This window comes from Miniopterus natalensis, chromosome 21 (genome assembly GCF_054644295.1).
Source record: "Miniopterus natalensis isolate mMinNat1 chromosome 21, mMinNat1.hap1, whole genome shotgun sequence".
Classification (NCBI taxonomy): Eukaryota; Metazoa; Chordata; class Mammalia; order Chiroptera; family Miniopteridae; genus Miniopterus; species Miniopterus natalensis.
This window is the reverse complement of record NC_142101.1, coordinates 19,356,921-19,417,868: the sequence shown is the minus strand read 5'-3', so window position 1 is coordinate 19,417,868 and position 60,948 is coordinate 19,356,921. Positions and strand designations below refer to the sequence as shown.

General features: G+C 60.8%; 3 protein-coding genes and 1 long non-coding RNA gene across 4 annotated transcripts in view; 1 reads left to right on the top strand and 3 right to left on the bottom strand.

The window, feature by feature from the left end:
- The first annotated feature begins 456 nt into the window (after nucleotides 1-456).
- KIF21B (kinesin family member 21B) lies at nucleotides 457-34,191 on the top strand. The gene is made up of 36 exons (XM_087828883.1): nucleotides 457-525; nucleotides 10,680-10,902; nucleotides 11,084-11,266; nucleotides 12,723-12,872; nucleotides 12,952-13,086; nucleotides 13,201-13,368; nucleotides 13,456-13,571; nucleotides 14,038-14,233; nucleotides 15,150-15,339; nucleotides 16,009-16,072; nucleotides 16,176-16,394; nucleotides 16,731-16,821; nucleotides 17,236-17,329; nucleotides 17,560-17,751; nucleotides 18,091-18,290; nucleotides 18,886-18,993; nucleotides 19,256-19,324; nucleotides 19,681-19,913; nucleotides 20,022-20,169; nucleotides 20,342-20,533; nucleotides 20,627-20,728; nucleotides 21,772-21,937; nucleotides 22,019-22,169; nucleotides 22,343-22,400; nucleotides 23,100-23,305; nucleotides 23,386-23,460; nucleotides 23,550-23,663; nucleotides 25,149-25,187; nucleotides 26,841-26,977; nucleotides 27,469-27,649; nucleotides 27,888-28,052; nucleotides 28,304-28,421; nucleotides 29,104-29,274; nucleotides 29,624-29,823; nucleotides 30,150-30,314; nucleotides 30,619-34,191. The coding sequence occupies exons 1-35, from the start codon at nucleotides 485-487 to the stop codon at nucleotides 30,247-30,249; spliced, it is 4,995 nt and encodes a 1,664-aa protein (XP_087685009.1). The 5' UTR covers nucleotides 457-484; the 3' UTR covers nucleotides 30,250-30,314; nucleotides 30,619-34,191.
- A 3,176-nt stretch (nucleotides 34,192-37,367) lies between these two features.
- LOC107535982 (uncharacterized) lies at nucleotides 37,368-38,349 on the bottom strand. The gene is made up of 3 exons (XR_015716282.1): nucleotides 38,216-38,349; nucleotides 37,576-37,677; nucleotides 37,368-37,464 (listed from the first exon to the last, which is right to left on the bottom strand). It is a non-coding gene; the product is annotated as an uncharacterized LOC107535982 (long non-coding RNA).
- Nucleotides 38,350-38,610: 261 nt separating this feature from the next.
- LOC148090762 (maestro heat-like repeat-containing protein family member 7) lies at nucleotides 38,611-45,173 on the bottom strand. The gene is given in 10 exon segments (XM_087829062.1): nucleotides 38,611-38,832; nucleotides 39,352-39,501; nucleotides 40,480-40,594; nucleotides 40,680-40,817; nucleotides 41,514-41,719; nucleotides 42,177-42,321; nucleotides 43,323-43,477; nucleotides 43,920-44,070; nucleotides 44,072-44,115; nucleotides 45,087-45,173. Coding segments are annotated over 10 exon segments (1,413 nt in total).
- A 7,577-nt stretch (nucleotides 45,174-52,750) lies between these two features.
- The window catches only part of INAVA (innate immunity activator), an 8,783-nt gene continuing 585 nt past the window's right edge, over nucleotides 52,751-60,948 (bottom strand). The window contains exons 2-9 of the mRNA XM_087828881.1: nucleotides 60,907-60,948; nucleotides 60,452-60,568; nucleotides 59,502-59,724; nucleotides 56,855-56,908; nucleotides 55,544-55,730; nucleotides 55,217-55,390; nucleotides 54,254-54,881; nucleotides 52,751-52,966 (exon numbers count right to left, since the gene is read on the bottom strand). The exon at nucleotides 60,907-60,948 is cut by the window's right edge and continues 92 nt beyond it. Coding sequence (XP_087685007.1) covers nucleotides 52,874-52,966; nucleotides 54,254-54,881; nucleotides 55,217-55,390; nucleotides 55,544-55,730; nucleotides 56,855-56,908; nucleotides 59,502-59,724; nucleotides 60,452-60,568; nucleotides 60,907-60,948 — 1,518 coding nt within the window. The 3' untranslated portion in view covers nucleotides 52,751-52,873. The remainder of the gene's footprint in view (nucleotides 52,967-54,253; nucleotides 54,882-55,216; nucleotides 55,391-55,543; nucleotides 55,731-56,854; nucleotides 56,909-59,501; nucleotides 59,725-60,451; nucleotides 60,569-60,906) is intronic.

Genomic DNA, 60,948 nt, shown 5'->3' with positions numbered 1-60,948 from the left:
AGCCTCTGCCTCGCTGTGACCTTGGGCAGTTCCCTTCTCCGCGTCCCAGTTTCCTCATTTAAGACACCGGGTCCCCCCAAGGCCGAGGCTCCTGCGCGGCCCGCAGCTCGCCACACGCGGCCCCTCCGCCCGGGGGTCCGGCTCCCGCCCGCCCCCCGCACGCGGGCGGAGGCGCGCCAAGAGGTGAATTTAAAGGCTGCAGCCCCGCCCCTGCTGAGGGATCAGGCTTTTGATTGGTGATCCTGGCCGAGGGCGGGGCTGGGGGCGGGGCCGGGGGCGGGGCCTGGAGCGGGCCGGCCCCCGCCCGCTTTGTCCGCCCGGCGGGGCGCGCTGGTGGCGGCGAGGTGGGCGGTGCGCGGGCGGGAGGTGTGTGCGCGGTCCCCGCCGTCCCCTCCGCGGCGCCGCGCCTCCCGCCGCCGCCTGGGGCACCGGCCCCGCGGACCCCCGCCCCCGATCCACGCCCAGACCCTGGCGCGCGAGGGCCATGGCCGGCCAGGGGGACTGCTGCGTCAAGGTGGCCGTCAGGTAGGGGCCGGGGCGCGCGGGACTCGGGCTTTTGTGTCGCGCGGGCGCGGGGCCGCTGGGTCCGGAGCGTGCGCTCCCGGAGGAGGGGCCGCGAGGACCCCGCCGGCTGCTGGAAGGGGGCTTTGTTTGGGTGGCATTTTCGGGCCCCTCTTGGGAGCCCTTAATAACCCGAAAATCGAACAAACAAGGAAATCCGGTATTTCACACCCAGCCCTGGCCCAGGCCGAGCGTCTGTGTGTTTCCTCTTCGCCTCCCCACGGGGCTGCTGTCTCATACCGGGATGTTGGGGGGAAATGTCCCTTCATCCACCCTCGCGGGCTGGCTCCGCGCGCCGGGTCCTGCCAGGCCGGCAGCACCCCGCCCGGGGGGCTGCAGACAAAGATGGGCGCAGGGCTAGGACGGTGCCAGCCTCCTGGGGAGGCACAGACCCTGCTGGCCCTGTCCCAAGCAGGGGGGGGGGCTGGGGACAGGGGAAGGGGTGTACCTGGGGCTGCACCTCGGAGAGGCCAGGAGGGTGTGCCTGGGGCTCCTGGCTGCGGCTGTCAGCTAAAATGGATCAGGCAGCCCTGCATCTGGGGTGCCAAGTGATGTGTCCTGACCTTTGAGGTGGGGAGAGGACATGGCTACGCCGGGGAGGGGTGCACGGCTGCAGGGCAGGGACACTGCAAAGTTGAGCCATCCCAGCCTTTTGTTGGGTGGAGACCCCGTTACACCGCACCCCCGCTCCGTGTTCTTGCTTTGGGTTTGCCCCTTTGAGAGGGGCCTGTGGGTGGGGGAGTGCCAGTCCGGGACTGCTGGCCCCGAGGCAGGGATGGTGGGGAGGAACGTCCATCCCTGCCCAGCCCTGTGTGGTGAGTGGGGGCCTGGGGGCCAGGTCTAGGGTGGGTCCTCTGAGGCAGGTGGCAGGTGACCCATATTCCAGGAGCCCAAGGAGGTCACCTAGACAGGGTCAGAGCCGACTATGGAAAAGTGCCCTCCTTTCCGGCCCAGGGCACGAGCCCCCAGCCACCTGGCTAGCCCTCAGCAGCCCAGAGAGGAGGGGGGACTGCTGCTCAGGCTCTGGGTTCAAGGCAGGGAGACTGGGGCGCCCCCAGCCACGTGCCAGGCTGCGCTCAAGCATCACTCTTGCTGGCCCAACAGACAAAGGGGAGCCCGCAGGTGCCTGATGGGCTGGCGGGCGGGCGGGCGGGCGGGGCCAGGCTGCTGCAGGGCTGACTTTGCAGCAGGAAGCGGTGGAGGTCGGGGGAGGGAGGTGCCCTGGCTGGGGGTGGGAGTGAGAAGCGTAGCGTGGCATCTGTACAGATTGGGGGAGTCCGAATGCACAGAAAAGCCCCCACCCAACAGGAGCCAGGGCTCGGAAGGATGGGGCTTAGGGTGCCCTCCCATGAGGGCTTTCCTTTCTGGCTCCATCTTGCAGGAAAGAACCAAACAAAGCCCTCTCCCCACGTTATGGTCCCCAGGCTGTACTGGGGCATGGCCAGGGCTGGGAAAGCCCCTTGGGGTTGGCACTTTGTGTAGTGAACTGAGGAAGAGCTGGTGTCCCCTCCCCACCACCACCACCAGAAGGTCCCTGGGATGCTTTCCACAGAAAGGGGACCAGGCCCACTCACTGCACCCCGGCCTTCATTCTTTGGGGTGACTGGCCTCAGCTCTGCTTGCCGCTCAGATGGCCCAGGGAGATCAGAGTGCCCCGCTCCTTGCCCTAGCTGCAGATTGGGTGGAAGGGTGGGGAGATTTGAGCAACAGAAGAGCCAGGTTTCAGAGCTCCTGGAAGGTGAGGGTCCGCCCAGTCCCCCCTCCCGCCCCAGCAGAAGTGCCCAGCCTGGCATACGCCAGACCTCAGTGGGCAGCGGGCTGTGGAAGGCAGACAATGCCTGGACAGAGAGCTGAGGATGGGACCAGCTGTCAGGGAGAGTACCTCGTGCTTCTGGGTCCCCTTCTGGCCCCCATACCCACCCCAGGAACCTCCTACCCCCCTACCCCAAGGGGTGGGCTGGAGTGGACTGGGAAGAACCAAGGGCTTGGGATCACTGAGGGCCTGCCCAGCACCGGGAGCAGCTGTCTCTCTGACCCTGTGGAAGTCCTTCCTTGTATCTGACTGGACTGCTTTCTGACTCCCCATGAGAATAACTTGCATGAGCCCTGGGTCCAGCTCTTGGGACAGGGAGGCCAGGCCTCTTGGGGGGGGGGGGGGGGGCGGCTTTTACCTGAGGTGAGAAGTGCTCCTGGCCTGTAATCTCCATGGGACCAGGACCAAAGCTGCTGCCTGCAGATCCCTGCAGGTAGGGAAGGCCTGGGCTGGGGAGAGCCAGAGGGGAAACTTTCAGTACCTGGGCTGTGGGAAAAGGGGAAGGTCTAGGTATGGGCCAACCCCCAAAGCCTCACTCCAGGCCTCCCTGGAGTCTGGTCCCCCTGACCCTGAACCCATTGCACTGAGAGATTGCCAGCTAGCCCTGCAGTCTGCCTGTCATCCCTCCATCAATTAGTCCCCTGGCCGGATAGGGACCTAGAGCTGGCCTCCACCTGGGGGGACACGGGAGAGAGGCAGCCTGAGCTGTGTCCAGCCCCTGGGCCTGCCTAGTAGGGGGAGAGTGCAGGGGGCAGCTGCTAGGAAATGCAAGCTAGCAGAGTTAAATTGGGGAAGGAAGCCAATCACATGGTGTGTTTACTTAAGACCCTTCCAAGCCCCCAGCTCTGGGTGCCCCCACAATGAGGGCCGCCCTCAGTGTGGCCTGACCCCTCCCCTTATCTCTGCCCGGTTTCCTTAAGCTTCCTTCCTTCGGTCTGCTGGGGAGGGAGAGGTGCCTGGGCCAGCCCCACAGCCTTCCATGAACACATGGACACTACAGGGTGGAGCAGGGACTGGAAAGGAGATGCAGGAGCACCAGCCAGGGGCCAAGGGACACCAAGAGGTCATACCTGCCCTCTCCCACTTGGGTTCTCCAGCTGCTGTTTCCCTAGTTCCTGCTACTCTGAAATCCTCAATGTCTGTCTGAATTTTGAATCAAGAGGACCCGTGACTTGGGACAGAGACCGAAGAAGAGAGAAACAAGTGCGTAAGGGTGGGGGTACAGAGCCCAAGCCAGTCGGGGCCAAGCAATGTCACCTGCATCCCACGCTGACCCCAGCAGGACCTTCTGTGAGCTGTGGTGAGACCTGAGCACTTGGGGGTGGCCTCCTGCTGCAGAAACAGGGCTTATGTCATCGCGAGGAAGTGGACTGTAGTAACCACAGGCCCCGGAAACCGTGTCCCCTCCCCCACCCAGCAGCCTGCCTGATTGGATCTCAGCTTTTCAAAACCTCCAGGGAGTTGGGGTGGGGCCAGGGGAAGTGCCAGTGTGGCAGTGTCCTGCCTGACACCCCTATTCTTACAGCTGGGGGGCAGTCAAGGGTGGGGCTGGGCCATGGGCCCCTGTTCTGTTCAGGTCTGGGCCTCAGTTTTACCCACCACAGAATGGGAACAGCTGGTCGACTTCTCAGTAATTGATAGGCATAAAATGTTAAAAAACAAAACAAAGCAAAGAAAGAGCCCTGCCTTGAAGTGAACGTAGAAGGCGTCTGGTTTAAGCTGTAGTAACTGCCAGGTGAAACACAGAAGTCACCTCCCGCCCAGTCATCGGTCGATCTGTTGCGGGAAGCCACTGTGAAAAAAAGGACATTGGGCCACAGATGGCTGAGCACCGTCCTTTACTGACCCTTCCTCTGCACCAGGCACGGTGCCCCCATCACCCTGGGGGAGCCCCGAGAGGTACCCAGGTTATCCCCGTTGCAGAGGGAGGAGCTGACCTTGAACCCAGGGCACCCTCACTTCCAAACACACATCTTCCGCATGTTACTCTCTGCTGTGAGTCTCCGTGTCTCAGTTTCTTCAAAGGCCTGACCGTGCCCGTGGGGAAGCACTTAGAAGGCAGACCGTGCTGTGCAGACGTGGTGAGGCCTGGTGGCCTGGGCTTTCCCTGATGGAGTTGCTTGGCATGGGGGCAATCTGTCCCCACATGGTCCCAGCTCCTAAATGCCCAGCTCCCTCTTGTGTCAAAGGGAGCATCTCCTTTCCCTCAGACATGTGTCTCCATCCCCATTACCGAGACTGAGGCGTGGGGACTGGGGACCAGGGCCGATATGGCGGGAGAGGCCAGCGCCCTCAGCCCCTGGGCCTGCCTCGTAGGGGGAGGGGGGAGGAGGAGCCTGTTGCTCTGCATTCCTCCACAGGGACAGTCCCCAGGGCCCAGTCCCCACGAGCTGTCCCCACCAGATGCAGATGCTGTCACTCCTCTGGGCACTCAGCTCAGCCGACTCCAAAGCTCTCTGTCTCCCGGGAGGTCATGGGAAACCCCTGCCAGATGCCCTGAGATGGGGGTGGGACTGGGACTGGGATGCTGGAGCAGAGCTGAGCTGGGGGTCCCTGAGCTGGGCTCAGCGCTCCCAGGCCCCGGCGATGGGTGGCCCTGTGGCTGATGGCAGGCTGGGGGGGTGGGGGGGTGTCCAGCCCAGGACAGGGACTGGCCCCTTCTCTCAGCTCCTCCTCACATCCCTGCCCCCCACTCTGCCGGCTGCTTCTTCCCCTTGCCCGGCTTCAGCCTTTCTGGGGGTGCCCCCCTGAGGGACAGCTGAGACCCTGACGCCCTGGGGGGCCATGGACAAGGCTCTCCCCCAGGAGGGGTTAGGGTCACAGTCCTGAACCCCAGTAGCCCTGAGTCAACACCCAAGGCTCCCCCCACACACAAGTTTTCTGGGAGTGTCTGCACCTCGCTCTGTGCTCTCGGGAACATGGTCGATGGGAGAGCCCAGGCGGAGAGGGTGACCGACCCCTTTCCTCAGGCCTGCCAGGGCCTCCTTAACCCATGCCCTTTGACCCCACAGTACAAAGCCTTCTTGTTGGGGCTCAGAGCCAGCTCGGTCCTTTCTCTGAGGGCAGTGGGGAGTATCTGAGAGGCCAAGAGAATGCACAGAGGGGGGCCAACAGGACCCTCTGGCTGCCACCGAGCTCTGTGGCTCTCCCCACACTGCACCTCTGCAGCCAGCACCTCAGAGAGAGTCTCACCCCCTGTTTTAGAGAGGGCGGCCTCTGTGGGACGATGCCTTCTCTGGGCTAAGCCGGTTTAAAGCCCCTGGTGTCTGCGAGCCAGACTCCCCTGGGAGAGCAGGGATCCTGCTTCCAGCCGCCTCTCCAGGGCTGGCCGGCTGCCAGGGGAGGAGCGGAGGCGGAGGCGAGGCCGGGATGCTCTCTCCGCCTCAGGAAGCCGTCGGGGCAGGGAGCAGCCTCCCGGTTCTGGCTCCAGGCTCCCCTCCTGGTCCTGGGCGCTGCTGATAGAACTGGTCCGGACACCTCTGAGGGCTCAGTTTTCGGCAGCCACCCTCCCCGCCCTGGTGTGCAGGTCGCCCAGTGGGGCAGCGGGTTCCGCAAGGAATGGTTCGAGTTTCATCTCCACTGTGTGGCTTCTCCAGCTTGTTGGAGACGCAGCAAAATAGGGAAACGCATTGTACAGGGTTGAGCTAACACATTACAGGGGTTCGCTTCCACAAATGAGCTTGATACAGGTTCTCAGAAATATGAGTGACCTCCGTGACTCTGACTTCGAGGAAGACTGCAGACTGCCTGGCACCCCTCCCAGGGTTAGCAGTGTGCAGGCAGGAAGCTCTGTCCGCTGGCTTATCTGAATCCCTCCTGCGTGGCCCAGTTCCCCTTTGATCTGGGTCCTCTCCGAGCTGGACCGTGGCAGGTCATGGCGTGGCTCGGTGACTCAGTGTGCCAAGCGGACCAGAGGTCACGAGGCTGCTCCGTGTCCCTGCCACGTGCACACACACACACACACACACACACACACACACACCCCTTCACCGTGGAGCTTCAGCAGCTCAGCTCCAGGCTACTGGCGGGGAGGGGAGGTCCTGGCCCCCAGGCAGCCTTTGCTCTGTCCCTCAGGCTTGAAGGCAGCTCACCCAGCACCAGGCCGATGATGACCTTCCTCATTTCTCTGTCCCTCCTGGGCCGTCCCACTGGCCTCTGGAGCTCCCTTTCAGGATTCAGAAGGGCATTAAGGGTCCCATAGGGGAAAAAGCAGATGGGCTTCTACCCCCCGTGGCTTTTCCCCAAGGGCCTAGTTGGTTATTTGGGCCACCTGAGGGGTGACTCCAGCTGGAGTCTCAGGTTCTTTTCCAAGCCCCGAAGTCCCCGAGGTGCATCACACATGTGGAGTCTCCCCAACTCTCCTCCTTGAGTATTTGGAGCGGATGGCTAGTCAGGGTGGTCTGCCTGAAAGATCTTGTTATTTTGTAGCTATGTGGCCTCAAACCCAGTTATTTAATTTCTCTCCGAGCCCTCATTTGTAAATTCGGGGCAAAAACACCCACCTTTCACTTAAACGATTTTTGTGTAATGCGCTAACGGGTGCAAAGCGTCCGGTACAGCGTCCTGCTCCCCGAGTGTGATGGCTTAAGTAATTGGGGACATTGAGGAAGCTGAGGTGTACGGGGCTCCAGGTACCAGCAGAGAAAGGCGTCAGGAATCAAGACCGTACTCCATCACTGTCCCGGTTCATCATCGCAACATCACAGCCATCACCTCGCAGTGAGAAATGAGGCTCTTCCTGGGCTGCACCCTTAGGAGCTCAGGGTCCAGATTTGGAGGCAGGTCGGTTAGAAGACAAAGGAAGGGCCCTTGCCAGCTGATTGGATGGGACTAATTTCACCTGAGAAGCCAAGCAACCCCCCCAGGAACCCAAGGTCACTGGGCAGGGTCTGGGGGACCTCGATCGGCTGTCTTTGTGTGTTGTCACTAGGGATGGGGTGGGAGCGAGGGGAGCTGGCCCCGTCTTCCCCTCCTAGCGAGGAGCCTGGTGCAGGGCTCTGGGCACCCTTTGCAGAGGGCGACTTTCTCCTTGGCAGTCGCTCTGCCTCTGCATCCCCCGGCCGCCTCCTCCCGCCTCCCTCTGCTCTCCTCCCCTCCTGCCCTGTCCTCCTGGCTCCCTGAGGTTTAAGGAACCGCTGAGCTCAGCCTTTCCTGCAGGCTCCGAGCTGGGGGGTGGGCCCTGAGCGTGGTCTCACCCCCTCAGCCTGCTCATTTCTCTGTGGTGGGGGATGGATCTGAGGGCAACTCCCCACAGCACCCAGCTCCCGCTCAATTGTGAGCAGAGGAAGCCCAGGCCCGCGCCAGTGCCAAATCCTTCCTCTGAAAAGCTCCGGCCCTTCATCTGCTCTCCTGCCCGGCTCCCACCGCGCTCGGGCTGCTCCTGCCAAGTGGCAAATAGACCGGGCTCTGTTCTGGGAGATTCCGGGCCTTTCTGAGCAGGGCTGTCGGGCTGCCTCCCTGCAGGCAGGACCTCGGGAAGGGATGGAGGCCTCGGAGGGGTGGGGCTTGGGGGAGATGCCTGAGAGGAGATTCAGGAGGTCCCTGGACCAAAATGAGACTGTTTGGTCCATAGAACTTTATTGACAAAGGCAGGGAGCAGACCCACAGGCCGCAGATAGCCAATTCGAGTTTTTTAAACGTTGCATTGAATTATAATTTATTGTGATTATGGAGTTTTTTCATGGCCCCCTTAAACTGTGCTCTTGAGGTCCTCACCCTAGTCCTGGGTCTGGTCCCCAGCTCCTTGGGTCTGTCGTTTCTTTGGGTCACCCTGGACACTGGCTCCATCCTCTCTGGATAGTGGGTTTTGAAACCCCAAGCTCAGAGCATCACTTGGGAGGTCGCCTGTGGCGGGCGCCGGCCCCACACGAGTGCAGGAGGCACCCGTGGACCTTACTTCCCTTTCTCCAGCTACTCCTCGAATCCCGCTCCTGGGACTGGCCTCTCTCCCTCATCCAGATCAGCTGCTGTGGGAATTAGTGACTCACCTGGGCCGTGTCTCTGTCTCCCAGCTGCACCCTTTTCTCCGGATAAAATTGCTCACCTATCTGCACCCTGCAATGCACCCCAGTGCATAGCATGGGCCAGTGTGGGGCTGGCTGGCTCTCTCTGACCACATGAGATGGCTGGGCCAACGGAGGGTCCCGGGGTGAATGCCTGACGGACCCCACAACCCCCAGACACTAACATCCCAGGGTGTCCTGGTCCACGTCTCCTCCCAGACTGCTCTCCTGCTCCTGGCAGGCCGGCTCCCTGGTGGCCTGGGGCTGATAGTGATTCGTCTTACTGACCGTCTCTGGTGGGCAGGCCGCAGCCCCGCCCCCTGCTCCCAGGGCCTCCAGGGACCCTGATTCAATTTCCTCCAATCACCAGCATTGCCATCTGCCTGGGGTAATTAAATGGTATTTGAATTGGATCCAGAAATTCCATTGAAAGCAGCCCACGTAGTAGGGAGGGCGTCTGCGGGAGCTGGTGCTAGGTGGTGAAGCCTACCCAGGCCAGACCCCGTTCACCTGGGAGCACCTGGGCTCCGTGGGCAGGAACAGTTTGGTCCCGAGCCTCACAGGCAACCTGAGGGCCAGAGCTCCAGATCCTGCCCGGCGCTTGTGCTCAGTGCCATGGCCCTGCCATTCATCCCCATGGCACCCCCTTTCCCCTCCACACGCTGAGCCCCACCCCTTGGCCACACGTTACAACAGGGTCATTTAAGAGGCCTCAAATGTACGGCCTGGGTTTGAACCCCTCTGCCCCTCCTGTTTGGCTGGCAGGGCCTCTCTTATTTCTTCTCAGGCAAATGGCGGTAGTTGGTGCTCGGACTGTGCCTGGCACATGTAGCATGTGTGTGTTCGCTTTGGCTGCCACTGTCACAGTGGGCGCAGGGGCATTTGCTGGCCCTGACGTCTGACTGGCTGGTCAGGTGTCTGGTCTGATTGGCTAGAATCAGCGACTCCCTTCCCAGCAGACACCAGCGCAGGGGCCACCGAAAAACTGGGCTCTAGATGGAGCTGGTCCAGAACAGCTGGATGGGGTGGGTGAGGGTGGTGACCTCCTCTGGCTTCCATCCTGTCATCGTCCGGGAAGGGATGGCCCTGACCTGTGAGGACCTGTTTGTACCTGAGCAAAAACGCTTCTGACGAACCCCAGGCCTCCATCTGTGGGAGAGCTGGGCCTGGAGTACCTGCCACCACCACCAAGCATGCCTAGGTCCTCCCCCTCCCCAGTCCTCACAGCACAGCACAGGGAACAGGCTCAGGTGAGCTCACCCTGGCCTGGGGAGGGGCGGGGCTGGGGCAGCCCAGGGCAGGGGCAGGATGTCGGGGAGCCCTGGCTCTGTGGCCAGGCGCCCCTGGGCCCCGGGTGGGTGCTGGCCGAGACCTCTCACTCTCTTCTTCTCTGGGTAAATGTTGGCTTAGGGAGCTGGAGCCCAACAAGCAGCTCATTGTGAGCGCCCAGCTGGCGGCGAAGAGCTGGCCTGCAAGAGCCCGGGGGCAATAGCGCCCACCCCATCCCCCCTACTTTAGGCATTTGGGAGGTGCTCTCTGCCAATCCCTCTGCACATGCTCACTGACTCACATCTGGTTGCCATGGCGACATCGTCATGACAATGGCTGCTTGGAAGAGTGGGGAAAGCAGTGGCTGGATGGAGAGAGCCCTGTCCAGAGCTGATGCCCCCCTCAGCCCTGATGCCACGTTTCTTTCTTTGTCCAGGGAAGCTCCCCCTGACCTGGATCTGGGATGTGGGCCCCTCCTGCGGCTGGCCTGGGGTCCCTTCTAGAGGCCCCTGCCTCCTCAGCAAGCTTTGCCTTGACCTGGTCCTGCGGAACTGAGCCCCTGGGAGCCGCTGGGCCTGTCCCTCCTGTCCCGGTCCTGGTCCCTAGCTTTGCTGGGGCTCCCCGTGGAATCAGGAGCATGAGCTCAGATGTCAGCCAGACCCGAGTTTGGCCCTGTCACGTTCCATTACTCAACCTGGGGCCAGTCATTTAAACTCTGCGACCTCAGTTTTCTCATCTGTAAAATCGGGCAAATAATAGGTTGATAGTGAGGAATGCCTGGATTCACGTACGAGATACTTTCAACAGATCCGTATAGAGTGCTCGGCAGTGTTAGCAGCTGCGGTTTCCGGTGGTGTCAATGTTATTATTATTGTTGTTGTTGTTGTATTTTTACAAAAGCTGCCTCAGTCCTGGGGGGGCCTAAACTTCCTTCTTTCTCCTCTAGCTTGTGGGTGCTGGAGGGGGCGGGGGGAGTGGAAGCTCGGCTGGGAGACAGAGCCGGGGGCTGACCAGGGCTCTCCTGTTCCCGGCAGGATCCGGCCGCAGCTGTCAAAGGAGAAAATCGAGGGCTGTCACATCTGTACCTCTGTCACCCCGGGGGAGCCCCAGGTGCTGCTGGGGAAAGACAAGGCCTTCACTTATGACTTTGTCTTCGACCTGGACACCTGGCAGGAGCACGTCTATGCCACCTGCGTGCGCAGGCTCATCGAGGGCTGCTTTGAGGGCTATAATGCCACCGTGCTGGCCTACGGGCAGGTAAGCCCACACCCACCGTGGCCACGCCAGCCCCAGCGATGGGCGAGAGCTCCACCTCGAGGCAGCTGAGATGCAGCTGCAGGTGTGAGGACCCCTCAGAAGAAAGGCTGATGCAGCTTCGAGACCAGGGCAGGGCGGGGAGATGGGGGTGCTAACACCTCCTTCCCTTTTCACAATGCAGACGGGGGCCGGGAAGACGTACACCATGGGCACTGGCTTCGACACGGCCACGACCGAGGAGGAACAGGGCATCATCCCGAGGGCCATCGCGCACCTCTTTGGGGGCATCGCTGAGCGCAAGCGACAGGCACAGGAGCAGGGCGTGCCCGGGCCAGAGTTCAAAGTCAGCGCTCAGTTCCTGGAGGTACCGTGGCCTCATAGGGTGGCAGGAAGAAGGCTTGGGGACTGCAAGACCACAGAAGTTGGGCTCTCCTCCAGGGAAGTAGAATGAGCCTGGGGAGTCATGGAGGCAGCTGTAGGTGATGAGTTCCCCACTGCTGGAAGTATCCAAGTGAGAGCTGGAAGATTCCTGTGTCAGATGGGTCTTGAGTCAATGGGGCTACAGGGTGTCTTCACGCCCTGACTGACTCTCAGTGTGGACGCTCATTAACTGTGTGACCTTGGGCAGGTCATTTCAGGGCTCTGCACAGTGGGGTGACAACACATTTCCTTAGAGGCTTTAAGAGGCTGGCATGTGGTGAGAACTGTGGTTCTCTCTCATCCTTTCGGCCTCCCCAGCCTCAGCCTGCCCTGCCCCTTTCAGGCGGAGGTCCTCCCTGACCCTCTGAGTCTTCTCAGACCCCAGGAAGGTGTTTTGGTTTTTTTCCTTCTGGACTTTTGCTTCTAATACAGTGACTGCCTCTGTGTGTGTCTGTCTGTCTGTCCCACTGTTGTGAATCTATATAAGCTTATCTCTTTGTTTCCCTCCTTTCCCCACCCCGTTGCCATGGAGGTCCCCAAAGGGCAGGCCAGTTCCCAGAAACCCCATGTCAAAGGGTGAACCACAAGGGGTTAAATGATGCCACAGACAGACACTGTGGCACCCACATCTGCAGCAGTCCCTTTCCTCTTCCCCTTCCCCTTCCCGTGGGTATTTCTGTCCCGTTAAGGCCATCAAAGCTTCGGATGTCTGAGGACCGCAGCCTGCCCCTCCCCCTGCAGGATTCTGTTGGCTGCTGATCCAGCAGCCGGGTCCCTTTTCCCGCTCCCCAGCCCCAGCGCCCTACCTGGTGAGCGTCCCAGCCCTTCCGCAGATGACACTTTCCCTGCTAGCAATTCCAAACACAGGTATGTTCGAGGCCAAGACCATCTGAAATGGGGTGACTGCTCCTGGCCAGGTCCCGGCCCATGATGGTCTCCCTAGGCTCTCCCCAGGAGTCTGGGCCACTTTCTCTCCTGAGTGTAGGGCACACAGACATGTCCCTGCCCACTGTGAGGTTGTCGTCACCTGGACCCTCCAGATCAGGGTGATGCTCCCGCAGTTCCCACCGAGCTCTGCTTCCTCTCCCAAACTGGGGACCACATCTTGGTCATATCTTTACCTGTATCTGGGACCTAAGTCTCCTTGTCCCCTTTGGGTCCCCAGCCCTCTGCTGGGGAGCAGCCTCAGGATGGTCCTACCCAGGGCCCAGCTGCCCCCATCCCTGTCCAGGAGGAAAGTCATGGAACCCAGAACCAGAGGGGACCAGGACTGGCCAGTGAACCTCCCAGAACCTCAGTTTCCACGTCTGCAGAATGGAGCTGATTTATAGACATGAGAAAGCCCCGGAGCCCCAGGCCACGGCCACCTGAGCCCAGCAGCTGTCTCCTCCCCCACACAGCTCTACAACGAGGAGATTCTGGACCTGTTCGATGGCACCCGCGACCCCGACGCCCGCCACCGCAGGTCCAACATCAAGATCCACGAGGATGCCAACGGCGGCATCTACACCACAGGCGTCACCACCCGCCTCATCAACTCCCAGGAGGAGGTGAGCGGGCACTGGGCGTCGGGGAGGGCAGGGGTGGCACCACGGCTGGCCAGGGACTCACTTCCGCCTCCCTCGCCAGCTGATCCAGTGCCTGAGGCAGGGCGCCCTGTCCCGCACCACGGCCAGCACCCAGATGAACGTGCAGAGCTCCCGTTCCCATGCCATCTTCACCATCCACCTGTGCCAGATGCGCGTCTGCGCCCAGCCTGACCCGGTGAGGAGCCGGGGGCCCAGTGGAGGGCGGCTCCTGAGGGTGGAGGGGGAAGGAGCCAGGTACCTGGAGCAGCAGGTGCGCCGGGCCCGAGTCAGCAGCCGCCTCCTGCCGCAGGTGAACGAGGCCGTGCCTGGGCTTCCTGAGAGCGCAGCGCCCACGAGGGAGTATGAGACGCTCACGGCCAAGTTTCACTTCGTGGACCTGGCCGGCTCGGAGCGGCTGAAGCGGACGGGGGCTACGGGCGAGCGGGCCAAGGAGGGCATCTCCATCAACTGTGGCCTGGTAGGCACATGGGAGGAGGTGCGGGTGGCTCGGGGCTGTGCTGTCCCTCCCCGAGTCCCTCTCCAGTGCCGGGGTCTCTCTTCACAGTTGGCCTTGGGCAACGTGATCAGCGCCTTGGGGGACCAGAGCAAGAAGGTTGTCCACGTGCCCTACAGGGACTCCAAGCTCACCCGGCTCCTCCAGGACTCGCTAGGAGGCAACAGGTACCTGGCCAGCACCCAGAGGGGTGGGAGGTGGGGCTTCCTGCGGAACAAGATGTGAGGTGTGAGTGTAAGGGCCCCGGGGGCAAGGAGACCTCCCGCTCTGGGCTGTGTTGCAGAACACAGGTGCTTTGACCTTTAGCCAGTATGGTGGGACTCAGTTTCCTCATCTGCACCACAGGGGGGGATGGTCCCTAAAGAAAGTGACAGGGCCCAGATGGGGTAATAGATGGGAAATGGTGAGGAGATGCAGGGCCATCTCTCTGGCATTGACACATCAAAGCCTCCCCATCACTGACAGCAACCTGCTCTGTCGATGGTCCTGGTCCCCACGTCCCAGGTTCTGCCCTGTGAAGTCCAGGTCCCCAGGCAGTGGGGGAGGGGTGGAGCAGGAGCTCTGCTCTGAGGCCATGCTTCTGGGGAGCTGGCTGGGCCCCCCGACACTCACTTCACCCTGCTGGCACCCCAGCCAGACCATCATGATCGCTTGCGTGAGCCCCTCAGACCGGGACTTCATGGAGACACTCAACACACTCAAATACGCCAACCGAGCCCGAAACATCAAAAACAAGGTGGTGGTGAACCAGGATAAGACCAGCCAGCAGATCAGCGCGCTGCGGGCCGAGATCGCGCGTCTGCAGATGGAGCTCATGGAGTACAAGGCGGTGAGCTCGCACCCGGCATGCAACCTGCGTGGCCCGGGCCTGGTGACAGGATAGATGCTCTGCTCAGAGTTTTCATGTCCGTTGTGTTGACCAGAGGAGATTCCTAGACTGTGGCACAGAATCAGAATAGTGGATGGGACCACAGGAATAGTCCAGGGTGCTGGGTGGGGTTAGGGGAGCTGGAGGAGAGAGTTGGCCCTACTTCCTCAGGTGGTCAGGGAGGACTTCATGGAGGAGGAGTCCTTTTACCTGGAATTTGAAGAATGAATATCGGCAAAGGCAAGTGGAGCAGACATTGTAGGATGTGAACATTCCATGTATAGGCCACAGGGATGGAAAAAATGGGTGCCTTGTGGGGTGCCCGATTCCATGTGACTAAGGCAGAAGTCCGTGGCCTGGATCTAGCACACACGTGGGTTTTGGTTTGACTTGCCCTTGGTTTTAAAAGAATGTGACTTAGTCATATTTTTTTTTTTGGAAGGGGTAGTTTCCATTTTGCTTTAAACATTTGAAGATGTTGCAACACAGGGCACTAAGTTGACTAGAGAGACATAGCAGCTGCCCCTTTAAGACTGAGTCTGGGACTCTGTTTGCTCCAATCCCCACCACTCCCTGTTGTCTAACACCCAGACTGACTTATTCATTTCTGCCGACTGCCCGGGTCCCCTAGGGTTAGAGTCTGTGCAGATAGGAAGGTGAACTGTGGAGAGGAAGGTCGAGGTAACACTGTGGGAAGCCTGCGATGGCTGGTCACAGACTTCGGACTTTTCTGTTGTCAGGGGAGTTGTATAGGGTTTCTGAGGTTGGGAGACAGGAGCCGTGTTCTAGGAGCCCTGGGGCAGGGGCTGGAGCACTGTCCCCCCTCCTCCCTGGGAGCCCTCGCACCTAACTGCTCCCCACCCGCCCCTCTTCCCAGGGCAAGCGAGTGATCGGGGAAGACGGCAGCGAGGGCTACAGCGACTTGTTCCGTGAGAACGCCATGCTGCAGAAGGAGAACGGAGCCCTGCGCCTGCGGGTGAAGGCCATGCAGGAGGCCATCGACGCCATCAACAGCCGGGTCACCCAGCTCATGAGCCAGGAGGCCAGCTTGCTGCTGGCCAAGGCCGGTGAGTCGGGCCCGCAGGCCGGCGCAGGGCCCCAGCGGGCTAGGCCTCCCTCTGCACCCCCAGCCAGGATGTGCCAGCGGATCAGCTCACAGATCGATTCACTCATGTGTTTTTTTCCAATTAATTTTAACTTTTTTTAACGACAAGTGTATATAAAGTGGAAAGCTAGACCTTTCTCCCTGGACTCCACCCGCCTCGGTCTCCATTTTTTTTGCGCCTCTGTGAGCAGCTCGGCGCACGTCTTCCTGGGAACATTTCCTCCCAGGACCGATGTACATTCCCACATATTCACGTGTGTGCTGGGAATATATACTTTTCCCTTTTCTGTAGGTGTGATCACATGTCCTATGACTTCCCCTTTCCACCCAGCATCATACTTTAGAGACCTTTCCGTGATAAAAGCTATAAACTGCCTAATTCTTTTAAGCTGCCACGTTCCATCTGTGGTGGTGATGGGTCAGGTAGGGTGACAGCCTTCTACCGAGAGACATTTGGTGTGTCCGGTGCCTCACCGTTACCCACAGTGCTTGGACATACCTGTGCCCCGGACGAGTCTCTCTCTGGCGCAGATTCCTCTTTGGAAAAGGCCCTGTGGATGACCCTGTGGGAGGCCCAAATGCAAGGCCACGAGTTAGAGCTGAAGGCGCTTTTGTTACTTGTCCCCCCCAGGTGACGGCAATGAGGCCATCGGCGCTCTGATCCAGAGCTACATCCGGGAGATCGAGGAGCTGCGGTGAGTGAGCCCTGCACACCTGAGACCTCGGGGTGGGGGTCACCTTGGCCAGGCCAGGTGAGGGGGACCCGGCTAACCCAGCCCACCCACTCCCTCCCCACAGGACAAAGCTCCTAGAGAGCGAGGCCATGAATGAGTCCCTGCGTCGCAGCCTCTCTCGGGCCTCGGCCCGGGGCCCCTACTCCCTGGGTGCTTCTCCGGCTGCCCCGGGCTTCGGGGGCAGCCCAGCCAGCTCCATGGAGGACGCCTCCGAGGTGATCCGCAGGGCCAAGCAGGACCTGGAGCGGCTCAAGGAGAGGGAGGTCAGGCAGCGGAGAAAGAGGTGGGTGAGCAGTCACCTGCCCCAGCCAGAGGGTCTCTCCAGGGGGAGGGGCCCAGGGTTACCTGGGGACTCACTGAGCAGGCTGGCCCAGCCTCTTGGGCAGAGGCCACCTGTTGGAGGAGGGAAGTGGACAGTCCCAGGATAGCCGGGGGTGGGGGCAGGCGCAGGGGCTGGAGAAGAGCTGCCAGGCTCTGCAGAGCGGGGACCCGTCCCATCCTGTGACCTCTGGGCAAGACATGCCTCTCCCCGCCCAGCCCGCCAGCCCGGCCCCTATCCTGGGCATGTGCTCAGGCAGGTTCGGTCCCCTCACCCGGCCCACACTTCTCTCCTGCACAGCCCAGAGAAGGAGGCCTTCAAAAAGAGGGCGAAGCTCCAGCAGGGGAACAGCGAGGAGACCGATGAGAATGAAGACAACGAGGGAGAGGAGGTGAGCCCCCCTCCCTCTCTCCCCTCCTCACACCCTCCCCTCCTCACATGCACCCCCGTTCCGACAGGTAGGACCCCATCTTCTGTGCGCAGAGAGGAGGGGCTTGGTTGCCTCCTAATGTCTCTGCCTGGTTACCATGGTGATCTCCATCCCTCAAGCCCCCACCTCATCCCAGTGCGGGTGGGGGGGTTTCCAGGGAGCTCTGCTAAGGCTGCTGGGGGGACATGGGAAGTTCCCTTCCAGAACCGGGGTGGGCACAAGGGGCCCCAACTGTGACCACCCCATTTCCCACCCTCCTGACACACCTGCTGGGATGTCTGGACCAGCCTCTGCTTTGGGCGCCCCTCCCCGGAGGTGGGTCCAGCTCCTGTGAGGAGGGACCACCAGCCCCCCCTAATGGTGCTTGGTGCCCAGGAGGAGGAAGACCCAGAGGAGAGTGGCTGTGAGGAGGAAGACTCGGGCAGCGAGGAGAGCCTGGTGGACTCAGACTCGGACCCCGAGGGGAAGGGTGCGTGTGCCTGGGTTGGGAGCACAGCAGGGACCAGCACGCCAGGACCTCTCACCTACGCTTGCATTTCGGGGGCTGCTCTTTAAATGTGTTTTCTCATCCGGCAGCACCTGCCCACTGTGGGATTTGTCCTTTCCTCCAACCTCTGGTGGCTGGCCAGAGGAAAGCCCCCAGCCCCCTGCCCGCTCCTTGCCCCGGCGCCCTGGGTCAGGCCGGTCTCTGCCCCGCAGAGGTGAACTTCCAGGCCGATCTGGCCGACCTGACCTGCGAGATCGAGATCAAGCAGAAGCTGATCGACGAGCTGGAGAACAGCCAGCGGCGGCTGCAGACGCTCAAGCACCAGTACGAGGAGAAGCTGATTCTGCTGCAGAACAAGATCCGCGACACGCAGCTGGAGCGCGACCGGGTGCTGCAGAACCTCAGTGAGGCCCCGCCCACCGCGAGAGGCCCCGCCCACCGCCCCGCCCACCGGCTTCCAGGCCCCGCCCCTTGCTCGCGGCCCCGCCCGCCGCCCCACTCCAGCTCCGCAGGCCCTGCTGGCCCCGCCCCTCTTCCTCCCATGCCCCGCCCACTGTCCCGCCCCCTGCTGGCCCCGCCTATCTGCTCTCATGCCCCGCCCACTGCCACCGCCCCTCTGCGGGCCCTGCTGGCTCCGCCCCCTCCTGCTCCCAGGCCCCGCCCACCGGAGCAAGGGGGGGTGTGGCTCCCCCCAGGTCATGGGGACCTGACCCTGAGGGCCACCTCTTTCCTGCCGCCCCCAGGCACCATGGAGTGCTACACCGAGGAGAAGGCCAACAAGATCAAGGCGGACTACGAGAAGAGGCTGCGGGAGATGCACCGGGACCTGCAGAAGCTGCAGGCCGCCCAGAAGGAGCATGCACGGCTGCTCAAGAACCAGTCTCGCTACGAGAGGGAGCTGAAGAAGCTGCAGGCCGAGGTGGCCGAGATGAAGAAGGCCAAGGTAGGCGTCCCGGGGCACCGGGCGCGGGAGGCCGCCCAGGGACCCGCTCCCCGCATTGGGCAGTCATTACTGTCCATTTGGACCAGCTGGCCCGGTTCTCCCTGGCCTGGCCCTGGGTGCTCGTCCCTAACCCTAACCCTAACCCTAACCCTACCGCAGTAGAGCTGAGGGTCTCCAGGGGGGCCCCGCTCGACACTGTCCCCTGTGGGATGCTCCATCACCACTGTCTCTGCACCAAGGACAGTAAGGACAGTTGGCCCTGAACAACAATGGTTTGAACCACGCCTTCCACTTATACGCAGTTTTTTTTTCAATATGGTAATAAGTAGAGTAATAACATTTTACTCATTCTATTTACTTGGTTGTGTGACTTGAAGTCACTTTTCTCTCTCTGGGCTCGCTTCCTTGTTTATAAGATGGGAGTGATAACGCCTGTCTTGCATGGTTGTCTCGAGCCATAGGCACCGTTAGCGCAGCTGTCGGGAGAAAGTGCTCCGTCCGTATCGGCTCACTCGCCTCCAGCAGCCTGGGCTGGTCCTGGTTGTGTGTGGGCACCGGCTTAGTCCTGTCCCGCCGCCCCCTCTGCCCGTCCCAGGTGGCCCTGATGAAGCAGATGCGTGAGGAGCAGCAGCGGCGGCGGCTGGTGGAGACCAAGAGGAACCGGGAGATCGCACAGCTAAAGAAGGAGCAGCGGAGACAGGAGGTGAGGGCGGCCCCGGTGGACCCCGGGCCCTGCAGGCTCCTGTGTGTTCAGAGGAATGAGCCCCAGTGAGGGGCAGGAACTTGTCTGAGGTCACCAGCAAGTGGGGCCAGAACCTCAGGCTTGCAGCCCAGGACTCCTGGCCCATGATGGGGACTAGAGGCCAGGGAACTGCCCTTGTGGAGGGGAGGCCCAGGCTTTCCTACAAGTCAGCCAGGCCTCTGCCACCCAGCCCTGAATGTGGACCCTTTTCTCCAACCCGCAGTTTCAGATCCGAGCTCTGGAGTCCCAGAAGCGACAGCAGGAACTGGTTCTGAGGCGAAAGACCCAGGAGGTGAGTGAGGTGTCTCCCCAAGCAGCCCTTTTTGGATTCTGCCAAGCTGGGAACCAGCGAGCGAGCAGCCTGGGGCCCTGGCTCTCTCCCATCCAGCGGATGCAAGGCATGGCCTGGGCTGAGGCCGGAGGGCAGGCTACAGGCTCTGGTCCCACCTTTAAAAAAAAAAAAAAAAAAGTTCTCTCTTTTGTGTTCATTTCACAATTTCACAACAAACAGAGCCCCCTTTTTCAGTCCCAAGCCCAAGCCTGGATGAAGGCACCCCTATATTCTCCTTTCCTGGCCCTTCCCCCAATCTGGGCATTTTCTGGACTCTGGGTACCCTGCTCACTGGGTCCTCTCTCCATGGCCCCCAGGTTTCTGCACTGAGGCGCCTGGCCAAGCCCATGTCTGAGCGGGTGGCGGGGCGTGTGGTACCTAAGCCACCCATGCTGGACTCTGGGGCTGAAGTGTCAGCCAGCACCACCTCATCGGAGGCTGAATCAGGGGCCCGCTCTGTCTCCACCATTGTGCGCCAGTGGAACCGAAAGATCAACCACTTCCTGGGGGACCACCCCGCATCCACAGTCCACGGCACCCGCCCCACCAGGTGAGGTGGACCAGGAGGGGCGAGCCTGGGCGTGGCCCAGTGGCGGCCGGTGGCTGTCAGCTCCTCCAGGTGGGGGCCCCACCCAACCCCGTTTGCCTGTGTCTCCAGAAAGAAGTTCCAGAAGAAAGGGGCCAGCCAGAGCTTCAGCAAGGCTGCACGGCTCAAGTGGCAGTCCCTGGAGCGGAGGATCATTGACATTGTCATGCAGAGGATGACCATCGTCAACCTGGAGGCAGACATGGAGCGGCTCATCAAGGTGGGCCTGTCCCCCCGCCCCCCCAGTCTCTTCCAACTTCTCCTGGTCCCCTGTCCCCTGCTCTTCATGGCGGCTCTGGAATCCAGAGTTGCTGGGGGTCCCCAAGAGGTTAGGCTGGGGGGCAGCTGTGGGCAGGGCTGGACAGCACCCTGAGGCTTTCTCCGCCCCCCAGAAAAGGGAGGAGCTGTTCCTCCTGCAGGAGACTCTGCGGAGAAAGCGTGAGCGGCTGCAGGCCGAGAGCCCGGAGGAGAAGGGGCTGCAGGAGCTGGCGGAAGAGATTGAGGCGCTGGCGGCCAACATTGACTACATCAATGACAGCATCTCCGACTGCCAGGCCACCATAGTGCAGCTGGAGGAGACCAAGGTGCTGCGGCGCCACCTGGTGGGCGGAAGCCAGACCGGTGCGGGGGTGGGGTGGGCAGCCCTGTGACCAGGGTTCTCTGCCTCCCCGTCCCAGGAGGAGCTGGACTCCACAGACACATCGGTGGTCATCAGCTCCTGCTCCCTAGCCGAAGCTCGCCTCCTGCTGGACAACTTCCTCAAGGCATCCATCGACAAGGTGTGCCCTAGCTCGCCTCCTGGACGCGGACCCCCGCAGCCTGGCTCCTCCGATCCACGTCACACAGGCTTGGGCAAGCCGCCTCACCTCCAGCCCCTTGTTTCAGGCTAGAAAATGGGGCTGATGACAGACATACCAAGCCTGTGGCTTGTTTTGTGGCTTTAACGAGATGACACATGCGAGGGGCTTGGCCTGGTGCCTGGCTAGTAGGTACTGGCCCAGGCCCATCCAGAGCAGGGCTGGGCATGAGTCTGCTGGAGGTGGAGGGCAAGTGTGAGTGTGTGGGGCAGCCGAGACAGACAGATGGACAGACCACATTCCACCCAGGAGGGTTCATGCTGGGACATCAGGTGTCCCTGGGCATCTTGTGCTGGACAGAGATGGCCAGAGGGTGTGCTTCCTTGCCCTGGGACCGGGATCACCTGGCGTGTATGCAGTGCAGCTCTGGATGGGGTGAAAGCCTCTCCCCCCAATTCCTCACCCGTCCACAGTGGGCTCTCAGGTCCACTTTGTATCTTCAGGGACTGTGCGAGTCAGCTCTGGCTGCTGTGACCAAGTGTCACCGGCTGGGTGACCTGAACCACAGAGATTTATATCCTCATAGTCCTGGAGGCTGGATGCGAGAGCAGACCTCTCCTCTCCCTTCCCTGGTTGCCCCCTCCACATATTTCTAGTCTCTTCTTATAAGGACACCGGTCATATGGATTAGGGCCCACCCTAAAGACCCCAGTTAACTTAATGATCTCTTTATAGACAGTCACATTCTGAGGTCCTGGGGGGGCACAGCATCAGCATATAAATTTTGGGGTTACATTTCAGCCAAAACAGAAGTGTGTCTCAGGTGACTTCCATGAGCATGCATGTGGGGAAAGTTAGGGGTGCCTGTGACATCTCAGGTCTGTGACAGACACAGGGTGATGTCTGGGAGTTATGGGGGGCCCTCCAGGGCATCTCACTGGGAGCAGATGGTGTGAGGGCCCTTGACGGGGGTGCCCATGGCCCCAGGCTGGAAAGGATCACCCAGGCCTGCTCTCTGCCCCCAGGGGCTGCAGGTGGCCCAGAAGGAGGCCCAGATCCGGCTGCTGGAAGGACGACTGAGGCAGACAGACATTGGGGGCTCCTCCCAGAACCACCTGCTCCTGGATGCCCTGCGTGAGAAGGCGGAGGCACACCCCGAACTGCAGGCCCTCATCTACAACGTGCAGCAGGGTAAGTGGGGTAGGGGGTGGCATGGGCCTCACAGCTCCTGGGGTGCTCCTGGCTCCAACCCTGGGACCCTTGATTCCCCAGAACTCCACCAAAACCCGTCTGATCCCAGTGGGCGAGATGCGGGAGAGAGGCCTCACTCCTGGGACCTTTCACATCCTGATCCCCCTCTCCGTCCCCCAGAGAACGGCTATGCCAGCACCGATGAGGAGGTGTCAGAGTTCTCCGAAGGGAGGTGAGTCCCCACAAGGGAGTGAGAGGCAGCTCAGTGTGCACCTGGGGATGGGGGGAGCCCCAGGGTCCAGGGCCAAGTCTGGATTAGGGGTTCTCTGGGCCCCACGAGTCTGGGTCCCAGAGCACTGGGGCGCAAGCTCTCGGGGTCCTGAACTCCCTCTGCTCCTTCCTTAGCTTCTCCCAGTCGTTCACCATGAAAGGTTCCACCAGCCACGATGATTTCAAGTTCAAGGTGAGCCCCATTGGAAGGCAGATGAGGCTACGGAGGGGCCAGCCTCCCCAAGCCTGGTCCCCGCCTCCCGTGGCTCTGCTCTCACCCCTAAGCCCGACCCGGTGTTGCCTCCGGCTGGGATGGAGGTCCAAGAAGGATCTAGCCTAGAACTGGAGGGGGTGTAACCTGGTGCAACCCATTATTTTTGAAGTGGGTAGAAAACGGGAGAAGTAGCTGGAGCCACTTGTTTGATGACATCACCATAGCCAACGACCCCACTTTCAAAATCTCCCTCTCCCCCACCCCAGACCTGAGTCAGGCTGACCAGATCGCTGGTTATGATACACACAGCTTGTTGATCACCAGCAGCTGTCAGTAGTGAGGGGCTTTGCGGATCAGCGAGGGTGCAGTTAGTCAGCTTGAACCAAGAAACTGGCTTTATGTAGAGAGAATTGTGCAGGGTTTGAGGCACACTGATTGGGCCGGTGAGCAGCACAGAGGCTCACCGGGGTGTGCTCTGCTCACAGTCCAAGTAAGGGCAGAAAATCCATGTCTGCTGCTTTGAATTTTCCAGCAGCCTTGAGATTGGGTTCTGGGTAGTGTCTGGTGGGTCCTTTCCCGGGATCCTCTGCCTCAGGCCCAGGCCGCACCCCCCCCATGACTCCCTGGTCACATGTCACCCGTGTGGGAAGTTGGTCCACCCCGGTGCTTCCTTTGCAGGGCGAGCCCAAACTGTCTGCCCAGATAAAGGCCGTGTCCGCCGAGTGTCTGGGGCCCCCGCTGGACAGCTCCACCAAGAACATCACCAAGTCCCTGGCCTCGCTGGTGGAGATCACAGAGGACGGGGTGGGCCTCTCCATCCGAGACCCCTACTACCGGGACAAGGTCTCACGCACCGTCAGCCTGCCCACCAGAGGGAGCACCTTGTAAGGAGGGCAGCCAGCCGGGCGGCCGGCCAGGGTGGGCAGGGAGCTGGCCCGAGCCTCACTGGACCTTTCTGTTCCAGCCCCCGGCCATCCCGAGGCACCGACACATCCCCTCTGACCCGAAGGAAGTCATACGACCGAGGGCAGCCCGTCAGGTGAGAGCGCGATCCCGTCCAGGCCGTGGCAGTGTGAGTGGCCGTGCTGTGGTCACTAACAGATGCCGCTCTCGGTCCCCACTCGCCAGGTCCACAGATGTGGGATTCACCCCCCCCTCATCCCCTCCCACTCGGCCACGCAACGATCGCAACGTCTTCTCCCGTCTGACCAGCAATCAGAGCCAAGGGTCGGCGCTGGACAAGTAAGAGCCAGGCGGCCGGGGAGACTCTTCGAGGGGAAGGGAGCCTGTGTGCTAGTTGCGGCTGTGGGCAGGGCTAGGGCAGCCGGACAGCCGCTGGCCATTCCCCTTTCTGACTATGGACCTTTCTGTTCCCTGATGAAGCTGGGACCTCGGAGAGGGCAAGCAGAAAGCCACAGGGTCGGGACGGGGGAACTCAGGCCCCCCAAGGCCTCCCCAGAGCTGCTCTTGACTCCTTGGCTGACTCCTTGGTTCTCTGGAGCCCCTTCCTCCAGCTTCAGCCAGCCCCCCCCGCACCGCAAATGCTCAGACAGGCCCCGCGCACTGTCCCGGCAGAAAGAGACCCGATTAGCTTCACGCGGTCCGCTCAGCTCACCCCACAGGTGCAGCCCCTGCGGGCGGGATGGGCATTGACAGTCCCACGTGGCACCCGCCCTCACACACGAGATTTCCTCTGAGCCATAAGTCAGCCGTGAGGATTGTCTGCCCCACTTTACAGAAGAGGAAATGGGGCTCGAGAGGCCTGAGGGCCTTCACCTAGGAAGGGCCAGAGCTGGCCAAGGACCTGGGGTGTGACCGCGCCGACGTGTGTCCGAAACAGGGGGACTCTGCCTGGGGAAAGGGGACCTGTCCTCCACGAGTTCCCCTTCACACTCCCTGTTGACTCCGTCCTGGCATCTCCAACTCACCCGGCCCCTAGAAGTCTCTCTCCTGGGGGTGATGAGGACAGTGCTGTCCTCCAGGCCAGAAGGTGTCCTCTCCACGGAAATACCCCTTTCTGGGTCAACTTATGCTCCTTCCCTGGCTCAGGCTCCCATTCTGCAGGGAACACACTGAACCTGGCCTATGCCAACCAGGGTGCCCGCCCCGCGCCCCCCCCCCCCCCAGCGCCTTCACAGTCTATGGGGCCCTTTTTCGGAAGCAGTGGGGTGGGTCTCTCACCATCCCAGCCTAGCGGTCGTCCAGTCCTGGGTCCCATCCAGGGGGTCATCCAGACCTCGGTCTTGTCCAGGGGTCTGGGTCCTGGGGCTCATTCGAGGTGCACAGCCCCCTCCTGGGCATGTCCCCATGGGCTCTCCGGGGCTCTGTAAATAAGTCGGCCGCTGGAGTTGCTGGAGCAGCCAGCTCCCGGGGATGGGATGGGCAGGTCCCAGCGTTGCCAGGTGGGGCGGGTGCCCCCAGCCTGTGCAGCCGGAGGGCTCAGGAGCAGCACACAGCCCAGCAACGGTCTCCCCCAAGTGTGGGGCTGGTGCCCCCGTCTCCCTCGGCCCCCTCATCCTACCCTGTTAGCCGAGGGGCACCCCCAGCTCCCAAGCCAGCCCGTCCCCACCTCCTACCTGCTGCCCCTCAGCGCCTCATCCCTCTGCCTCCCTCCCTCCGCCCCCTCGAAGAAAATAACCAACTGCCCTCTGACCTCCCGCTGCTGCTGCTGCGCCCCTGTGTGTTCTCACCCTCCCCCTAATCCAGCTAATTTTCTGCCCTCCCCAGGTCTGATGACAGCGACTCCTCTTTGTCGGAGGTCCTGAGGTACACGGACGTCTTCGTATTTTCCCCAGCGCTTTCTCCTCTCTCTTCCCGGCCCCTCCCGCCTGCACCCCCTGTCCTCGGCATGCACCCCTCCTCTCCACACCTCCCCCTCCTGCCTCTGGTTCCTCCTCTCAGGGTGGCTGCCTGGCCCCTGACTGGGCCGACTGGCTGGAGCTGGGGGCTCGGGGAGGGGCGTGCAGTTGCTTGTCACAGGCCCTGTTCTCTTCTCCCTTGTCACCTGGGTCGGGGGTGCTGAGCATGGAGCCTGGGGTTGGCCGGGGCTGGGCTGAGCTCTGCCCAGGAGCGTCAATGGCAATGCTCGGGGTCCCTGTGACTTGCTCACTTTGTGCCAGTGCATGCAAACTTAGACCTGGGCACAAAGACCAGGGGTGCCGGGGGGCCCTGTCCCCCAACCAACCCAGCACAGCACCGCACCCAAGGAGCGCGTCCCAGGACCCGCTGGGCCTGAGCAAAGGGCCACAGCTGGGCAGAGAGCTCCCGCCTGCCACCCCCCGCCTCACTGTGGCCCCATCCTGGGTGTTGGCCAACCTGCAGACTCTCCCAGGGGGCCAAGACATCACCCCACAGGATGCTAGCCTGCCGGCCTCTCACCAAGGAGGGTTAGGCATTTAACATATTGCCTACAGCTGTCTTGGGCGCCTTCCTGGCCACACAGCTGGGCCCAGACTGGGGTCAGAATCAGGGAGCCGACGGCCCACAGGGGGGCTGTTCCTGTGTGCTCAACCCCTGACTGGCAGCTGGGCCTGTCTGATCCTGTCCCCTGGGTGGGCCTGGCTGAGTCCCTGGGGCTGTGAAAAGCCTGCAGGCGGGACATTGGTCATTTCATCACACTCTCGGCCACAGCGTCCCTGTCAGGAATAGCATTCTCTTTGGAAAATAGCTAGAATTTATTTTCAGACCTGAGCAAAACTCGGGCAACAGATACCCTCCCTGAGAAAAACTCACCATTCAGAGTCTGCAGGAGACTGGTGTAGGGGTCGTGGGGGCAAGGAGGTGCTATTCCAATTCCCTCCAGAGGGCCCCAGATCTCCTCCACCCAGAGCTGAGCTCAGGTCCCTCAAGGGATTCAGCCCTTTGTAAACGATAGTCACAGGTGTGACCATGCTGGTCCCAGAGGGACCTTGGGTGGGGTGTGCCCGTCGGTGAGTCCCTCTACGTGGGAGGTGCAGTCCCTGGCGAATGCATATGCCAGGGACAGTGGGCAGTGGCCGAGGACCGGATTTCCCTTCCTCAGCACCCCTCACCGCCTAGGTTACCAGAAGCAGTATGGGTGCTTCACGGGAGTGCCAGAGACCCCTAGTCCCTGGCCTCCACCTGCCCAGCTGTGGCCGGGGCATTTTTATGTCTTAGGTTCTGGTCAAGCAGGGATTGGGTGGGAACTCGCCGTGGGCAGGGCTGCGCCTAGACAGGGCTCTCCCCCTGGAGCACGGGGGATGGAGACTGATACCCGGCCGTGTGAGCAAGACCCCCCATCCGGCCTGTGCATCTTTGTCTGGGCTCTCAGACGGCTGACAGTGGCTCGCGTTCCTGGGGACCCCTTCTCAGGCCAGGTCCCTAATCTGCCCTGTCTTCCTCTCGGCCTTGTTACGGGGACCCCGGCTGACAGGTGCCCTCTCTCCCTCTATCTGGAAGGGGTATCATCACGCCGGTTGGAGGAGCCAAGGGTGGGCGGACGGCCCCGCTGCAGTGCGTCTCCATGGCCGAGGGCCACACCAAGCCCATCCTCTGCCTGGATGCCACGGATGAGCTGCTCTTCACGGGGTCCAAAGGTGGGTGGAGGCCAGGTCGGCCAGGTAGGGTCAGCGTCTCCCTCCCATCCAGCTTACTTGGCCAGAGAGGGCTGGGACGGGCACCCCTAGGACCTGAGGCCTTGGGGCTGTGTCTCCTGCCTGGGCTCAAAGCTCCCACCCTGTCCTTTTTATATATATATATCTTTTAATTGATTTTAGAGAGAGAGGAAGGGAGAGGGAGAGAGAAATAGAAACATCAATGAGAAACATCAACATTGATCAGCTGCCTCCTTCACGCCCCCTACTGGGGGTCGAGCCCACAACCTGAGCATGTGCCCTGACCGGGAATCGAACCTTGACCTCTTGGTCCCTGGATCAACACTCAACCACTGAGCCACACCAGTCAGGCTCCGACCCACTTCTCTCCGAGTCGTCACCACCCCTTGGCTCTGAGTCCGGCCCCAGACTTGGATTTGCTGTCCTCAGTGCTGACGCTCATCCCCTCCCGGTGCTCTCTCCTGTCGTCGCAGACCGCAGCTGCAAGATGTGGAACCTGGTCACGGGGCAAGAGATCGCGGCGCTGAAGGGCCACCCCAACAACGTGGTCTCCATCAAGTACTGCAGCCACTCAGGACTCGTGTTCTCCGTGTCCACCTCCTACATCAAGGTGTGGGACATCCGGGACTCGGCTAAGTGCATCCGCACCCTCACGTAAGTGCTCCCCCCAGTGGTGGGCTGACTGCGGTGCCCAGCCCAGGGGTCCCACTCAGGACAGCCCCACCCAGCTCTGGGGGACCAAGTGACACCCCTGGGCTTGGGGCAGTCAGTCGGGGAAGGCTTCCTGGAAGAAGTGGGTTACAGGCCCGTTCTGAGCGAGGTTTGATTGGTCTTCTGGCCTGCGCGGATGGACCGGCTTATCTCCGACCTCGCCTCCCTTCCTCACGGGCAGGTCCTCGGGCCAGGTGACCTCAGGTGATGCCTGTGCGGCCACGTCCACCCGCGCCCTCACCAGCGCTCAGGGGGAGCACCAGATCAACCAGATTGCCCTCAGCCCCTCAGGCACCATGCTGTACGCCGCCTCGGGCAACGCTGTCCGAATCTGGGAGCTCAGCAGGTCCGGGGGTGACTGGGAGGGGCGGTAGGGTGGGCGTGGCCAAGGAGGGGCACACAGATCTCAGCTTGGGGTGACCACCCCAGGGCCAGCAGGACCTGGGCTGCGTTTCTGTCCCCTGTCCTCCAATACCCCTGGGGAATGGGCAGCTCTGTAGGGACAAGAGGCCCCTGGCCACGTGCATCTCCCCCGGGGCAGACCCCCCTCCCACCAGGTCCCTCTGACCCTCCTGCCCCTTCTGGGCCCTCCCGCAGGTTCCAGCCAGTCGGCAAGCTGACGGGCCACATCGGCCCGGTGATGTGCCTGACGGTCACCCAGACAGCCAGCCAGCACGACCTGGTGGTGACTGGCTCCAAGGACCACTACGTCAAGGTACCCAAGATATTCGGCATCAAGGGGGGAGGGGGGGAGCATCCTCGGCATTTCTCCCACTTGCCCCTCCCTCTGCTCCCCTGGGGCACTCGAGAAAGGACGGTATGGCCTCTGGGATTGATGTGCAGAGCACTGCAGAGGCTGGAGCCACGCAGAAAGTAAAAATTGCAACCTTGTTTCCTAAATGGTGACAAGTTAGAAACAGCCTGAATGACAAGAGTCGAGTAACAGTCACGGAGACCAGGGACACCCCAGGAACCAGGTGCCCTGTGGCCATGACAATGACAAATGTGAAAATGAAATACTCAGGGTCAGGTTCATTCCCTGATTGTGTCATCGAAACCAGAAAGCAGGGTGTGCAGGGGCCATGAGTGTTCTCGTCTGAAGTACGAGTCTTGTTATGTTTATTAAAAATAAAAGGAATTTTAGACGGAGGCGCACCCCCACCCCACCCCACCTTTCTCTATAGCCGCTCATGCTGAGCTGGGGGGTCCCTCTGCATTAACTCAGCCTTCCCACACCCCACTCCTGGGAAGGGTCCCTTGCCTGCAGGGATAGCTCCTCTCCCCCTGGGCTCCGCTGCCACCGTGGGACAGGCCACTGGGCCACTGGGCCACTGGGCCCCTGGCTCCTGGGGCCCTGGGCTGTACCCACAGTGGGCGGCTCCTGGGCCTCCCCGCAGATGTTTGAGCTGGGCGAGTGCGTGGCTGGCACCATCGGCCCCACCCACAACTTCGAGCCCCCGCACTACGATGGCATCGAGTGTCTGGCCATCCACGGGGGCATCCTGTTCAGCGGCTCCCGGGACAACGGCATCAAGAAGTGGGACCTGGAGCAGCAGGAACTCATCCAGGTGCAGCTGGGAGGACGGGTGGGGGGGGGTGAGGTGCTCCCCCAGCCCAGGCCAGAGCCCCCCGGCCTGCCTGTCCCCTACCCTCTCCTTTCTGCCCCCCCCCCCCCCCCCGGGCTTGACTAGGAAGCCCATCCCCGTCCCCTCCCGATTTTCTCTGACCCTCCGAGCTCCGAAGCTCCTCCAGGGCTGGGTCTCAGCCTGAGCCCAGGACAGCGGGAAGATCCGTCTCTGGGCCCTGAAGTCCCAGCACGGCCGGCGTCCTGGCTCCTGGGCACACAGGAGGCAGAGGGGAGGCTGCTGCGTGCCCGTGTCACCTGCCGCGGCCCTGACTCGCCCGCCCCTCCCGCAGCAAATCCCCAACGCGCACAAGGACTGGGTGTGCGCTCTGGCCTTTGTCCCGGGCCGCCCCATGCTGCTGAGCGCCTGCCGTGCCGGAGTCATCAAGGTCTGGAACGTGGACAACTTCACGCCCATTGGCGAGATCAAGGGCCACGACAGCCCCATCAACGCCATCTGCACCAACACCAGGCACATCTTCACCGCCTCCAGGTGGGCGAGGGTGGAGCAGCCTGCGCGGGTTCCCCACCCTCTCCCTGTGGGGGCAGCAGGCTGGGAGGGCCCAGGGGCAGGGCCCCAGGCCAGGACTCGCCCACCGTCACCAGTCCAGCACACAGCTGTCCCCGCCCACCCCGCCGTCCTCACACCCGTCCAGGTATCTTCCGTCACAGCTCAGCCCAGCCGGCCCCCAGACCCAGCTCCGGCTCCTGTCCGGGGGGAGCTACTCACAGAGGTTTCTCTTTCCGTCTTCCGAACGTGTCCCTTCTCCCTCCTCCCCGCTCCCCTCTCCCCTGCTCTCCGCCTCTCTCCCCCCACAGTGACTGCCGGGTGAAGCTGTGGAATTACGTCCCTGGACTCACCCCCTGCCTTCCTCGCCGAGTCCTGGCCATTAAGGGCCGAGCCACCACCCTGCCCTGACCCCCGCCTCCTCTCTCCCCCCCTCTCCCCTCTCTCTCCACTTCGATCTGAGCTGCTTCTCTACGGTACGAGACTGTTCCTCTGCTCCTGCCTCTTTTCCGAGCATGACCAGTGGGACGGACCCCGGGAGAGGGGCCCAGGCAGCAGGCGGCAGGTGGGGCGTTCAGGGCTGGACGAAACCAAACAGCGGTAGAGAAAACCCACTGTGAGGAAACGTGGGCCCCTCCCTCCGCCCAGCACCCTCCGCCTTGTTCTCCACAGTGCTGGCCCCTGGGCCCCGGCCACACCTGGGGAATTGAGGGCACCCGGGGGTGGCCAGCTGGGCCCACGTCAGGGGCTGACCAGCCGCTCGCTGTCTGTCCTCTCCAGTGACCTGACGGTGAAGTTCTGGAGTGTTCGGCGGTTACCCGGGGGCCGACCCTAGGACTGAGGTCAGAGGACAGCCCGACCCTCAGCCCCCAGCAGCCTGGACAGCATGGAGGGGATGCCATGGCCGACGGGGCCAGCCACCCCGGGGACAGGAGGGGTGGGTGATGGCTGTGGCCCCTCCCCTGCCATGCTTCCCCTCCCTGACCTCCTGACCATGGACACAACCCCAGTCCCTCCCTTGCCTCCTGTGGAGAGAGAGGTATGGGGGGGAATTTAAGCTGTGAAACCGAAGGGCATTTCCCCTCTCGCTTCTCTCCCATGGCCCCTTGGCCTCCCCGCCCCAACTGGCCATATTTCTCCTGCTGAGCTGGCCGAGCCCTCCCTGGAGCCCTGGGCCTGGGGGTGGCCCTGCAGGGGAGGCCAGGCAGCCCCCCCCATTCCCACCCCCAACCCAGCCCCTGGACCACTGCACCTGCCTCTGAGCCCAAAACACAGTCCTCAGGTAACCACGGAAACCAGGTGTAGGCAGCTGGGCCCTGCAGCTGACCCTCAGCACCAAACAGTCATTCCCAGCTGACCAGGCAATTCTTGGGGCCCCTTTCTGATGGGGCCAGGGCAGGGCTGCTGGGAAGATTCCTCCGGGCGCACGGTCAGACCTACTTCAGTTATTTATTTCTGTGTTTTGCTCTTGCCTCCTGGAAACGGACTTGAAGTTTCTTCCACGTGCTCTGTCCTCTGCTCCTGGGGGCCAGGATCCCCCAGGGGACCCTCCCCACCGGCCCTCAGGGTCGCCTCCTCTCTTGCTCTGCAGAGGAGGGAAACGCTCCCTTGGACTTTGCAGCTCAGGCTGTCCCCTCATTGCCCGGGGACCACCCTAGTGCACCCGACCTCGACCGCCTGGCGCTCCAGTGCCTTCCTCCGTCCGTCCATCTGTTCATCCCGGGCCCGGCGCCTGCACTGGGCAGCCCGACACCAGCCTTGCCTGGGGATGGTGCCACCTGTGTCTCCTCACTCTCGGGGTGTCGTACCCACAGCCCCCAGAAGGCGGGGTGCCCCGACCCCAGCCCAGGGCCACGGTCCCCTCCCCAGAGCCCCGCGTGGGCCATGTGGGGAGCATCTCGGAGGACTGTCCACTAGGAAGCAGCCTGATGGTGGGGACACTGCCCCCTTCCCCCTGTGTCCTCAACCCAACGGGGCAGGGAACCCCCTCGCTCGCTCTCTGTTATTTATTCAGATGTTCTCAAGCCTTAACGCTGGCGTGGGTGAGGGCCTCCCTTTTAGGAGATCGGAGGAGGGGGATTTGATGTTGTTGGGGCAACTCTGAACTTACCGCCTCGGGGAGGTCCCACTCTGCCCCTGAGCCCCAGTCTGTCCACTGGGTCCTGGGCTCATTGTGTGGCCAGGAGCCCGGCTCTGTTCAGAGGACGGGGGCTTTGGACCTTCAGGAGGTGGCTCTGTTTCTGCCCTGGCACCTCCCCTGTTTGGCTGGGGTGTGGGAGTCTCCCCAATGTGCACAGGGCACGGGGGTCGCCTTAGCTGTGAAAGGGAAAAGCACCCACTGGGGGCCTGAGCCCGGCCTGTCCCTGCCTGTTCCCCACCCTGCTGGGAGCTGTCCCGAGGCTGAGAACACTGTCCTGTGGCAAGTGGCCCTCGCTGCCCCGGACCGTCTGCCTTCCACGCTGGAAAGCCCTCTTCTGGGCGTCCAGGGGCGTGCCCCTTCCCCTCCCGGGCCCTCTCCCCACCCGGACAGAAAGCTCCACCTTGTAAGAGAGATTCGCATGCAAGACTGTTTACACGACAAAACTCAGCCACAGGCTGCCCACGGGCGGGCAGGGTGCCCAGCCTGGGCTGGCTGCGCTGAGGCTGCCCGCCAGGCGTCTCCCACGGGTGTGACTCCTCAGCCTGCGAGGTGCTTCTCCGCTGTCCCTGACGGGTCCCCTACCTCACGGCTCAGCTGTTCTGGGGCAAATCCCTGATTCGACACTTGAAGTCCCTCGGAGCCCTGCCCCGCCTCTCACCCTGAGCGCCGGCATCTCTGTCCGCTCCTCAGGGAGGCCCGCGACGCACAGTTCGGGGCAGGACCCCAGTGCCCTCCTTGCACAAGCGTCCCAAGTGTTGGAAGCACAAATCAGTTGTGATTTTAGCACAATGACAAGAGGCCTGTGTGCTCCGCGCCGGAGGGGCTCCTCCCAGGTCGGCTCTGCAAGGTTCGGCTGGGGATGCCCGGTCTGGGGGGCCGGCCCTCGCTCAGACCAGGGCTTGCCCAGGGCTCATCCTGATTCTGGGTCATTGTCTTCTTCCTCTCCTGCGCCCCTCTGAGGACATGAGACTGGGCCACTAGGTGTGGACCCTGCACCCCAACTGCCAATGCCTGAGCCCACCCTGGGTCCCTACGAGCCTGACCCATGTCCCCCGTCTCCTGGGCTGGCACCATGAATACTTTTGAAGCTGCCTGACAAGCCCCTGGGTGGGCCTTCTTGGCACCATCCTGTGCCCAGCCCTGTTCTCGGTATTAACCGCTCAGTGTTTGCTTGCACCCGAGTGACTGGATCCTTGGAAGTCCCCAGGGAAGCACTGTCGTTACCTTCGGGGCTCGCCCAGCAAGGAGGAAGGGCCAGGGGCAGAGGCTGGCATCCCAGGGACACCTGTGGATCTGGGGGTGATCTCCCGCCCACCACCCTCACAGCAGCTGCCGCCGGGATGCCTTCCACCCTCTGGGGCCTCAGGGCTTGGGCAGACGGTAGTTGAAAGCACAAAACAGCTGCAGGAGGGACGTGGCTGACACTGTCTCACGCTGGCCAGTGTGGTGGGGACGCTGCTGGGAAGCCGGAGGTGCCCAGCCTCACCAGAGGCTGTCCTGGGCTCCCTCCCGTGCGGCGTGGGCTGGGTGCAGGCGCCACCCTCCAGCTTGCTCAGCCCTGCCTGTGCCTTCATCGTGTTTATGCCAGAGCGCTGAGCTCCTGCCCACAGGGTGGCCCAAACCATGGCCTCTGCCCCCTTGTCATCCCAAACAGTGTCGCTCTCTTGGCTTGGCACAGCCTCCTGGTCTGGGTGGAGGAGCCAGGACCCAGCTGATGCCCCCCACAGGTCTGAGCCTCACCCTCCTCTCCTGGCCCCCAGAACCTTCGCCACCCTCCTACATACAAAGCAAGTTCTGTTTTTTCTATGGCATCTCTGTCCTGTTCCCCACGCCCTGCCCCTCCTCAGCACTCAGATGAGCCCAACCCTGCCATGCCCAGCCCAGTCCTTGGAGCCCAGGTCTTGAGGTCCTTGCACAGAAGTGGTAACTTCTCCACAAAGAAGAGCCAAGGGTCCGAGAAGACCTCTGTGGTGAATCAGGGCCCTGCCCAGCCCACCAGCTCTTTTCCAGCCCCCCCCCCCCCCAGGCCACAGAGTTTCATGGGCTCATGTCTCTCACCCTATGGCCAGCACAAGGTGTACAGATGTTTTTACCTCCCCCCACGACTGTACATAGTGTATGAAAGTTATTTAAACCCCATGCTGTACATTTCTGTTCCTAGACTGGATGCGTGTGCTCTCAGAAGTTGTCATAATAAAACCCGAATGACCATGGTCTGTGGTGCTGTGGTCCCTGGGGGCCCCCCTCCGGTGGGGGGCAGTGGCGAGTGGGTGAGCCAGGCCTCAGAGGCTGGGCGCCTGGTGAGAATTTCCTGGGCTGTGAGTGTGGGGCCTGCTTGGGTCTGAAGCAGTGTTGAGTGTCACCTCCTGGGATGGGCACGGCACCTGGAAGAGGGGCCAGGGTCTACTGAGCGCCTGCTATATGCCAGGCACTGTATCTGACTTTTCATGGGGTTATCTCCGCCCTGTGACGGGTGGGGTCCTGAAATGAGAAAACTCAGAGAGGAAGTGACTTGTTTCAGGTCACAGCTAGTGAGGGCAGAGCCAGGACCGGAACCCAGACCTGCTGGACCAGGGCACCCCTGTCCTTTCTTGATCAGTGCATTCTGAGGCCTGGAGGGTCTCTCTCTGCTTTGTTTTCCGAATATGAAACCAGGTTGGTTTGTCAACCTACACGGTCTCCCTGTTGTCTAGACCCACGGTCCAGCCAGTGTGTCCGGGGGTCATCGTGGGGTGGAGGGAGGGTTTCCTGCCCTCAGATGGAGGGGCCTTGGCAAATGAGAGGGGACCCTGAGCCACCGAGGGAACAGTGGGCAGAGCTGCCTAACTCCCCACGCCCCTCCCCCATGGGCACAGGTGCCACCCCGCCCGGGAAGCAGGTGGCTTCTGAGGATGCTGTTTTTGGCTGGCGGGCCAAGCCCCACCCTTGCTCCCCACACGGGACCCTGCCCTACAGGGTAGAGCCCACTGTTGACTGTGGGAGGTGACAACCGGGCGTGGCCAGCTGCAGGCCCGGTGGGTGTGCGGGTGAAACCAGAAGACAGAGGCCTAGGAGCTGCTGAACCTGTTGGGAGCAGCCCGGGAGCCGACTCCATACAACTGGTTCCTCCCCTTGGGACTGTGCTCTTCCCCTCCCCCTCGGAACATTTGCTATAAAAGCTGGTTTTTCCAAACTCTGGCCACCCTGTATCTTGAAGATGTCAAGGCTCTTGTTGGGGGAGACAGAAGTACTGGGTTTAAGGACTTTATTTTTTGTTCCTTTAAATGTGGATGTTACTATAAGAGTAACATCTGCTTATTATAGAAAATAATGCCAGAGGGAAGCCCACAGGGGTGAGGAGGAGTGTGTCCCTGGGGACTTGGCTGCAGGGACAGAGGGGGGCGCTGCCGGGTGGAGCTCCATCCAAGTCTCAGCAGGTTTGGCCACAGGGGAACCTACATTTTAGAACTTTGGGTCCCTGTCCCTGCATCCAGAGCTGTGCCCGGGGCCCGGTTGAGGGAAGGTCGGAGGGAACAGATGACACCCTGGCGGGTAGTTGGTGGCAGTGGGAGCAGCAAATGACCCCATATGGACCCTGAGAATTGCTCCAGGGATTGTCAAACGAACCTGGGTCAGACTGATGCCAACAGGGGGACAGTGGGGCACACCCAGCTCCCTGTGAGCAGTGCCCAAATCCTCTGATCCCCCCGGGATTTTTTACAAGCTCACTGGTGCCCTTTAATAAACTACCCTCCAGCCTAAACCAGCAGAGCGACTCAACCGCCACCAGGAGCCCCGCCCAGAACCAACCACAGGCTCAGAGGCCTCACCCCCCAGAACCTGGTCAAGGGAATGTTCCAGAGAATCTCCCACTCTGGCCTCAGACCACCTGCTGAGGGGGAGAGGGCGGAGAGGCATCTGGGGGAGGCCCGGGCTCAGGGCCTGCTGCAGACGGGGCAGCTCCTCGCAGGTGGCCCACCCCACATGCCCGGCATGGACTTGCATGGAAAGATCAGGAGACCTGCTCCACAGAAGTTCCTGCTTTTATTACTGAGCGTCTGCAGGGCATGCCTCCATCTCCTGTTTAGGCTCAGGAACCTGGCCCAGGTCATAGCCGCTACTCGGTGTGGCCTCAGACCTGGTTTTTTCAGAGTCTCCAGCTACAGAAGCAGGACGTCGGGCTTTCGACCGGCAGGTTCTTCCTGGCTTCCAAGACATACAGGGTCTGCTTGGTGAGGCAGCTGACCTCGGCCTCGGGGTCTGCCGTCATCGACCTCAGGGCTGTAACAGAAAAACAGAAACACTGGGTATTTTGCACAGAGACACTGCCAGGCTGGGTGGGAGGCCAGGCCACACACTTGCCACAGGCTCTGGGGGAAGCCAAGCCAGCTGCTGCTGGTCCTGCACCCGCAAGCAACCCTTGGGGTTCTTGCCACTGTCCCCTCCCTCGTTTCGCCCTCCCCCTTCCCAGATTCCAGCTGTGAGTAAAGTCCTTTGACTCCAGAGAGAGCTGTGGCAACCAGCTTGGGGACCCGCAGAGGCAGAGCCATGTGCTTGAGTGAGGCAAGACAGAGGGGACACGTGGACCACACCCGAGCAGCACTGGGGGCTCCAGGGGGGGCTGGGAACCTCCATGTCCCCTCATGAGAGAAAAGGTTGGGCATCCCTCCTATGAAGTTCAGGGACTGTCTCAGCTGATAGACGAACTGCCCCTCAGCAGGAGTGCGGTCAGTGAGTGGACATGGGGGGCAGGAGGGCTCTGACTGGTGCCCCAAAACTCAGTGCCTCGGAGACGAGCCTCTCTCGTCCTGCTTCCTGGGTGCTGAACTCCGTGAGCCCCTCTGCCCACTAAATTTGCAAGGAGTGGGTGAGCGGCTGCCACTCACCTGTATACGCCTCCTGGATCTCATTTCCCTCGTCCATGTCTAGGGTTTGGATAATCTGGCCTGCGGGGCACAGGGCACCTCAGTGGCCCCACCGAGGATGGGGAACCTGGCTGCCCCTGCTCTGGGCCTCTTTCCAAACCCCCACACTCCCTCCCTCTGTCCAGCTTTCCCTCCCCACTACAGGCCGTGGAAAAATTCCCTGCTTCTCTGAAGGGCTGGGGGAGGGGAGAGGACCCCTGTGCTCTGAAGAATGCGAAGCAGTCCCGCCAGACTTGAAGCTTCCCACCAAGCAGCACCCAGGCCCCTGACACCCGCGGAGCTTTGCTGGCCCAGCCTCCCAGGGCGCACCTCCCGGGACGAGCGAGGCCCATTCTGCCTTAGGAAGGTCGCCCGCCCAGCCAGGAGCTTCCCGCAGGGAGACAGTCCTCCCTCCCCCAGGTCCTGTGTCCCAGGGCCTCATGCTGTCTGGGAGACCCCAGGACAGGACACAGTGGCTCCAAAAGGAGGGAGAGCCATACCCACGAACCACACGGCGGCCTGGCGGATGGGGGCCTGCGGGCTCTTGAACAGGGCCACACTCTGTCTCAGAAACCAGAGGGCTTTGCCAGCCTCCTGCTCCAGCTGCGGGACAGGATGAGGCTCTAGGTCAGGCCAGACCCCAAAGTGGCAGGAGGACCACCCAGACCGCGGGGCCCCTGGCCTCCCAGCCCCAACGAGGAGGCCGCTGCTCACCAGGGCCCTGAGGATCGTCCACACGTCTTTCTGGGCAAATATGGCCTTGAGCCTCCACCAGCCCAGGATGGTGGCCATGCGGCGGAGGGTCGGCCGGCAAGCCTGGACAGAGAGACAGGGAGGCCTGGCCTGAGGAGGGACGGAAGCAGGGCTGGGAGGGGACAGAGGGGCGAGCAGAGTGGGGCAAACGCCAGCATGTCCAGCCAGGCAGGACCCAGGGTTGGAAGGGCAGGGTCTACAGGGGGTTTTCCCACTAACGGACATGGTTGTAATCGTTTCCCAGTTGCTGCAGAGCTGTTCGGAGACCCAGCGCTTTTTTTTTTTAAATACATATATTTTTAAACCCTCACTCAAGGATATTTTTTTCATTGCTTCTCAGAGAGAGTGGAAGGGAGAGAGAAACATGGATGTGAGAGAGACACAGCGACTGGTTGCCTCCCGTACGTGCCTTGAGCCTGCAACCGAGGTACATGCCCTTGGCTGGAATCAAACCCACGGCCCTTCAATCTGCCGGCCGGCGCTATAACCACTGAGCCAAATCGGCCAGCATATGACCCAGCCCTTTCTAAGTGCTTCCCATCCCGGCAGCATCCACCTTCCGTGAGACCGGGCTGGCCTCCAGCTCGGCCGGGCCCCTCACCTCCACCACGCCGGCGTTCCTGTCCTCCAGGTGCAGCACGAGGAGTATGAGCAGGTCGAGCACCTGGTGCTTCAGGGGGAACACGAGGCGCCTCCTCTTGACCTTGGCTAAGATGGTCCCATAGATCTCAAAGGCCATCAGGCGCAGATGCTCTGACTCCTGGGCGAGGAGACACCCCTCCGCCTCTGTCCACCCGCCCGGTCACCACTCCTGAGCTCACCCCACTGACCACACGCTCCCAGGCCCACTCCCTTCCCCACGGCGATTGGCCAGATTGTCCCCTTCCCCCCTTTACAATCCTTATTCAAGATGACATAAGCCATCGGCCCCCCCCAGGATGGCATCCGAGCCAAGCTAGCAGGGCCTTCGAGATCATTCCATGCAACTCCCTTGTTCTACCGCCACCCGGAGACGGGAGACGGGCCGTTGGAGGACCATACCACCTCGAAGAAGGCCCTGAGCGTGAAGGTGATCTGCACCAGAAAGGAGGAGGACTTCTGCCAGGTGAGGTGCTGCGCGAGGCACTTCAGCACCCGCAAGGTCTCCGCCACGATCTCACCGTCCACGCAGTAGCAGCAGTTGAGCACGTAGGGCTGCAGGAGGTGGAGCTGCCTGACCTGGGGAGGGACAGGGCCCGGCGGCTGCCCCATCAAGGGGGTCCTGCGCCCGTTTGAGCCCCACGCACAGATCAGGGTACGTGGCCACACATGAGCCAAACGGGTGGCGGCCCGAGGGAGCCGCCCCGGAGGACCTCCTGGCAGGTCCCGTCTGTCCCTGCGGGGACAGGGAGAAGACCCAGGGGGCCCGCCTCCACCGCCCCTGTGAGCTTTCTCTCCGCTGCCTTTTCACCCAGGGGATGAGCCCAATCTCAGGAGACAGGGACGGTCTGGGATCTGGAATCAGCGTGGCCTCTTCTCTGAAATGGCCCCTCTTTCCCTTCCCGGGAGGGAAAAAGCGTCGGTGGCCGAGGCCCCTGGCGCCTGTCCTCAGCCGGCCGGCGGACAGCTTCATGAGGATTTGCTCTAATCCCGAGAGTGCCCCGCCCATACCCAGACACGGTCCCTCCACATCTCCATTCTGTCCCCGAGGGTCCCTGAGCCACAACGCCCCCTGAGGACCTGCCCTGGGGCCCCCACCCCATTCACCAAGTCCCCGTGCAGCACCAAGATCTCCACAATCCGCAGCAGTAGCTTCACCACGGTGACCTCCTCGCACTGGAACCAGCCGGCCAGCACGTGGGCGGTGGTGTCATCCACCATGGCTGCCACCTCCGGGCACCGCAGCAGCTGGGGAAGGAGACGGGGAAAAAGGAGACAGCGTAGGTCCTACGAGCGAGGAGAGAACTGTGCTTAAGGACTGGGGAGAAACCTCGAGGAGGCATTTGTTTCGCTTGCAAGTTTGCCTCAGGCATCTCTGACACCTACTGGAAGCTGTGGGGGATGAAAGTGAGAAACACACTCAGAGATGGTAGGTAGGTACATGGATGATGGATGGATGGATGGATGGATGGATGGATGGATGGATGGATGGATGGATAGATGATAGATAGATAGATAGATAGATAGATAGATAGATAGATAGATAGATAGATAGATACAGATGATAGATAGATAGATAGATAGATAGATAGATAGATAGATAGATAGATAGATAGATAGATGATAGATAGATAGATAGATAGATAGATAGATAGATAGATAGATAGATAGATAGATAGATAGATACAGATGATAGATAGATAGATAGATAGATAGATAGATAGATAGATAGATAGATAGATAGATAGATAGATAGATAGATGATAGATAGATGATAGATGGATAGATACAGATGATAGATAGATACGTATAGGTACAGATCTGTCTGCATACGATTACTTGAGCCTGGTGAAAACTGCAGGACACAGATTTGGGTGTGTGCCTAAGAGATACCTGGGAGACGGAGAGATGGGGTGTGAGACCAATATAATAGGAGGGGAAGGCAAAAATGGGAAATTTTTAAAAGGCTACAATAAAAAAAAAAACATAGCCTATGTGACTTTATTTGTATATTTATGTAAAGTTATATGTGTATATACGTTATTTGAAATAAAATTGTAAAAGACAAAAGCTAACCAGACACGTTTAAACCAGCTGTGCTTGCTTCTGGGTGCTCACATGCATGCATGTGTCTGTGTTCATACGTGTAGCCCTCGGGGCAGAGGCGTTTGGATGGAACATCCTGTGGTTTTCTCCTGCCTTTGATTGGCAGCCAGGAAGACCCACCTCCGTCATGAACACGAAGGCCGTCAGGTGGTTCCTGTAACCCAGATCCTGCAGGATCCTGATGATGAGGCTGAAGACAGGGCAGTTGTGCCAACAGTTCTTGATGACCATGGCCCTTCGGATGAGAGCACGGGCTCGGGGTCAGGCCTGGGCTGCAGGGGAGCCCGCATGGGAGGGCCCGTGGCCAGGGACAGGCTTACCTGGCCAGCAGAGTGACCCCCTCATAGTGTCTCTCAGGGCTGCCGAGCAGCTCCCAGCCCCAGAGTCTCTGGACATAAGACACATGATCTCCGTACCCAGTGCTTCTCATCAAGGTCTTCAGGGCCTCGATGGTGGAACTGGGGAAGGACAGAGGACAGAGGGGGGTCACCCCACTCCTGTGCTCCCCTCCCCCATCTGTGACCTACCTGGCTGCCGGAACCTCTCTGAGATCTGCTGGTCTTGGGACAGCCATTGAAGACACAGGCTAACATCTTACAAGTGAGGACTGAGGCTGAGAGCTGTGATGTCCCCACGGTGGGACAGGAAGCCAGCAGAAGGGCAGAGACTGAGTCCAGGGCTGTGGGCTCAGGTGCCTTGTCACTGTACTGATCTCATGTGGGTACAGAACCTTGGACTCAGCCCAATAAGCCAGAATTAAAGAGTCTTCTAAAAAGTCCACTGAGGCCCTGGCCAGTGTGTCTCAGCGGTTAGAGCCCTTTGTACCAAAGGGCTTCGGGTTCAATTCCCAGTCAAGGGCAGGTACTGGGGTTGCAGGTTGATCCCAGGCCCCATTCAGAGCATGCACGGGGGGGGGGGGGGCAACTCATGCATCTCTCACATCGATGTTTCTCTCTCCCCCTCTCTCCCTTCCACTCTCTCAAAATCGATGGGAAAAATATTGTCAAGTGAGGATTAACCAAAAAACATTAAAAACTAAAGAGTCTTCTAGAAAGTCCACTGAGACTTGTTAAAATGGGGTGTGGGGAACCCAGTGTCTCGGTTGGGGGTGTGCCCAGGTTGGGCGGTGGCAGGGAATACCTGGAGATGGGTGCTTAGCCGGTGGGCCCTGGAGATGGAGGTACCTTACAGGGTCCAGCCACTCGGTGGCCTGCTGTTCATCCTGGGCGGCTGAGGCACCCCCCTCCACCACAAGGAAGGATATCTGGAACAGCAGGGCCATGAACAGCAGCGGGAACAGCGTCTGCACCTCCATCCGACGGGAGGGCTCCAGCAGCAGCTCGTGGATGGCCCTGGTGGCCTGGGGCGGGGAGGGGAACAGGGACATGGTCATCGTTAGCGTCAACTCTTGGGTCCTGTCACCAGGAAACCTCAACCCACAGCGACCAGGACTGGTTGGTCCAGGAAACCCACGAGGAAGGCCCCACCAGTGCGAGCCAGGGGAATCAAGGGAAATTTCTAGAATGTTCTTATTTTAAAGTGCCTCATTATCATGGTCATTGTTTATTGTCTCAGTGTCCTTGAGAGTTAGGGAGGGGCTGGGGGTGTCCATCTTACATAAGCCCACAAAGGGAGAAGTAGAAGCTATCCTGTCTCCCTACAGGGCACAGTCAACAGGAAAACCCTCCCGCCGACCCCACCCCAGACTCTGGAATGCTCCACCAAACCCTGATATAAGAAGGCAGAGGCCCCTGGAGCTCAGGACAGCCTGGCCAGGGCAGCGAAGAGCCCCAGCCCAGCCCAGCCCCCTGCCATACAATCAGCGGTGAGATCTGGGTCCTGTCGTGGGGCTCCGGGTCCTGGGATCTCAGGTGCACTATCAGCCTCTGCAGCAGGTACCTCATGATCATCTCGTAGCTCTGGGGGAACGATGCCAGGATCTCCCAGGGTTTGCGGACCCCTCTGTGGAGGCAGAGGCCCAGCGACTTGGTCACCCCCCCACACACGCTCCCCCGGCTTCCTCACCCGGGGCCAATCAAACTCAAAGCCAAACAGAACAAAGCGAACCACCCAGATAAGAGCAGAAACAAGTGAAATGGACACAGAAAACCGATAGAGGAGACAATTGATAAAAGCGGTTTCTTAGAAGAGATCAATACGATTAACAAACGGCCAGCCAGACGAACCAGGAGACAGAGGGGAGGCGAATTAGCAGTATCAGCGATGGAAATGGGGAGTCCCCACAGACTCTGAAAGGTAATAAAGGAATTCTGGGACCCACTCCTTCACCACAAATACGGTGACTTAGATGCAATGGGCCAATTCCTTGAAACTCACAAACTACCAACACTGGCTGAAGATGAAATAGACACAAGTACGGTCAATTGATTTTTTTTTTTTTAATAATCCTCACCTGAGGATATTTTTTTTCACTGATTTTTTTTTTTTTTTAGAGAGAGTAGAAGGCAGAGAGGAGGAGGGGGGAGAGACAGAGAGAGAAAAACATCGATGTAAGAGAGATACATCCATTGGTTGCCTCCCGCATTCACTCCAACAAGGGCCCGGGATGAACCTGCAACCCAGGGACAGGAATCAAACCCGTGACCCTTCGGTGCTCTAACCACTGAGCAACACCAGCCGGGCTGGACATTTTTTTTTAAAGACAGTTCCAAGCTTGGGCAAGGCTGGGAGTGAAGGGAACTTCCGGTGTGGCTGGTGGGACCACCAAGGCTGCAGCCACTGTGGGAAACTCTTTGGGTTAAACACACACCTTCCAAAATGTTGGTGTTTCAAAATTTTACACGCTTTCCAAATTTTCTGCAATAATCCCCATATACCTTTGACAATCACCTCACCCCAAACGAGCAAGTCACTGACTTGGATCAGCAATAGGATGCATTTGAGAGCGAGCAAACCAGAAGTCCATGGGGGCCGGTTGGTGTGGAACTGGTCGAGCCACCCACCTCTGAGACTGGTCCTGCATCTTGAGCAAGGTCAGGATAACTTCGTCGGCGTAGGCCTGGGCCAGCAGCTGGAGGACCTTCCTAATGTTCTCCTGGGCCAGGGCCTCAGTGATCCTGTTTATATTGTGGTAAATGTACTGCACGATTTCTGGGACCTGAGGTGGGGGAAGGAGAGAGAAGGTTCCTGGATGCCCAACCCCCACTCTTCATCAGACCCACAACCAGGAACCCACATGGAGGGTGGGGCTGGCAAGGATGCGTATCTGAAACTCACCTAATATTGTATGCCAACGGAAATTGAAAAATAAATTTAAAAAAGTTAAACTAGCCCAGCCAGCGTGGCTCATTGACCTTAGGAACCAGGAGATCACGGTTCGATTCCCGGTCAGGGCACATGCTGGGTTTTGGGCTCAATCCCCAGTAGGGGGCGTGCAGGAGGCAGCCCATCAATGACTCTCTCTCATCATTGATGTTTCTATCTCTTTCCCTCTCCCTTCCTCTCTCTGAAATCAATAAAAACATATTAAGAAAAAGAAAACAGGACAGAAAGGAGCCCTGATGTTGACCTTGAACCCTCCAGCCCCCCGGGGCTGCTACCTTCCCAATCTCGGGCATCGAGGACTTCAGGATCATCTCCAATATCTTGGACGCCGCCCAGACCTCATTCCCTTTGGCACCAGCCATGGCCTCCATGAACACCATGATCACATCCGTTCTCTCCTCGGGGGTCAGGAATTTCTTGAAGAACTGGAAAGAAAAGGCACCGCTGTCCCTGCTGTGGTGGCCTCCCGCCCTGGGATTGCCCAAGGCCGGCCTCTGGACTCCCCCTGACCAGCCCCCAGGGTGCAGGGAGGTGGTCCTGGCCAGCATCCGGAGATTCCCTGGGGGGAGGCCACGCCCCATGGTGCCTCCAGCTCTGATGTCCAACCCAACACAGGGGATAATACAAAAGGCATTTCCATGTTGAATTTGGGACCCAGTTAGGGGACCCCCCAGGACGTGAGTTCTGAGGTTCGGCGAGTTTGTGAAGTGAGGCGACTGGTGATCTACAACCATGTGTCTCGCGTCTGAATCTACACATCCTGTGAGGCTCATTCACTCCCGAGGTACTGAGTCCCCACTCGGCCTAGTTCTGCTACTGGGGGCCGGGGGACCACAGACAAGATGCCCACTGCCTCTGCCTTGGAGGGACTCACCACCAGGTCAACAGGTGATCATGGTGAGCGTCAGAAACACTAGTAAAGGGGCAGAGAGTGGGCACTAAAGTCGGACTTGATCAGCAGAGGCTCCCTGGAGGGAGTCCCTCCGAAGCTCTGGCCTGGTGAGAATGGGGGAAGAGTTCCAGGCAGAGGGAGCAGGCTGTGCAAAGGTGTGAAGTGCAAAGGAGCTCAGTCGGGCTACTGTGTCCTGCCAGGGAGACCTGGCCAGGTGGCAAGGGGGGCCGAGACCAGCTGAGGCAGGAGAGCCGAGTAAGGCAAGCCCTCAGGGGCTACATGAAGTTTGGACTTTAGTGTGAGAAAAGCAGGGAGTCGCTGCAAAATCTGAACAGGAGAATGGGCTGGTGCTTGTATTTTAGAAAGAACTCTGACTGCAGGGCAAAAAACGGCGTGACCTCCAACTCCAATCAACCTGATGCAGCAAGGGGGTGGACCTTGACCTCTGGGGACATTCCCTTGTGTGGGGGGATTACTTCTCTCCAGGCCCCCCTTCCCTGCACACGCTCCCCGCTCAGGCATCCCTCGGGCAGTGGACAGCGAGCGTTACCATGGCGAGGTCCTGGATATAGACAGCCGCTCCTCTGCGGAAGTGCTTCTGCAGGTCCTTCAGGATGACCTCTCTCTTCCGCTTCATACCTTGATCCAAAAACAGCTATTAGGGGTGGGGCCTCAACAGGGAAGAGGAACACACCCCGCCCACTGCCCCTCCAAAGCAGAGATCAGCAGGGTTCAATGGGGAGGGTTCCCTGGTGCCAGGCCCAGGGTGGGGGGAGACTGTGCCTGGTCAGAGAGAAAGTCCAGGTCAGAGAGAAAGTCCAGGTCAGAGAGAAAGTCCAGGTCAGGAGAGAAAGTCCAGGTCAGAGAGAAAGTCCAGGTCAGAGAGAAAGTCCAGGTCAGGAGAGAAAGTCCAGGTCAGAGAGAAAGTCCAGGTCAGAGAGAAAGTCCAGGTCAGGAGAGAAAGTCCAGGTCAGAGAGAAAGTCCAGGTCAGAGAGAAAGTCCAGGTCAGGAGAGAAAGTCTGGGTCAGGATTTCCCAGTTTGGTCCTGGAAAGGATGCTCATTTGCTGAGCCTCACACCCAGCAGCTGAGTCCGGGACAGCTGGTAAGCACTGAGGACCCGAGGTGATCTCATAGGTGGCTGAAGTCTAGTCCTGCTTTCCCCCCAAGAATCTTCTAAAATCTCTTAAAAGAGGGCATTGCACCAGCAATGGGTTTTGAGCTCATCCAGGTAAAACACGCCAGTATCCCACCCTTGGGACCCCCTCCTTGCTGTGCCTGACCCAGTGACTGGTGTTGGTTGGTTTTTTTGGCCGGTGGGTCCCCCCAGCTGCAGCCACTCAGCCCCCCAGACCCCTACCACTTACTTCTATGAAGTACTAAAAGTTTGAACAAGTAATGCAGCCCCTCCAAGGCCCCTTTGCTGACATCAGAGTTATGGCTCATGCAGAAGATGCCCAAGGTGCCCATCAGTCTCCCGCTGATGGAAAATTCCACCAGGTTCTGCCAGAAAGAAGAAGCAGTCGCCTGAGCACCATCCCAGAGGTGCTCAGCCAGCCCCGCAACCTTCACTCAATCACCTGAGCGTAGGTGGCCCCCACCTGGGCGGCTCCACCCAAGGAAAACCCTTCCAAATCTGCCCCTGGGAAATGGGGCAGCCAGACCCTTGAGCCCCATCAGCTGCGGACCCAGGTCTAGGCTAAGGTAGAAAACACCGGGGCTCTGATCACCCTCTGGTTCTGCCCAGCAGAGCTACGGGCTCAGCCAGGCGCCAGGGCGCAGAGACCACCTGGGCCAGGGGCCCCGCCCGGCACTCACCGACAGCTGGGGGAAGTTGCAGGTGAACCGCAGCATCTGGAAGATGGTGTTCACGGCCCGGGTCTGCTCCTGCTCTTTCTCCGACATCGTCAGCCAGGGCAGCACAATCTGCAAGGAGGACAGTTGTCAACACCTTCCACTGCCCCCCCTCCTTGTTCTGTGTGCGCATCCCTGATAGCCAAAGGGACACACAGGTCAGCCCTGGCAGGTGTGGCTCAGTGGTTAGGGCGTCGGCCCCCAAACAGAGAGGTCATGGGTTCGATTCCTTGCCAAGGGCATGCACCTGGGTTGCAGGTTCTATTCCTGACCAATCAATGTGTCTCTCTCACATCGATGCTTCTCTCTCTCTCTCCCTCCACCCCCCTCCCTTCCACTCTCTCTAAAAATCAATGGAGAAAATGCTTCTCTCTCTGTCTCCCTCCACCCCCCTCCCTTCCACTCTCTCTAAAAATCAATGGAGAAAAAATATCCTCAGGTGAGAATTAACCAAAACAAACAAACAAAAAAGACATACAGACGACACTGCACCCATAGACTTGGCAAAGCAAAGGTGCGTTTCAGAGTCGGGCCCCTGACCGTCGTATGACCGTCTGTGCTTCCTACAGGAATGTTTCCTACAGGAATGTTTCCAGACGGCGCTGCGTGGACTGCAGGGCAGCAGGCGAGGAGGGTTGGGGAGGGTGGAGAGAAGGGGTTCCCTTCGAGGCTTAGCCACACACCTCCTGCTTGCTGGCCAGGCCCAGGGCCTAGTGCTCTCTGAACGGTGAGACGCACAGCCATTAATTCCGGAGGTTAATACACCTGGTGGCCGGTATTCTGTGTGTAATAACTCACTTTCTCTTCCCAACAACCTATGAGAGCGGTGCTGTTATTACTACACGGGCTGGGGCATCACCGGGGGTGGGGGAGGCAGGCAGCCTGTGTCCTGTTTGATGCAAACCTTTGGAAAAATGTGTCCGCCTTCCCAGCCGCAGGACAGGCACCCCTGAGGCAGCCTTTCAGCCTGAGTATCAAACCTGACCCCAGACACTCGGGAATCGTCTCCAGGTGACAACGGATGAGGTCTGAGACCTGGGTCTAGCGTGACACCCAGACTGCCCTGGTGCTCCTGTCCATCCTTGCGACAGACCAGGGGATCACAGGGTGCCGCGGCCCTGGCTTCGCCGGCTGCTCACCTCCAGTATTCTCTGCAGCATGACCATGCTGGGGGCCAGACCGTCCATCACGAGAGCTTGCAACATGTCGTCTAAGGCCTGGACCGTCTGGCAAGTCAGGACACATGGGGGTTGGGGGACGGAGAGCCATGGTGCCCCATCAGCGCCAAGGCACTCCCCTGTCCCCTCAGACCCTCCTCAGGAGCAAGGAAAGTGTGGGCCAGTCCAACTCCAATGCCACACCCCAATCTTCCCGAGAGCCGGCCTCCCGGCAGGCTGGACCAAGGCCTGCCCAACGTAGGCCACACAGGAAAAGGCAGGCATTGGGGGGCTCTCCCTGACAAACGCAGCCCCGGGGGGACTCCCGACTAGAGTCATTCTGTTAGATCAAGGGAGCTTCAATTTGAAAAGTGGGAGGATCTGGCATTCTATCAGTTCTTTATTCCATAGAATCCGGATTTTCTCTTGAGACAGAGACTGTTACGGAAGCAGAGAGATGGGAGCCTGGGTGTGTGGGGACAGGAGCCGCTACCCGGGGACAATGCTCCTCCCCTTTAGGGGTTCACCTGGAGGTAGAGGCTGGCACTCTCCTTCCGGTCCTGGCTAGGTATGATGAGTGGCAGAGAGAACACGCAGGAGATGCCCGCGTTCACCAGGTCCAGTTTCTGGGCTAAGTAGAAAGGTGGGTCCACCTTGCTGGGGGGAGAGGGCAGGAAGGACAAGAGGACTCTGGAGGACATTTGGGGGAGCAGGGTTATGTGTCTGGGACCCTGTGGAAGAGCCTTCTGTGCTCCTGTCTCAGAGGCACAGGGAATGATGGGGACCTGAGCCCCAAACACCTTCCAATGGGCTCCCCACAGAGCCCTCCCCACACCGATGTCCTCACAGGCCCCCGGTAGTGAAACTACCCCAGGTGCTGGTAGGTAAGGTGGCAGTCATGAGGCTCTCCATTCACAGTTCAGAAATCAAGTCCCCAAATCTTGCCCTTCCGCCCAACCCAAATGTTCTCAGCATCCAGACCCCAGGGCTCGGCGGAGGGGCAGAGGGAGGAACCTCAGGGCCACGATGCAGAGCAGGGCTTGCTGGCGCACGCTGCTGGTCAGGAGCTCACTGGTCTCTTCAAGGATAAAGATCTAGAGGGGGCAGGAAGAAACAAGGACCCCAGGCAGAGAGAGATGCCAGCCTCGGGCCTGGGACATGCCCCCCTCAGCCCAGGCGCACCACCTCCCACAAGAGCCTGGGTCTTCCTCACCTCGATTTTCTTGGCCAGCACGGTTTTGGGTAAGTAATCGTCCATGGAGCCTTTGGCTTGGGCAAGGACGGTATGGCTCAGGGTGCCCACAGCCCGGAGGAACGTCAGCTTGTCTAACTCGGACTAGGACAGAACAGGCAACACCTGCCCCCAGCACCTCCTACAGGCCACACCTGAGACGCTCACGCCCAGCCCAGACCTCAGACCCACCGGCGCCGGTGCTCCCTTGACTTCCCCTGGACTGGCTCTCGCCAGGGTCCCGGCCCCTCCACAGCCCTCTGAGTCCAGTGGGGCTCGGGTTCTATGAGGAACGTCCTTTCCTACAAACCTGTCCGGAGGCCTGGCCACCTGAGATGCCCAGGTTGGGAGGCATCACCAGGCTGAATGAACCCAGGTGCTTTCGCAGCCAGGGCTGGTTTTCAAAACCCAAGGGAGCGGGAGGCGTCATTTTTTTTCCTACTGTCCCACTCAGCCCTCAAAACATTCCCGAGAGTGTCCTTACCATTTCGTCTTGGTCTAGAAACTCCAGGATGAGCTGGTAGGCTTCTCTCTCTGATTGGCGCAACCCTGCAACGGGATGTGGTCGGGAGGGGCTTGGCCGATTCCCTGAGGCGGCGGGAAGCAGAGCCACCCTCCCCAGCCCTCTGCCAAGGAGGCCCAGGAACCAGCAGGGTCTGGGGGGTGGGTTCCCTGCCCGGAGAACCAGCTTCCCCAGGCCCACCGCCCACTGTGGACCTCAGGAGCCTCCGTGGAAAGGCAATTATGCCAGGACCAGTGTAAGAGGTTTTCCGCTCCAGGCTGGGCCAGGGAGTGCAGACACTGGTTTGGGAGTTATGGGCCTGAGTCCCCTGGACGGTGGTCAGCTGGGCGGGGTTTCACTCAGAGCCCCCAGCTCCTGGCTTCTTATGCAATCAGGTCTCAAAAGGGGCAGGTGTGTAGAGACTAGAGCTGGGAATGGGACAGTTGGTGTGGGCAGACCCGTGCCCATCGGGGACATCTCCAGGGAGGGCTGGGCGATTGCCATGCCCCCCAAGCTGCTGCCACAAGCTGAGACACGGCCGGGCCCACAGCTCACCCGTCAGGTTGGGCTTCCAAGAGACATGCCTAGTGAACTCTGTGATGGTCAGTTTGTTTGGTCTCTGTCTGTTGGGGTTTGGGTTCATCTGTGCGCGAGGGGCAGTGGGCTGCAGCTTCCAAGGACAATGGGAACCCGGCCAGGCGACTTGCTTCTTCCTGGGGACTCAGCTTGTCCAGTGTCGGGGTGAAGATGCAGAAGGTGGGCCCCGGTCCTGTAGGAGAAAGGGAATCGGCTGAGCAGTGCCCGGGTGGGGTCACGTCACCGGCTTCCCTGCCCCTCCCTGCGGGAATGTACGGGACACCCTGACTTCCCAGGGCTCTTCCATTCGGGGCGCTCCCTGTGTGGAGGACATCTCAGGCTCAGAAGTGACTCTCCAGTGTCCACCCCTCTGCCCCTGGGGGTCGCTGCTGAGGTCCTAAAGCCCTCTGTAGAGGCTTCTGCCCCCATCCTGCTCCCCAAATTCCTAATCCCAGTCTGCCCCATGAGAGGGGGCCCCTCAGGCCTGTCTTCCCAGACACGGCCCAGGGAAATGGCACTGGACCGGGAGTTCCTGCCTGACCCGCTCTCCCCGCCCTGCACTCGGGGTCCCCAGACTAGCTTCCCTTAGATGCACCTCGAATGGGGTCCCCCGGCTTCTCTTTTCTACCCTCCTCTGAGCTGGTCTCAGTCTGACCTATGCCTGGGGAGCTGCCCCTCAGGCAGGCCGCCCCCCAGGACTCCCGGACACTTTGGGCCCAGGTCATCGCAATTGTCTCAAGTACTTAACCCAGAGCCGCGTCACCCACAACCCAGTTGGACTGAGAGATGTGTGGGCCTGAGAGACCCCCGGTGCTGGGTCCCCTCCCAGCCCCCTCCACCCAGAATGGAGACCCCGGGCCTCAGCGAGCCAGGCCCCGAAGCTGCCGGGGCCCACGGTCCCCAGGGCCGAGCACCAGGGGTGAGACTGGAACTGCCCAGCCCGCAGCTGTCTGCCTGCCTGCCCCGCCCTGCATCTTCCTTGGCTGGGGGGGGGACAGGCAGAGCCCCCAAACCTGAAACGCTGGCACCTCAGATCCAGGCATGTGTTCCTCCTGGGTTGGGCTCGAGGGGGCGCTGTGCCCAGGTGCTGCAGTGACCCCTGCAGGACGGAGAGATCCCCCTCCCCCAACACCACTCCAAGGAAATTCCCACTTGTCCAGCGTTGGAGACGGGGCGTTTCCCACCAGAGCCTCCCCTCTGGGCAGCAGGTGGTCCTGGACCGGCCAGGCCCACAGCTGACTACCCCCTAGCCCCGCCTGGCAGGCCTCCTGAGGCTGCCACCAAGTCCCCGTCCTTGGGGAAGTGACTCCCGGAGCCCAGTTCCGAGCTTGGGAGACCTGTTTCCACCCTGTCCAGCCACCCGCTCCCCAGGGCCTGGCCAGACGGACCGGAGAGGCCAGGCCACCCTGGGCCAGCATCCTGGGGAACGGGCAGAGATTTTCGGCACAAAAGAACCCTTCGGCCACAGTCAGCTCAGCTGATCACAAAAACCAGACTTTATTGACGTATTTGGCACTAAAACCCACACAGGTGCAGCGCCACAGCCGAGGACACGGCCGGGCATCGTACGGACCAATAAGTTAACATAAAGGACGCTCGGGTGTGTGTGGAAGGGTGGGGCGCTCGGCCCTCTCCTGGCTCCACACCCCCGAGGACGCCGGGAGGGGGATGGCCGGGCCTGGGGAGAGGGGCTCAGGGACAAACCAAACAAGAACAGCATCCAAAGTGGGACATTCGAACATGCAGGTGCTGCCCCCCCCCGATTCCTCCGCCGGGCGGCCTGGGCTCTGCCCGCCGCACCCCTGTGCGGCCTACAACGCCGCTCTCCGCCCAGTGGGGAGAGCGGGGCCTCTTTCGGGCCAGGCATCCATTTCTTGGAGCCTTCAGCTGGATTTGCAGTCGCTGACCAAGTCCAGGGAACGCAGAGAAGGGTCTGCGTGCGCAAAATCAGAACCTGGCGTTCCCGGTTCCCTCCAGGCCTCGGCTCAGTGCCTGTCTCCTTGAAGCAGGATCCCCACCTGGGTACCACGCCCAGCAGCAGAGGCCTCGGGATAGGCCAGGGACCACCTGATGGTATCAGCCCAGCAGCTCCAGGCCTGCTCAGCTCTCCGCAGCTGGACAATCCATCAACACCCTTCATCACGGTCACTCCCCCGTTCGTAAAAATAAAGGCTTGTCCGTTGCATGGAAGTCCATTCTCAGAGGGGAGGCAGGGCTGCGTGGGGAGTGGAAGGACTGTGGCCCAGCCTGGCCCGAGAGCATGCCACAGAGGTGCCGCCTCTCTAACATACTTGTGTAATATTAATTTTTAGCGCGATAATGCCCAGAGGCGGTGGTCACAGGTTGAGCTGGCCCCCCACCGGGGCTCCTGATGCTGCAATGAAGCCTCACACTCAAGGGTCAGAGGTGAGGAGATGCTGGGAGCCCGCAGGCCCCGAGAGCAAACAGAGACTGGGGCGCTGCACGGGATTCAGGGGCCAGGAAGGCAGTCCTCCACTGGGACAGTTCTGTACCCCTCACTAGGTGTGTGCATCACAGAGCACATTGGAGAGGGGGGGGCTCCCCAGCCTGGCACCCCACAGTACCCAGAGAGCTAGGAAACGGGGGAGGGGGGTGTCCACAAGCCACAGGGGCCAGGAGGGCCAGGCTGTTCTCCACAGATGTCCTCAGAATCAGAGGGCGAGCATTTGGGGACCTGCCGTGGCCCCGTCTGCCTCTGGGTCCCCCCACTTTTCTTGCATAGGGAGACACACTGTCGGGCAGACAAATGAGGCCTCGGGTCCAGGGGGCCAGTCTCCAAGGAATAAAGCATCACCACGTGACAGGGGTCTTGAGGACAAGTGACATAAAAATCCTCAGGACTTTTGAACAAAAACTGGTGTTAAAAAAAAAAAAAAAAGTCTCAGCTCCAGGTCATCGACCCGCGATGGGGACACGGGAGCTACAGAAGGCACAGGAGGTAGGGGTCTCAGCCCCGCCAGGAACAGCACGTGGAGCACAGGGCACACCTGGCCGTAGCTACACCTGGCTGATGATCTCTCCGTTCTCAGGTACGAAGACTTGCACAGGGGCCCCCTCGGGCGATCTGCGGAGCACACACACCGTGGGCACCTGCCAGGGTCAGAAACAAAGGTGAGGCGGGTGAGCAGATGGGGCAGAAGTGTCCACGCAGCACCCTCAGGTGCCCCTCTTGTCCTTACAGATCCTACCGGCAGTGGCCCCAGTCAGTAGGATCAATAAGGACCCAGCCCCTGCCTGCCCAGGGAGCCATCTGTCCCCCAGGGATTGCCCTCGGCCCTCTTTCCGCTCCAACAATCTTTGGGGTGTGACCGGCACCCTGACCTCCTACCCGCCCTTTCCTGGGCTCACTTCTCACCACCCTCCCTGTCTGACAGGTTGGGATGGGATGAGCCTGGGCCAAGGACAGGCCCAAGCTCGCAGGAAGGGAAAGGGGGAGGGTGCGGCTGGGACTGGGGCCAGGTGCTGCCAGGCCCAGAAGCCGGCTGCAGCCAGAGAAGTGGTGGAGGCAGGAGGGACGTCCAGCTGGGCCTGCGGGCATCTAGGGTCTCAAAGCGGCCACCTGCTGGTCACTTCTGGAGTTCGCCCCCTGCAGAGCTTTCGGTAGGAGGGGCGGGGGAGACAGAGAACGCACCCATGGGTGCTAGCTCCACTTCCAGAATGAAAAAAAACCGGGCCATAGAATCCAGGTGGCCACCCCTACACCACAGGTCAGGGTGCTCACCCTACCAGCCGCCCACCTGGTCTAACATCAGCTGTCCGGTACTTTCTACGCATCCCTCTAATCGCCTCACACACATGAACTCACGGAAAGTCCTTGAGGGTCTGTGATACAAGTTCTCCCATTTTAGAGGGAGTGAGAGGCTCGGCGGAGTTGACCCACCTGCCCATCGCATCACCCGTAAGTGGCAGGGCTGGGATTTGAACCCAGACACTCTACCTTAGGGTCCTTGCACTCAACCACTTGTCAGCTTGGCGGCGTGCAGGAGCGTCAGGGAGGCCACCCACCGACAGGCAGCCATAGGCTCTGGCCTCTGCAAACACTTTTCCCCACCCCCCTCTGTCCTGCCCCCTCACGTCAGGAAATTTGAGGGGTTAATGTGGGCAGGACCTGTGACGAGGTGTCAGCTCTAGGAGAGGACCATCTCCTCCAGCGTATGTGGGCCTGTGCTCTCGAGCTGGACACACGGGCAAGGTTAGGAGGTGCCCCTGGGGAGTCCGGGGCGCCTTCCTGAGCCAAGAGGGGGTCTGTTCCTACCAGCTGGGGATCACCCGGCCACCAGGCTGCTGGTATATGTCACTCTACTCTCAGACCTGCAGGTCTGGCAGCCAGTGTCTAGCTGGGAGGCCCAGGGACCCTCACCCGTGTCTGACCCTCACCTGGGCTCGGGGCCCCAGGGTGTGCCCGGGTGGCAGGCTGCGCACGCGGAAGGCCCCCTGGCGGTCCAGCGAGTGGGGGCGTGCGCTCCGCAGGCGGACACGCTCGTGCCAGGACTGCAGCTCCTGGGTCACGGCCGCCCTGCAGAGCGCGCGGGCCGCGGAGCTGTCCTTGAGGGAAGGCGCGCGCGCCAGGCGGCCTCGGGGGCGCAGGTGCTGCTGGAGCTGCTGGAGCTGCTGGAGACGAAGGGCCAGCTCCTCCTCCTCGCGGGCCGCCAGGTCCAGCTCGCCGCCCGGCGGCAGGCGGCCCTCAGTCACCAGCACGTACCGCCCGCCCGGGAAGGACCCAGGGGGCAGCAGGAGCGACGGGCGGGGGGCGGCTGGGCCCCAGGCCCCGCGGTGGCCGGGCGCCCGGGTTGGCGAGAGCGGCCGCAGAGCGCAGATGTCGGGGCTGCTGCTGCCTAGAGAGGTGGCGTGGGACACACTGGAGCCGTCGGAGCCACTGTCCTCGGAGCAGGAGGGGGGGGCATGGGGCGGCCGCGGGGGTCCACTCGGGGGCCAGCAGGAGCTGGGCACAGTCACCGTGTAGTGTGTGGGGCGTCGGCGGGGACCTGCCCGGAAGGAGTCCATCCTGGGGGAAGAGGAACACAGACATCCTGAGTCTGGGGGGTGGGGACAGAGGCCAGGCAGGGACTGATCACGAAATAGTCAAAGGCGATTGTGGGCCCACCGACACCCACGTTCTGTGGCCACACGACCACGGTGGGGGAGGAAACTTGTGCAGACGACAAAACTGGAGTCTTTGGGAGCAAAAGGCCTCGCAGAAGAGTCGCCTCTGGCTTCCCTGGCTTGGCCCAGCCTCTATTGAGAGGGGCCCCAAGAAGGTACTGGCCACATGCCACCCACAGGTGCCCGGCTGTATCTAGGAGCCCCCACCCTGCGTCTCTGGGATGGCCCCTCCTTTACCTCAGAGACTGAGACTGGCCCCTCCTGCCCTGCATGTCGGGGGTAGTGGGGGCGCTGGTCCGTCCCTGCCACGGGCCAGGGACGCTGCAGGTGGGGACCACATGGTAGGAGGCAGGCTCCAGCAGCCAGGGGCTGGAGGGGCTGGGCCCGTCCTGCGGCGTAGTGGCCGGGCTGCTGCAAAAGGATTGAAGGTGGGTCAGGGCCATTCGGGGTTCACGTTGTGCCAAGAAATGGGGCCCCGAATCCCACCCGCACACAGCCGGGGACAAGGGCAATCCCCTAGCAGACCACTGCTCCCAGCCCCGCCTCCTCCTTCCCCGCCCTGACCTAGACTCGCTACTGGGGTCAGAAGTCTTCCCGGGCTTCTCGTAGGGCTGGTCCAGGCTGGTCTCCTTCCAGGGGCCGTTCTGGATGGGGGCCCGGTCCAGGACCCCTGTCTCGGGTGCTGCGGGCTGCAGCCCCTCCAGGCTCGGGGGCGAGGACCCTGGGCCAGGCTTGGGCACCTGGGCTTCCTCTGCGGGAGGAAAGAACCCTGTGAAGACAGCGACTGGGGAGCCAGCCCAACAGGACCGGCTGTCGCCAGCCCCGCCCGCCCTCCCACTGCTGCTTGTCCGGCCGTGCCTGGCCATGGCCCTAGGCCCAGACATTCAAAAGTGACTTCTTGGGGTGCAGGGAGTCAATGGGGGAAAAAGGGGGGCATCTGTAATACTTTCAACAATAAAGATACATTAAAAAAATAAAGTGCCAATTTATAGCCTCATCTTGTTTCACACACACACACTATACATGGATTAAAGAGTTATGAGACCATTAAAATATTTAAAAATTAAAAATAAGTGACTTCTACCCAGCCGGCGTGGCTCAGCAGTTGAGCATTGACCTATGAACCAGGAGGTCACAGTTCAATTCCAGGTCAGGGCACATGCCCGGGGTTGTGGGCTCGATCGCCAGTGGGGGGGTTGCAGGTGGCAGCGGATCAATGACTCATCACTGATGTTTCTCTCTCCCTCTCCCTTCCTCTCTCTGAAATCAATAAAAACGTTTTTAAAAAAGGTTTTAAAAAAATTACTTTTTTCCTTTGAGGCTTAACCCCTCCCTCACAGCCCTATTCTCAACCTGCCTCCTTCAAGAAGCCTCCCTAGATTGACTCTCCTTGGCTCACATCGCTCCACGTCTAACCTTTGCTCCCAGTGCCGCGTGTGCAGGGAACCGTCTACCTGTTTTTCTTGCTCCCGCCGTGCCCACGTGCGCTGTTTCCTTATTGGCTTTGGCACTCCCCTGGGCAGGGCTGCACACCTTCTTGGTCACCTTGAACCCCCAGCATCCTTGGGGTTTGTAACCAGGGTTCTCAATCTAGGACTTATGTTTCCTGTAACCCTCTTCTCACTAAGAGCAGCGACTGTGGCCAGAGGGCTCTTTGGCTCTGGCAGGTGCATATCAAAAGGAAGGTGCAGGACAGAGGTGGGGAGGCCTGGGGCTCCGCAGACACCCACCCTTCCCTTTCCTGTCAACATGATTGAGCATCTGGATCTGAAAGGGGCCAGCACGTCCCCACGTTCCCTGAAGTCCTCACCAATAGACTCTGCCGGAGCCCCAAGGGGCTTGGCCCTAACAGTCGCCCTACACGGCCCCTCTCACCTTCCTCCAGGAGCAGCCCATCGGACAGGGAGCTGTCATCGGAGGCACTGAGATCTGGGAGAGCAAAGGGGGGAAAGAGAGGTGAGGAACCCAACACACGTACATCGGGAGCAGCCCAGGCCCGGCCCGGCCCGGCCCGGCCCGCCCCCCCCCCCCCCCCCCCCCCCCCCCAGGGAACCTTATCAGGAAATGCCAGCTGTGTGCTCAACATTGTACTGGGCGTGAATTTATCCCTTGGAAATAGAAAAAAAAAAAAGCCAGATTTTCATCCTGGTTCTACTGTTAGTTCTGCAACCATGAATAAGTCGTTTCAACGCTGCAGGCCTCAGTTTCTCTGTCAGAAAAAGCCAGGGCTTTCTGCGGTTGGTTTCCTGGCAAGGGGGGAGGGCCGGAAAGGCCCACATTCCCCTCGGCAGGCCTTTGCTCTGGTTTCAACGGAGGAGACACCCTCTTACTGAATCCTGGTCCCCAGCCTCCGCTCTTTTACAAAAATCCAGAGAATAAAGGTTCCTATTTTTTGCAAATGTCAGGCTGAAGAAACTCTGGGACTGCACACTAACACGGCAGCCACAAGCCATGTGTTGCTATTTTAATTCAAGTGAAATCAAATAAGCTCAGTTCCTTGGTGACACGTGGCACCTCTCACGTGCCCGAGCCCCACGTGGCCTGTGGCCACCACGTTGGACGGTGCAGATAGAGACCACGTCCAGAGGCCGCGCTATTGGTACCAGGTGTGCGCTGCGGCCGCTCGAGCCTGGGTCACCGCAGTCAATTAGTTCCCCGCCTCCTGCAGAGCACTAATTACTCTCACCTGTCTCCCTGCTTAATCACGGCCCCAGGTGGGTGTTATAAAGCCTCCAAGGGCACGGGGTGGCTATTTTCTTTTTTGGTTTATCTGTTTCCTCATTCAAAACACCTTTCAAGTTCCTAATTCCTAGCCCCTCTCTACCCCCTCCTCCCAGGAGAGCAGGCACCCTGGGTGCCCCTGACCCGGAGGGGAGGTGTGTGCTGCGGGCCCTTCTCGCCTGGGTCACCGAGGTCAATCAGTCTCTCCGCCCATTTCTCCTCTGTAGCCCGAGAAGGTTCTAGAACCTCTTGCCTCCCCCACAGCGTTAGCCAGAGCCCCGGGCATGTCCGGCCTGCTTCCCACTCCCAACCAGCAGCAGCATCGGTGTCCATGGTGGCAGCTGAGGGACACCCCCAAACCCTCCACCACCCCAGCAACCATGGACCTGTGGGAGGGAGGCTGCTGAGGACCCAGGAGGGGCCGAGCCAAACCGGGACAGGCCTTCTCCCTCCCCGGGGCTCCTGCCTGCTCAGAGCAGGGCACCCTTAGGGACTGTCATGCTGGACTCTGTAGTGCCTGTGGGAGGCCATCAAGTCCTGGGGTTCCTGGTGGGAGTGGAGGGAGCCCTGGAGTCAGCAGTGTCCTTGTGCCGGCCAGAGCCCTTCGAAACAGAGAGGTCTGACCACCTGAGCCTGGGCCACTGCCCATCTCCTGTGTCTACTGGGTCAGCCTCCTCCCACGGCCTCTGCTCCTGGCTGCTGGAGGTGACCTAGGAGGTGTCCGGTCACACCCTTCCTACCCTAAACCAGAGATGCCATGGGGGTGCGGGGACTCCTGAGACCTGCACTGTGATTGTCACCCCCCAGGCACGGGCCACCATACAGGGGACCAGGAAGAGCTTTCAGGTTCCACACAAGGTCCCAGCCTGGAGAGCCTCGCCAAAGAGCCAGTCCTCAAGCAGGGGGCCAGGGGTAGGAGCCTGAGGGGTAGGAGCAGCTGACAGTCTCTCACCCCTACCAGGCCTAGAATCCAATTCTGCCCCAGGGCCACCGCCAACCCCTCCTCCAGTCCCCTCACCTAAGGGAGGTCTGGAACCCATGAGAGGCCAGGGGGAGGGGCCACCAAGGGCATGACGCCCTTGTCAGGGAGGTCTGTGAATTGAACCCGACAAGCTGGGTTTGGGTTGGGGGTGGGGAGGGGCAGTCACACCCGAGGTCCCACACCCACATATTGGAAGGTAACCCAGGTGGCCTCATCAATACAACTGATGGCTGCTCCTGGGCCCAGGCAACTCCCCAGGTGCCCCACAATCACTGGCCCCTAGGCCATGGGGCTCGGGGACACGCTGGACAAGGGGAAGGGATGCACTGTTGGCCAGATGGTTCTAGAAAAGGGGTTGGGGTCGGGGCACTGGCCGGGCTGATTTCAATCTGAACAGCCCCAAAACCATGCAGTGGGCGGCTCTGCAGAGCAATGCAGGCCCTGGGCGGCCTCTCTCAGGCCGGGGGCATCTGCCTCGGCTCACAGGACCTGACCAGATAAGGCGTCTCCCTGAGGGCCCAGAGGGCATGCAGGTGACCCGACACCTGCAGGTGAGGAACCCTCGGAATGAGCTCGAGGCCAGCCCAGGGGCCGCCTTCTGTCCAAGTTTTCAGGGTGGGGGCAGTGGGTTTAGAAACGTATACAGAGGGAGGGGAATGCTCTCTAAGGAGCTGATGACAGGGTCCCCCTGAGGCTTGTGGGTGGCAGAGGGTCATCTTGGGGTGCACGCAGGCCCAGCTCAGCGAAGACCAGCGCAGTGGTGACCGCCCCGCGTCCCGCCGGAGCTCAAAGAGACCAAGGACCGGGACACAGACGTACCTCGGCCCAGGGGCAGGGCGGCGGTGGGGAGGGAGCTTCGGTGGCGCCGCTGCTCGCCCAGGCAGCGCTCCAGCGCCCGCAGCTTCTCCTCCTCCCGCAGCATGGCGTGCTTCCGCTGCCGCCGGGCCTGGCGGCTCAGCTTCTCCTCGCGGCTCAGGCGCCTCGAGGCCTCTGCGATCTGCAGCTGCAGGGCCAGCTCCTGCTCCAGGCTGCTCAGGGGGTCCTGCAGGGGTGGGTGGGTGGGGGTGAGCTTGGAGGCAGGAGGCCGGGGCAGGGGGGGGGACACAGAGAACAGCCCCAACCGGTGCTCTGGGTGCTGGCCCTGGGCCACTGTGCGGGGCAGAGAGCCGGGAGGTGTCCAGGAGCTAGTCTGTTGTCCCCGGGCCCGGGACCCACCCACCAACCTGCCGAGCCAGACAGGTGGAAACCAAAGTGGGACACTTTCCCTCCTGACCCCGAAGGGTTGGGCAGGTGAGCCCAGGGGAAAATGTCACTGCTCACACCTAAGGGAAGGGCTCCTAGGAGGACTGGGCCACTTCACTGCTCACACCTAAGGGAAGGGCTCCTAGGAGGACTGGGCCACTCCCCCAACCTTTTTAGGGGGAGGAGGACCGTCCCTAGGGCCGGAGCAACCTGTCTGAACAGGCCGCTGCCTCTCTGGGCTGGTGGTTAAGCTCTTAACTGATCTGCCCACCGGGGACCGAGCCCAAGTTCTCCCCGGAGCTCCCAGCTGCCTTGCCTCCTGGGGTGACACACCTTCCCCATGGCCACCAGGGCCACACCTCATGGGCGCCCCTCGTCCACGGGGAGCCCAGCGCCCTTATGGGAGTGACGGGTGGAGGCCGCCGAGCGCAGGGGAGGGACACGGCCCGCTTCCTCCTCCAGGTGTGCGGTCCAGGCTCAGGGACCCACCTCTGGGGACCGAGGGGCGGCCACCCCAACTTCCTCACCTCTCCGTGCAAGGCCTGCTCATCCAGCTTATACGCTGCTCCGACCCTGCGGCGCACCTTGGGGGCCTTCTCCCCTGGTTTGAGGGGGTACTCGGCTGGCAGGACGCCCGTCAGCTCCTGCAGGGAAAGCGAGGTCAATCCAGGCCCCTCTCCACTTGCTCAGCCTGGGGCCGACCACGAGGAGCCTGTCCCTGGCCGGCACTGCCCACCCACCACCCCAGCCCGTCTCCATGGTGGTCTCACTGGCATCCTCTGCCCTCCCCCTTCGAGCTTCCTCTCTTGCCTCCTCCAGAGCTGGCGGCACACCTCGGTCTGCCCAGTCCCTCCGCAGCCCTAGGCCCCCATCTGACCGTCAAAACTCCCCCTTCCCTCAGCCCCAATATCCCAAAATGTGGCTCCAGGGGTCCTCGGATGAACCCCAAGTGCGGGTGTGCCGAGGGGCCCGTGGTTCTCACCGCCTCCCGCAGGCAGAGCCTCCGCAGTTCCTCCAGGCAGGC

Coding starts and splice junctions, on each gene's coding strand:
- KIF21B (XM_087828883.1), top strand. CDS start 485: ATGGCCGGCCAGGGGGACTGCTGCGTCAAGGTGGCCGTCAG. Junction 11,267..12,722: donor TCAGCGCTCAGTTCCTGGAG/GTACCGTGGCCT, acceptor TCCCCCACACAG/CTCTACAACGAGGAGATTCT. Junction 25,188..26,840: donor TCTTTGTCGGAGGTCCTGAG/GTACACGGACGT, acceptor TCTATCTGGAAG/GGGTATCATCACGCCGGTTG.